Genomic DNA, 72089 nt, shown 5'->3' on the forward strand with positions numbered 1-72089 from the left:
GAAAAAATAAATGATAAAACCCTATAAGTGTGGCCGGTCATGGGCCTCACTTATGCAATTTTGCTGTTTTATCATTTCTACATCTCATTTTCTCGAAAATGTCAATTTTCAAATTCAACCATTTAAATTCCAATTCTAATTATTTAATAACTAAAAATTAATTATTAAATAATATTATCATTTAATATATTTATTGATTAGACATATAAAGTCTCTTAATTAATAAATAAACCTAGAATCTCTTTTCTTTACAATTTCGCCCTTGCTTAGTGAAAATTCATAAAGTAGACATAGTCTAACTTTAGAATTATAATTGATTAATTAAAATCAATTAACTGAGTCTTACAAGCAGTATGGTCTCAACTAGTATGGGGACCATGGGTCTATATATCGAGCTTCCAATAAGCAGATCAAGAATTTATATCTTAAATTCACTGACTTATTAATTCTTCGTTGAATCCACGCATAGAACTTAGAATTGCACTCTCAGTATATAGAACGCTCTATATGTTCCACGATATAGACACGTCATTAGCTATCCATTGTTATAATCCTAATGTGATGAATGATCCTCTATATAGATGATTTACACTATAAAGGGATTAAATTACCGTAACACCCTACAATGTATTTTATCCTTAAAACACTTAACCCTGTATAAATGATATTTCAGCTAAGTGAAATGAGATCTCCACCATTTATTTTCGTTTGGTTAAGCTCGAAGGAAATCATCCTTTACTTTCTATTCGCCACATAGAAGCTATAGATTCCATATTTATGTTAGCGCTCCCACTTAATTGCACTACCGTGTTCCCAAAATGTACATATCACCCTGACCCAAAAGTAGGCTTAACTAACAAATCAAAGAACACGAATAACACTCTTGAGATTGAACCTAATCATATCAGGATTAAGATCATTTGATCTAGGATCAACAGGTGATATTGACTTGAATAGATATTACGGTAAATTCTAATATATCTAATCAAAGTTCAATATCGGTCCCTTCCGATGTATACTCCATACATCCGATGTTGGTAAACTTTGCCAATGTCCTGGAAAGGACATAACACTTATCCAAGGTGTAAAAATACCTATCGCTGATTATACCATGTCAGTCTAAATCCAGTGTTCTGACAAATAAGGGAATAAACTTTCGAACATATAATTAAGATTATATTCCACTGTGTTGACAACACTATAATCATTAACAAATTGATACGTTCTGCACTTAAATAGAATTCATACATTATGTACATATAATCATGAAATAAATCATGTGAACCATGCAACATTAAATGTTATTTCTGATCTATATTAATAAGTAAATCTGATTATATTGAAATGAGTTTTATTTAGGGCATAAAACCCAACAAACTCCCACTTGCACTAATATAAAACAAAATGTGCATTTTAAATAATCTCAACACCTTGATATACAAACCAAGTGTAGTAGTAGTAAACTCCTCGTAATAGGATCTGAAAGGTTGAATTAAACACAACCTTTTCTCCACCATTACTCTTCCTTAATCACAAAATCATTGATAATGTGAAATTCCTCTCTATATGTCTACTCTTTTGGGATACTGGATTCTATACCTTTGGCAACTACTTCTCGGTTATTCAGGAAGTAACCCTATTAGTTAAGGCAGGTTGGAATGGTGCCACAATTGTATAGAACTTTCCTTAGACTGAATAAGTACCTTTCCTGCAACTTTAACATTCATTCCCTTTCTGGTAGACCTAGAGACTTCAGATAGGTTTTTACACTTCTCCAAAATCACTATTCCACCCCCAGAGTAATCACCATCTTATAAGCAGACTTTCTAACACAAAGGCAAGTCTAGAAATCTTATGTGGTGTAGTCTAAGAGTTTTAAACACACCATTATCGACTAACATATAGTTCTTTTTCTTAATCTTAAGATTTACTTGATTGTCTTCCAATGTTCTTCTCCTGGATTAATCTGATACCTACTCATTACTCCCACTTAACAGCAGGTGTCTGGTCTAAGGCATACTAAAGCATATCTGAGACCTCTCACTGTTGATTTAAAGAATTCTTTCATGGCTTTATCTTTTCTAGAATAGTTGAGACTTTTTCTTAGATAAATAAAATCTAGGGATTTTTTCAATAATATACATTATTTATAAATTAATTACAATAATAACGTTATCTAAAATAATTGAAATACTTAACGTGACACCTCAGTGCATAAATACAAAAACAATAAATTAAAGATGCCTGAAACAGAAATCATGTCTAAACCATTTTTATCAACTAAATGAAAATAAATAAATAAATAAATAAACCTGACAAGTTAATCCACGTTCTCCCATATCAATCCTTATTGATATCATTAGTAACTATGTAATTTTTTTCTTCATAGTTCAAAACTATTTAAGAAACTAATAAATTAAAAGAAATAAAATTCACATAACATTTTAACAAAATTTATAGACATTTAAGTTATCAATTAATTATTTTAAAGTTACAGTATGATATCTTAATGTTACTTAAATTATATTTTTGATATTTATAATTTTGTTATAAACACATCATTACTTAGTTTAGCTTAAAAAATATATTATTGTAATTTACTCTTCAATATGAACATTTCAAAATGTGAAAAGTATATATTTTTTTGTTATTTCTAGAATAAAAAAAAATCAATAGATTACTCATGATATCAATTATATACTAATTAGTTACTGTTTTTTTTTTTTAATCTTAGTTAATATTTATTTTAGAAATTAATTAATTATATTACATTATACTATGATAACTAATTGGTTTCTACAATAAATTTAGATTACCAAAATATATATGCATGTTAGGAGTTGGAGGGACATTTTAAATTAAAGAATCGGATTCAAGGTAACGTCATAAATATAAAAACTTTCATATGTAATATGCATGTTATATATCATTTAATTTTCAGTTTAAGAAAATTAAAATATGAATTTTTATACAAATAGATAGCTTGTTTATTTATTTCTGACGAACTTATTTGTCTTTTTTATTCTTAGTTTGATAGAAACCATTAGATTATATTTTTATTTCAATATGTCAAAATAAACTAATAAGTTTATTTGGCATGTATGAGTATAGATATATATGTCAAATAAACTTATGAACAAGGTATGTTATTATATTTAAATCTCTAACAACGTATATATTGTTTTCCAAGTTTACAATGTAAGACATGTTATAGTCACGTATTTTGTATACAACTAGATTTGATATCTTGACCTAAAAAAAATAGATTAATTAGTTTGTTATTTTATGGGCATACATGATGATAGATTGTATATATTGTTGTTCTAATATACGAAAATAAACTAATAGGTTTATTGGCGTATATCATTATGTTTGATTATAGTTTACTCTGTATTGAAAAAAGTAAAATGTTATTCCAATAAGGAGAAACTAATAGGTTCATTGCCATATATAATTGTAGGCTATATGAAATGAAATGAATTGATGTTCCATTATACAAAAAGAAAAATAAAAATTTATTTCAATATGCCAAAATAAACTAATATATTTATTAGTATATACAATGGTAGGCTGTACGAAAAGGCTGCTATGTAAACAAAGAATAAAAATTTGTTTCAATATGCCAAAATAAACTAATAAGTTTATTTGGGATATATGCCAAATAAACTTATGAGTAATGCATTTCATGTGAGTAAGACATTTCATCATATTCAAATCTTTGACAAGTGCATAGATTGTTATCCAAATTTACTATGTAAATATGTTACAATCATATATTTTGTATACAATCAAATTTGATTTGATGTCTCGACCTAAAAAAGAATAGACTAATTAGTTTGTTATTTTATAGGCACACATTGTGTTTGAAATAAAAAATAAATTATTGTTACAATATATGAAAAATAGACTAATAAATTTATTGGCATATGTTTGATTATAGTTTACTATGTATTGAAAAAAATAAAATATTGTTCCAACAAGTAAAATCTACTAAGTTTATTGACATATATAATAGTAGACTGTATGAAATGAACTGAATTATAATTCTAATATACGAAAAGAAAAATAAAAATTTGTTTCAATATGCTAAAATAAACTAATAGATTTATTAGCATATACGATGATAGGCTATACGAAAAGGCTACTATGTAAACAAAGAATGAAAATATATTTCAATATATCAAAATAAACTAATAAGTTTATTTCGCATATATGAGTATAGGCATATATGCCAAATAAGCTTATGAGCAATGAATTTCATCATATTCAAATCTTTGACAAGTGCATATATTGCTATTTAGGTTTAATATATAAGACATTTATAGTAATGTACCTTGTATACAACCAGATTTGATGTCTCAACTTTTAAAAAAAAAAAAAGACTAATTAGTTTGTTATTTTACAGGCACACATTGTGTTTGAAACAAAAAATGAATTGCTGTTCTAATATACACGAAAAATAGACTAATGAGTTTCTTGGCGTCTATCATTATGTTTGATTATAGTTTACTCTGTATTGAAAAAAAAATAAAATATTATTCCCCTAACAAACGATAACTAGTAGGTTTATTAACATATATAATTGTAGGCTATATGAAATGAAATAAATTGTTGTTCCAATATACAAAAGAAAAATAAAATTTGTTTCAATATGCAAAAACAAATTAAATATAAAAGAAATTTTTGACAAAAAGAAATCTTTAAGAAACTAAAATGTTACTTTTGATTTCGGCTAGCGAAAAAATATGTGCTTCTAACATTAAAATGATCATCTTAAAGAGTAGATCGTAATGGTGCAATTCTTAAGACCAAATAATTACTAGTGTAGCAAAAAAAATCTTTTAAAATATATATATATATGAAAAAAAAGTCTTTTAAATCTAAATATTTTTTACATATATCTAAAGTTAAAAAACAAATCAATGTGTGTAGGACAAAATAATTAATACATGCATTGAGATATATTGTACAAAAAGTAAAAATGAAAAAATGTGCATTACAAAGAGATAATAAAGGTGTCAGGCGGTGGAGTGCAAAAACCACACTAGACCTTGTAGTGTGAGGTCACTCAGCAACTTATGAACAAAAAAAAACTAATTAGTATGAAAAGGGTACAACTACAACTGTAATTTTGATAATTTTAGAAGCTAAGTCATTTGTGTAATTGAGATGTATTTTACGGGTCTAGATGTAAATTTTCCTAAAATCTATGCCTAGAAGTCGAGAAGCTTCTATAGATTGCCATTAGAAAGAAAATGCTTCAACATCTTACTAAAGTAAGTTGCTTGCATTAGAGTAAGTAATTACCAGGTATACCACAAGCCATAGGTTTAGATAAACTCAAACCTATAATACTAGGAACTGGAAGTTTTGTTAAGTCCATTGAATAGACTTATTAACGAAAATTTCCTTTTCTGTCCTTGTAATAGAAAACTTTAGGTTACTCCATATGAATGGATCAAACCATAGTTCTCTTGGCTTTTCTTCTTAGTTTATTATCTTGACTATCCATTACTTGTTTAAACTCGCAATGGATTTTAATCACTAGTGTCTTCCAAGTCATAAGAAGTGAAGTTCCTTGAAACTCTCCCACTACGACAAGGTACCGTGAATTATGTCTAAGAAAACTAAATGGTAATGACCTCTTCGGTTGTGACAAGACAACAGAGACAATGGGATCATCATATGGAATAAGATGATAGAACACTTTTGGAATAAAAAAAAAAATCTCCTTTATTTGCTTTTTTATTTTCAGACTTAGTAATTTTCTTAGAAAAGTAGTATTTGTTTAAACAAACACTTTCTTATCTAATGACTATGGGATGGTCCACCCTAATCACTTAGAATAGCTAACAAACAATGGTTAACAGTTCTAGCTTTTCTTAAGATTTTGATTAGGTCATCTATGAGTCTAGTAATGATTTACACTAAGTATCCAACCATTACATCATTCTGAAATTGTATTACCATAGAAGGATTTAGGAAACGACTAGTAACTAATCATCAATATGCAAATCGAAATTTCTAGGGAGGTAAGTTTGGACATAATTCAAAAATCAAATTAATGATCTTTGAACTGCATATCTACCTACTATTTCTCCACCCCTATCAGTTCGCAAGATCTTTAACCACTTACCTTAATGGTTAATCACCATTGCTAGAAATAAAAAATTTTAAACATTTCAAATTTCTTTTGCATAAGGTAAAATCTAGAGTGATCGTTTAAAGAATACAACAAAAAATTCATATCCACCCCTGAATGTATATCCATCTGTGAATGAGATGAACTTACTTTCAGTGGATATAGGCATATTAACTCTTTGCAGAGATTGGTCAAAACCACTATGAACAAGATACAAATGCCATAGATTAAAAAAAATGTGGTTGTCTTTTTGATGATTTAGGTTTAGTTACATAAAAGAGTTCTTAAAATAGTGCTAGTAGATCCTAGTCACAGAATATTAAACTCATATTCCATACAGTTTGAATCCATTGATAGAAAATGGTTATTTAACACTTGTGAAAGTGTAACTGTATTGTATCCTAGAATTAGAAATATAAGAAAATTTCTGCTTGGAATCTAAAATTATAGTCAAAGACTTAAATTTATACCAAATATAATGGGTAATTCCTTCTTGGACCACCACTACTAATTTAAACTCTAAGTCAGATTTGCCCATACAAGTAGGATATTTCTAAGATTGAGGACTTATATAATTTTGGAATAGAATTTCGGGATTATAATCATATGCGTCATTTAATTTCTTAATAGAAAAAATAGAATGATATGAAATGATATATAGACCATTCATACAATGATATGTTATTGAGCTAATTCGAAATGAATAAGCTAAGAGGAATTAGGATAATTTCGTATTTAAATAAGAATCCAACGATGCTTCGATTAGCGAAAGACAAAGTAATCTTATTTATACAATCTTCTTGTTTCATATTGTAAAAATACTAGTTTAAGGTGTCATCAATTGATGAACAGCTAGATGTTGCATATACAATATTTATCTTTTGAGATCTAACACTATTATGTATGTCTAATGGTGAAAATCCATTAGGGATTTATCTCATTAGATAAACAAACCAAGTTAGACCAACAATGAAGATTCGAAATTAAACTACAATTTAATAACAGAAAATAACATGGTTCAATATAAATTCATACACAATTCAGAAATTATTAAACATATAGCAAGTAGGAATGATAAGTGAAAATACTAAAACATACAATCCTAAATAATTTCCAAGGTCTTCAACAAACTGATATCAGTGTCCCGTTTAGGCGAGAGTCAATGTAAAGCCCGCTTAGTTAATTTGGAAATTAGCAGTTGTTTATGTTTATTTATGAAATTATTTATAGCTATTTAAATAATTTATTACTGTTATTTATGGAATTCAGAAATGCATGATTATGTCATCAGCAGTTTTTATATTTCGCATTTCCGGTGTCCGGTATTTTGGAACTCGGCGTTTGGCTCAGTAGAAATCACAACTTAGTATGTTAGTAATTTGGGGACGGGTTTTAGACATTGGGAATGTCGGGAATGGCCGGGAATTTAGAATTTCCCAAAAATACCCCTTTAGTATGATTTTCATGATTTTATGGTGGAGGGGCAAAATGGTCTTTTTGCCCCATTAGTATTTGTTTTATGTGAGTGTATTATTTGAAAAATAAATATTTGTTTAATGTTTACTTGGCTGAAATGAGGTGTGATAAGTGAGTATTTATGTTTAATTCTTCATTTTTACAAAAATGAGTCTAAGTGTTAAAAAATAGAATTTTTCCAAAGAAAACACTCTCTTTTCTCTCTCTTTTTCGGCTGAAACTTGGGGTTCAAGAGCTGGAATTTTTGGTGGTGATTCAAGCTTGGATTGCAAGCTCTAGTAATCCCTTGTTGAGGTATTTCTTTATATAATTTCTCTACCTTGTTTTCTTGAGTTTGTTTGATGAAAAAGTTGAGCAAATGCATGTTAAATTGAAGTTCTTGCTGCTGTGTTTAATTGTTGTTTCCAGTAGCTTAATTAGGTTTTAAATGGTTGGATTATATAGGTTTTAATGCATGCTAGTGGTGTTGTTTAAAGCTTTGAATTTCCTATGTAAATATGTGATTTTTGAGAGAAATGGTTCATTTTGTTTCTGTGAAATTTCTGGGTGTTCTTGTATGTTTTCAGAGGTGATTTTATGCTTAGTTAAGTAGAATTAACTAGGTTAGGATGCATGTTAGTGGATTTAACCAAGTTTGAGTTTTGGAACTCAAAGCTTGGTCTTTAATGGTGATTTTTGTATATGTGTTTTCTGGGTGGTTTTGATGCCTTGGATTTGTTCTAGGGATAGTTTAGAACAGGTCTGGAAAGTTTGGGACCAATTGGGGTTGAATTGGTCGAGTTATGAGATTTTTAGTTGGCTGCCTGCGAGGAACCAGAATTCCGGTTGTGCATCCGGAATTCCGGATGAGGGTTCAGTAATTCCCAGAACCGGAATTCTGGTTGGGCAACCGGTCTGCCGGTTGGGGAATTTTTCCGAACCCTAGTTTTCCTCGTTTTTAGGTTTTTAGGGGTATTGCCATGCTTTTTATCGATAGGGAAACTTTTAGTTTCAAGTTTTAGTCCCCGGGAAGTGATTTAGCGTGTCACTTATAGCGTTGTGATTTTTATGGTTTAGGAGCCGATCCGTCCGTCGCTCGGCTTCGGTTCCGGTCGGCCGCACACCCGAAATCGGAATCCGGGTAAGATTAGTATAACAAGTATGCATATGTAGATTACATGTTTAGCGTGCATGTAGGAAGCTGCTAGATTACATTAGTTATGTATTTAGGCTTCGAACCATCCAACCCCGTCACGTCGGTACAGCCGGAGTATGACCAAGAATGGAGTATGACCGGCTCGACCGATCAGCCGACATTTGGTTGGTGGTTCGGTGTTATTGACCTATCCCGTCGGTACAGCCGGAGTATGACCAAGAATGAGTATGACCGGCTCGACCGATCAGTTGTTACGTGTCAATAGTACCGTCCCTATGAACGTTCAAAACTCGGTACCATGTTGGACATGGCGTAGTGGCTCGCACCATGTTGGACATGGCGATGGCGGGACTCGGTATCGTGTTGGACACGGCGGTTAGTATTATGTATGATATTATTATGCTTTTCTTACCGAGTCCGTCGACTCACGCTTATGTTCATGTGTAGGTAAAGGCAAGGCCGTAGCCGATGGACCGTGAGCGAGCTTATGAGATTGTACATGTCGGGGCGGTTAGGCCTGGAGCGTACGATCCTCGGGACAAGAAGGCCGAGATTTTTGTAATCGTCGTTAGACGACTTTTATTTTGATGTAATAGTTAAACAGTGAAACTTTTTGTAAATATTTTTATAATCGGGATCCCGAGTCTTTTATAATATGTTTTACAAGTTTAATCAAAAAGAAAAATTTTAATTAATCACGTTTTTCCATAAACCTCGTTGATTAGCAACGAGCTGCACAGTATGTTTAAAAATCACGTAATACGCCTAAGGTAGTTAGGGTGTTACAATTTGGTATCAGAGCCGCCAGGTTGTCTTCCGAAGATCGTCACGACATGTACAATCATCATCAGCAGTTAGCTCGGTTCACGGTTCAGTAAGCCTTAATTGCTTTAGTAGTTTATTTTATTCAGTTATGAAAAAGAAAAGCCTGTTAGGAAGCATGTTAGTAGCCTGATAGTAGAATAGGCGCATGTTTCATTTCTAATTTCCAAATTAAGCGGCATTAGTAAGCTCGCCTTGAATACGACCTGATATGCCAACTCTTGGTTTCGCAGGCGGTTCTAACTAGATGGACGCCAGGCGGACTACCAGAGTCGTGGCAACTCCGTAGGGTCGAATCGGGGACGGGGAGCTCGGTTTCCCCACCGCTAGGGGCCGAGGTAGAGGTCCCCGAGGCGGTGGCTCGTGGCCGGGTGATGAGAACCCGCCACAGCTGCCCGGGCTCCCCGGCCCGATCGTGGAGCCCCGACTGGGAGTTGCGGTTTGCGGAGATGCAAGCCCGGATCGAAGAACAAGACCTCGAGATTCGAGGTTGAGACAGCCAGGTGCTCCCCGCAGCCCAAAGGCCTATAGTCCCGGTGGCACCGCCTCGCCGCCTGTGCCGAGATTGTGGTGGCGGCCCATAGATTGGAACCTCTGTATGAGCGGTTCCGGAAGCAAGCACCTCCGGTATTCCTGGGAGGTCCGGACGTGATGAAAGCCGAACAGTGGCTGACGGTGATTACCAAAATCCTGAATTTCATGGGTGTCACCGGTATCGACAGAGTGGTGTGCGCCACGTTTCAGTTCAAGGAGGACGCCCTGGTATGGTGGGACATGGTGTCTCAGATCCATGATGTCACCACCATGACCTGGGAAAGGTTTCAGGAACTCTTTAATGCAAAGTACTACAATGAGGCGGTTAGAAGCGCCAAGAGGAAAGAGTTCGTTCACCTGACCCAGTGGGAGAACATGAGCGTCACTGAGTATACTACTCAGTTTGACCGGTTGGCGAGGTTAGCCTCGGGAATTGTGCCGACCGACTTCAGCAAGAAGGAGAAGTACTTGGACGGGTTGAATCCCAAGATCAGGCATGACCTGATGATCACCACGGACGACAACACCACCTATGCTCAGATGGTGGAGAAGGCACTGCGAGCTGAGGGCGCAGTGGGGTGTATGTCAGAATCAGCCAGTACTCCGGTGAGTGGCGGAGCTCCTACCCCTCCTGCATCAGGCTATAGCAGGGGGAGTAGTGGTTCGGCCATTGATCAGAGGAAGAGGGCACCCACTGCTTCCGGTGGCTCGAGTCAGAACAAGAGGTTCCGGGGGAACCAGAACCGAGGGAGTCGTCCTGGTGGTAATGAGACCCGATTCTCCTACCCCGAGTGCCCTAGCTGCAAGAGGCACCATCGGGGTGAGTGTAAAGGTCAGGGATGCTTTCATTGTGGCATGCCCGGACACTTCAAGAGGGAATGTCCCCAGCTCCGATCAGAGGCACCGAGAGCTCCAGCGATACCCACTCCAGCCAGGGTATTCGCTATCACTCAGGCTGATGCAGATGCCAGCCCATCAGTAGTCACAGGTCAGCTTTCTGTTAACAACTCGCTTTATTCGGTCGTTTGATTCCGGGGCTACACATTCTTATGTGGCGGCCGAGTCTTTAGTAAGTTGGGTAGACCCTTTGATAGATATGAATCGGGGTTTGGAACCCCGTTACACAGCGGAGAATTGGTTATCTCCAATAGGTGGATTAGGTCTATGCCGATCAGGATAGATGGTAGAGAGTTAAGCGCTGATCTGATAGAGATGAGCTTAGTCGAATTTGATATTATTTTAGGAATGGATTTCCTATCTAAATATTCGGCGAGCATTGACTGTAAGAGGAAGATGGTGGTCTTCCAACCGGAAAGTGAAGAACCGTTCGTGTTTGTGGGTTCGGTTCAGGGATCTCGGATCCCGGTGATCTCGGCTATGTCAGCGAGAGAATTATTGCACGGCAGGTGCTTAGGGTTTCTGGCCGTGGTGGTGGACACCACTCGGCCAGACACCATTCGGCCAGAGGACATCAGAGTGGTTCGGGAATTTTTGGACGTTTTTCCCGAAGAACTTCCAGGGTTACCACCTCAGCGGGAGATCGTTTTCGTGATTGACTTGGCACCAGGGGTGGATCCGGTTTCCAAAGCCCCGTATAGGATGGCTCCAGCTGAACTTAAGGAATTAAAGATTCAGCTCCAAGGGTTGCTTGACATAGGGTTCATTCGGCCCAGTGTGTCACCCTGGGGAGCCCCGGTTTTGTTCGTCAAGAAGAAGGATGGATCTATGAGGATGTGCATCGACTACAGAGAGTTGAACAAGTTGACGGTGAAGAATAAATATCCATTACCTAGGATCGATGACTTGTTCGATCAGCTTCAGGGGAAGACGGTCTTTTCTAAGATTGATCTCCGTTCGGGTTATCATCAGTTGAGAATCCGAGAGGAGGACATTCCGAAGACAGCTTTCCGCACTAGGTATGGACACTACGAGTTTCTGGTTATGTCATTCGGACTAACCAATGCTCCTGCAGCATTCATGGACCTGATGAATAGAGTATTCAAGGATTTCCTCGATATCTGTGTGATTGTGTTTATCGACGACATCCTCGTGTACTCTCAGTCAGAAGAGGAGCATGAGTTACATCTCCAGATGGTACTGCAACGACTTCGAGAACATAAGCTCTACGCCAAGTTCAAGAAATGTGAGTTCTGGTTGTCTCAGGTGTCCTTCCTAGGGCACATTGTGAGTGAAGATGGGATCAAGGTGGATCCCGGGAAGATTGAATCCGTCAGGGATTGGCCGAGACCGAAGACAAGGACGAGAGATCGAAGCTTCTTGGGATTAGCTGGGTACTACCGTAGGTTCGTGGAGGGGTTCTCCAAAATTTCAATGCCCCTAACCGAGCTTACAAAGAAGAATCAGCGATTTATCTGGTCAGATAAATGCGAAGCTAGTTTTCAGGAGCTGAAACAGAGGTTGATTACTGCTCCGGTGCTAGCTTTGCCTTCGGACAAGGAGAAGTTCGTAGTCTACTGTGACGCATCCAAACAGGGTTTGGGGTGCGTTTTGATGCAAGCCGATCGGGTTATCGCTTATGCCTCCCGTCAGTTAAAGGATTATGAACAGCGATACCCGACTCATGATCTAGAATTAGCCGCAGTGGTTTTTGCACTGAAGATTTGGCGACACTACCTGTATGGAGAGAAGTGTGAGATCTATACCGACCATAAGAGTCTCAAGTATTTCTTTACTCAGAAAGATTTGAACATGAGACAAAGGCGTTGGTTAGAATTAGTGAAGGACTACGATTGCGAGATCCTCTATCATACCGGAAAAGCCAATGTAGTGGCCGATGCCCCGAGCGTAAAGGGTCCCGGCAAGTAGCTAGCATGGTTCGGTATCTCACCTCGCCTAGCGAGAGGATATGGTTAGATCCAGCATTGAGTTTGTGGTAGGTCAGCTTCACAACTTAACGCTGCAATCTGATCTGTTGGAAAGAATAAAGGTTGCTCAGATGACAGATCCGGAGTTAGTGAAGATCCGAGATGAGGTATTGGCTGGTCAAGCTAAAGACTTTTCAGTGTCAGACAGTGGGATGCTTTTGTATAAAGCCAGGGTTTATGTTCCGAACAGTGCGGAACTTAGAAATGAGATCTTTGAGGAGGCTCATTCTACTCCATATTCTCTGCATCCCGGCACCACCAAGATGTACCAAGATTTGAAACCGTACTTCTGGTGGAACGGTATGAAGAAGAATTTGGTAGAATTCGTATCGAGATGCCTCACTTGTCGGCGATTAAGGCCGAACATCGTAGACCAAACAGGTTGTTGCAGCCTCTAACTCTACCAGAATGGAAATGGGAGGATATTACGATGGATTTTGTGGTCGGGTTACCTAGGACCACGGGTTTGCATGATTCCATCTGGGTAGTGGTGGACCGATTTACGAAATCTGCTCATTTTCTGCCGGTCAGAACAACATTTACAGTGGATCAGTTGGCAGAGTTATATGTCAGGGAGATAGTGAGACTTCACGGGGTACCGAAGTCTATAGTTTCGGACAGGGATCCGAAGTTCACCTCCAAATTTTGGCAAAGTTTGCAACGGGCAATGGGTACGAAGCTAAAATTCAGTACAGCATTCCATCCTCAGACAGATGGTCAGTCCGAAAGGACAATTCAGATATTGGAGGATATGTTGAGAGCCTGTGTTATGGACTTTGAGGGTTCATGGAGTAAATACCTACCGTTAATAGAATTTTCATACAACAACAGTTATCAGAGTACGATCGGGATGGCACCCTATGAACTGTTGTACGGTAGGAAATGTAGATCCCCTATCCACTGGGATGAGACAGGGGAGAGGAAATACCTAGGTCCGTAGTCGGTTCGGCGGACCAATGAGGCAATAGAAAAGATAAAAGCTAGAATGCTTGCCTCACAGAGCAGACAGAAGAGTTATGCAGATCCGAAACGTAGAGATGTTGAGTTCCGAGTAGGGGACCATGTGTTTTTGCGAGTATCTCCGATGAAGGGGATTAAACGTTTCGGGAAAAGAGGCAAGTTATGCCCTAGATTTACAGGACCTTTCGAGATTCTCGAGAAGATAGGTCAAGTGGCATATCGGTTAGCATTGCCTCCAGCCTTATCAGCAGTGCACAACGTATTCCATGTCTCAATGTTGAGAAAATACGTTTCAGACCCCTCTCATATACTCAGTTATGAGAGTCTTCAGCTTCAGCCAGACATGTCATATGAGGAACAACCAGTGCAGATCCTGGATAGAAAGGATAAAGTCCTTCGGAATAAGACCATAGCATTGGTCAAGGTTCTCTGGAGAAACAGCAAGGTGGAGGAATCCACCTGGGAGCTAGAGTCAGATATGAGAGCTCAATATCCAGAGTTATTCAGGTTAGATTTCGGGGACGAAATCCTTTTAAGGGGGGGATAGTTGTAAAGCCCGCTTAGTTAATTTGGAAATTAGCAGTTGTTTATGTTTATTTATGAAATTATTTATAGCTATTTAAATAATTTATTACTGTTATTTATGGAATTCAGAAATGCATGATTATGTCATCAGCAGTTTTTATATTTCGCATTTCCGGTGTCCGGTATTTTGGAACTCGGCGTTTGGCTCAGTAGAAATCACAACTTAGTATGTTAGTAATTTGGGGACGGGTTTTAGACATTGGGAATGTCGGGAATGGCCGGGAATTTAGAATTTCCCAAAAATACCCCTTTAGTATGATTTTCATGATTTTATGGTGGAGGGGCAAAATGGTCTTTTTGCCCCATTAGTATTTTGTTTTATGTGAGTGTATTATTTGAAAAATAAATATTTGTTTAATGTTTACTTGGCTGAAATGAGGTGTGATAAGTGAGTATTTATGTTTAATTCTTCATTTTTACAAAAATGAGTCTAAGTGTTAAAAAATAGAATTTTTCCAAAGAAAACACTCTCTTTTCTCTCTCTCTTTTTCGGCTGAAACTTGGGGTTCAAGAGCTGGAATTTTTGGTGGTGATTCAAGCTTGGATTGCAAGCTCTAGTAATCCCTTGTTGAGGTATTTCTTTATATAATTTCTCTACCTTGTTTTCTTGAGTTTGTTTGATGAAAAAGTTGAGCAAATGCATGTTAAATTGAAGTTCTTCTTCTTTGTGTTTAATTGTTGTTTCCAGTAGCTTAATTAGGTTTTAAATGGTTGGATTATATAGGTTTTAATGCATGCTAGTGGTGTTGTTTAAAGCTTTGAATTTCCTATGTAAATATGTGATTTTTGAGAGAAATGGTTCATTTTGTTTCTGTGAAATTTCTGGGTGTTCTTGTATGTTTTCAGAGGTGATTTTATGCTTAGTTAAGTAGAATTAACTAGGTTAGGATGCATGTTAGTGGATTTAACCAAGTTTGAGTTTTGGAACTCAAAGCTTGGTCTTTAATGGTGATTTTTGTATATGTGTTTTCTGGGTGGTTTTGATGCCTTGGATTTGTTCTAGGGATAGTTTAGAGCATGTGTCCGGAAAGTTTGGGACCAATTGGGGTTGAATTGGTCGAGTTATGAGATTTTTAGTTGGTCTGCTGCGAGGAACCGAATTCGGTTGTGCATCCGGAATTCGGATGAGGGTTCGCAATTCCCGAACCGGAATTCGGTTGGGCAACCCGCCGGTTGGGGAATTTTTCCGAACCCTAGTTTTCCTCGTTTTTAGGTTTTTAGGGGTATTGCCATGCTTTTTATCGATAGGGAAACTTTTAGTTTCAAGTTTTAGTCCCCGGGAAGTGATTTAGCGTGTCACTTATAGCGTTGTGATTTTTATGGTTTAGGAGCCAGTAATCCGCCGCTCAGCTTCAGTTCCAGTCAGGTTGACCGGCACACCTGAAATCGGAATCCAGGTAAGATTAGTATAACAGTATGCATATGTAGATTACATGTTTAGCGTGCATGTAGGAAGCCTGCTAGATTACATTAGTTATGTATTTAGGCTTCGAACCATCCAACCCTGTCACGTCGGTACAGGCTGGAGTATGACCAAGCGGCGGAGTATGACCGGTTCGACCGATCAGGCTGACATTTGGTTGGTGGTTCGGTGCTATTGACCTATCCCGTCGGTACAGCCGGAGTATGACCAAGAATGGAGTATGACCGGTTCGACCGATCAGGAGGATACTTGTCAATAGTACCGTCCCCTGAACGTTCAAAACTCAGTACCATGTTGGACATGGCAGTAGTAGCTCAGTACCATGTTGGACATGGCAGTAGCGGGACTCAGTATCGTGTTGGACACGGCAGTTAGTACTATGTATGATATTTTTATGCTTTTCTTACTGAGTCTGTCGACTCACAGTTTATGTTCATGTGTAGGTAAAGGCAAGGCTGTAGCTGATGGACCGTGAGCGAGCTTATGAGATTGTACATGTCGGGGCGGTTAGGCCTGGAGCGTACGATCCTCGGGACAGCAAGGCTGAGATTTTTGTAACTGTCGTTAGACGACTTTTATTTTGATGTAATAGTTAAACAGTGAAACTTTTTGTAAATATTTTTATAATCGGGATCCCGAGTCTTTTATAATATGTTTTACAAGTTTAATCAAAAAGCAAAATTTTAATTAATCACGTTTTTCCATAAACCTCGTTGATTAGCAACGAGCTGCACAGTATGTTTAAAAATCACGTAATACGCCTAAGGTAGTTAGGGTGTTACAGTCAAAGCTACCATCCATTGAATAGAGTCGTCAGCTCATCTCAAATGTTAAACATTCTAGCAACCTTTTATTCGATCAAGATTGGAATACAGCGTTGTCCCGTTTAGGCGAGAGTCAAGGCTATTCTATCTTATGAGCTTCCACCATTGTTTCATATTTTGTATGTCAAATACAGTCGTCACCATTAGGGTGATCCATACCATATAAAACACTTATAAAGCTACTTATCTTTCGAGATTAAACGGTGGTAACTTGCTAATGAACGTTCCTCCATTAGGGAGGATTACTCACTAAAACAAAAGCTATGTAAAACAAACAATGGAGATCGAATGTCCTAATAATAAAGCTCATTATTTAAAGTGTATTTTCTCCTAATATTTATTTTAATCAATTTATTTTAAATATATATATTTATTTAATTAAAATTTCCAATTAGAATGAACTAAATATAAATTTTAATTTAATATTTATAAATTTTACTTAGATGGATATGAAAATAACATGAATTATTTTCATCTTAGTAATAATTTCCAATAAATATTTAGAAAAATATTCAATTTAAGTTGTTACAAAATTAATTTAAATTAATTTACAACTCAAATTTAATTTTCTATAAATATAAATTGCATTTCGAAAAATTGAGGTATTTAAGAATACTATTTTCGAAAAAATGCTTTAAAATAAAATAAAAATAAATTCTGGAAAAATTATTCTAATTTAATGTTGGCCCAAAATTAATTAATAAAATTAATTTACAACAAAAAATAGAATTTTCCTATTTAATTAAATATATAAGAAAAATTTAAAATATTTAAGTATCATGATGGAAATCAAATTAAATATTAATTGTCTATTTAATTAAACACACTAGAAAAATACTTCAAGCAAAAACAGATAATATCTATCTAGATTTTCATTGACTAATTAATTCATTTTCTAATTAAATATATTTTAATTCATTTATTTTAATTAATGATTAAATGAAAAAAATCATTGATTTAAGTTGGTCCAAAATTAAAATAAATAATTTACAACTTTAATCTATTTTTCAAAAAAAATTCGAAATTTCTGAATTTAAGAAATGCAATTTCGAAATTGTGGAAAAAAGATTAATAAAATAAAATAAAATATATTTTGAAAATTATTCAAATTTAAGTTATATGAAATAATATTTCAAACTTAAAATAATTTTTAATTTTAATTAAATAACATGAAAATAATAATATTTATGTATAATGATGAAAATCAACTTAAATATTTAAATTTTCAATTTAATTAAATGTATTAAATTCAAGAAATAAATAAGTAAGTATAGAGAAGACTTAATTATTAATTCTAATTTAATACTAGGAAAAATATACTTAACTTAGATTGCACCAAACTTAATTATTAAACAATCAATTTCACAATCTATGATATTTTCTTAATTTAAATATTAGAAAAAATAACTAGTTCTAGAAATAACTATCTAGAATAATTTCATTTACTAAGTGTTTTTCTAAAATTAACTTTAAAATATTAAAATGAAAAATTAAATTTCATATATTTTAAAAGTTAAGTATGTTGCTAATTCAATTTTAATTAGGTTAGACTAATATAATTAACCTAATACAATTATTTAAATAAGGAAAATGGGCCTTCACAATTGGGGTAGTTCATGTGAGGGGAAGTTGGGTTCAGTATGTCGTACCCACTTCTATTGGCCCCCAACTCTCACACAAGGCCCAAAAGAGAGGAATTTAACCTTTAAATAAACAATTGTTATTCATTGAATAAGCCCAAATCTAATTGGGCCTAAATAAATTTACTTATGTCAAAATTTATTTAAGAAACCTACTCCATTTACTTAGTAAAACTTAAATGGGCTTCCTATATGCATCTAAGCCCAAAAGCAAACATATAGGCTCACACAGGTCAAATAATTTGGATGGGCCCTATCATGTTACTATGTTTACACAGATTAAAGAAATTGCAAAATTTACCTGTTACAAATTATTTATAAGATCTATTGACAATTGGACTATGATTAAAATCAGATCATTGAATCTGTCAACAAGTTAATCATAGCAATTTAGTTCAAATAAATAATAGGTTTGTAAAAAAAATTTGAATACATAATAATATAATCAAACAATACAAACAGTAATAACTGATCTGGGATATCTGTAAAGTAAGCTAAAATATCTCAATTTTAAAATTTAAAATAAAATTAAATTTTAAAATAAATATCTTAACTAGAATTCAAATTTAGGTTGTTAGAGAATATTTGAAAAAATTCAAAATTCAACAAACTCCTAAATTTCTTAAATTCTAACAAGAAATCAAAAATATCTAACCAATTTTTCAAATATCAAGTTTATTCAAAATTTAAATTTATTTAAAATTTCTAATAAGATAATATAATATAATATCTTGAATTTTAAATTTAGATATTTCATTATATTCTGAGTCTTGTAATTTAATAAATTTAAATATTACGTAAAGAAACTAATTGAAAAATAAGATATTTATATGGTTAGAATATTTAAAAAAAAATAAAATAATAAGTTTGAAAAATTTATGGTTTGCAACCCTAAAATATCTATTCAAACTAAACTAACCAATTTTTCAAATCTACATGTTATTTTGACAAAATATAATTTTATTAAAAAAATGTCTAATTAGATAAAATGTTAAACCTAACATATTCCTAATCTTATAATTTTAATTAATAAAATATCTTTGAAAATAACTAATTTGAAAAATATATGATATGGTTAGCAAACTTTGAAATTTGAAAAAAAAATTATTTTAAAAAGATAATATTTTAATATCAAAGTAAGATCATTTAAAATTTAATAAAAAAAATAATATTTGATCTTATAATTAAAATAAAAAAAATAATCTAAAATTTCAAAATTAACCATAAGGCTCCTTTGTGAGAAATCAGATTTTTAAAATTCAAAGCCCACTAATATCAGAAACTAATTTTAATTAATTAAAAAATTAATAAAAATTAATTTTATTCTGACAATCAGATTTTTAATTGAAAATTTAGACTCTACAAAAAATTCTACCAAAATTTGGCTTTTGTTTCAATGAAAAACGATTTTTGAATCAAAAGTTATGACGAAAACAAGCTTTGAGGCACAGGGGTATGCAATGCATACCCCTGCGCGCGCGGATGCAAGGGAAACGCCGAGCAAAGAGGCTGCGAGCAGCCCCATTTGACCGAGGATGCTCGGACATGCTGTTGTCTGAAGCGCTTTTGTCCGAGCGAGCCCAAGTGCGTGCGCACGCGTGTGTGCATTCAAATCCTGATATTTTTGTCCAACTTCAAAAAATCATAATTAATTCATAAAAAATTCAAATTAGGTTCTGTAAAAGCCTAAATTTAATAATTTTTTGTCCACTTTCCAGAAAAAATAATCCCTGATCGAAATAAATAATATTTGAGTACCATATATTGTGATTTCTAAACTATCATCAAATAAGCACACAAACCACATGAAACTATCCAAATCAACACATAACATCGTTTTAATTAATATTTCATGAAAGTAAATCATTACCATGGCTCTAAGGCCAGTTGTTGGATATATTTTACCAGGATCTAGATTTACTAACAAGTATGTTTCATTAACATCCTCATATGAATTCTAAAACAATGAAATAAACATATATAAAGTTTAGGAAACCTTACATTGGGTGCAGCGGAATATAATGAATCCTTCCGTTCAGATATCTAGCCCTTGATTCCTTTCTGTAGCAGAGCATTATCAATATTTGAACCTGGATCTCTTTCTCTCCTTCCTTTTATGCTGAATCTCCTTCTTGTTGGTTGATTTTCCACAGTCTTACACACTATGATTGAGATACCACTTGATGTGTGTGGGCACTCGCTCATTCACTCAAGGATTTCGAAATAGAAGAAGAAAAGAAGAAGAGGGAAGTGGTTTCAGCTATAGAGAATAGGAGGCTCAAATTTCATCTGACAAAGTTCAAGTGTGAATGAGAGCAATCACTATCTATTTATAGGTAACCACCTAGGTTTAGGTTAGAATTATTTGGCATTAAAATAATGAAAAAATAAATGATAAAACCCTATAAGTGTGGCCGGCCATGGGCCTTGGATAATGGGCCTCACTTATGCAATTTTGCTGTTTTATCATTTCTGCATCTCATTTTCTCAAAAACGCCAATTTTCAAATTCAACCATTTAAATGCCAATTCTAATTATTTAATAACTAAAAAATTAATTATTAAATAATATTTTCATTTAATATATTTATTAATTAGACATATAAAGTCTCTTAATTAATAAATAAACCTAGAATCTCTTTTCTTTACAATTTCGCCCTTGCTTAGTGAAAATTCATAAAGTAGACATAGTCTAACTTTAGAATTATAATTGATTAATTAAAATCAATTAACTGAGTCTTACAAGCAGTATGGTCTCAACTAGTATGGGGACCATGGGTCTATATACCCAGGCTTCCAATAAGCAGATCAAGAATTTATATCTTAAATTCACTGACTTATTAATTCTTCGTTGAATCCACGCATAGAACTTAGAATTGCACTCTCAGTATATAGAACGCTCTATATGTTCCACGATATAGACACGTCATTAGTTATCCATTGTTATAATCCTAATGTGATCAATGACTCTCTATATAGATGATTTACACTGTAAAGGGATTAAATTACCGTAACACCCTACAATGTATTTTATCCTTAAAACACTTAACCCTGTATAAATGATGTAACACCCTAACTAACTTAGGCGTATTACGTGATTTTTAAACATACTGTGCAGCTCGTTGCTAATCAACGAGGTTTATGGAAAAACGTGATTAATTAAAATTTTGCTTTTTCATTAAACTTATAAACCATTTTACCAAAAAGTCTCGGGATCCCGATTTATAAAAATATTTACAAACGTATTCACTGTTCAACTTTTACATCAAAATAAAGTCGTCTCACGACAATTACAAAATCTCAGCCGTGCTGTCCCGAGGATCGTACGCTCCAGGCCTAACCGCCCCGACATGTACAATCTCATAAGCTCGCTCACGGTCCATCAGCAACTGCCTTGCCTTTACCTACACATGCAACGTAAACTGTGAGTCGACAGACTCAGTAAGAAAAGCATAATAATATCATACATAAGACTGACTGCCGTGTCCAACACGATACTGAGTCCCGCTACTGCCATGTCCAACATGGTACTGAGCACTACTGCCATGTCCAACATGGTACTGAGTTTTGAACGTTCAGGGGACGGCACTATTGACAAGTATCCTCCTGATCGGTCGAACCGGTCATACTCCGGCTGCTGGTCATACTCCAGCCTGTACCGACGGGATAGGTCAATAGCACTGAACCACCAACCCGTGTCAGCCTGATCGGTCGAACCGGTCATACTCCGGCTGCTGGTCATACTCCAGCCTGTACCGACGTGACAGGGTTGGGTGGTTCGAAGCCTAAATACATATCTAATGTAACTAACAGGCTTCCTACATGCACGCTAAACATGTAAACTACATATGCATACTGTTATACTAATCTTACCTGGATTCCGATTTCAGGTGTGCCGGTCAACCTGACTGGAACTGAAGCTGAACGGTGGATTACTGGCTCCTAAACCATAAAAATCACAACACTATAAGTGACACGCTAAATCACTTCCCGGGGACTAAAACTTGAAACTAAAAGTTTCCCTATCGATAAAAAGCATGGCAATACCCCTAAAAACCCAAAAACGAGGAAAACTAGGGTTCTGAAAAATCCCCCATCCGGAAGTCCAGTTGCCCAACCGGAATTCCGGTTCTGGGAAAATCTGAACCCCCATCCGGAATTCCGGATGCTCAACCGGAATTCCGGTTCCTCGCAGGCAGCAACCAAAAATTCCCATATCTTGACCAATTCGAACCCAAATGGTCCCAAACTTTCCAGACCTCCTACATAGGTCCCAAATGACCATTCCAAGGCCTCAAACCTACCCAGAAACCTCACAAGCAAATTTCACCATTGAAGACCAAGCTTTGAGTTCAAGAACTCAAACTTGGTTAAACCCTCTAGCATGCACCCTAGCCTAGTTAATTCTACTTAACTAAGCATTAAAACACCTCTGCAAACTAACAATAACAACCAGCAACAACACAGAAACTAAACATGGCATTTTCTCACAAAAATCATCAATTTTCACATATAATTTAAAAGCTTGAACAATCTAGCTACTCATGCTTCACACAACTCATTTAACATCAAAAATCATGCTTTGAACAACATAAATCAACAACAAAACACAGCAGAAACAACTCTCAAAAATCACATGCATAATCATCCAATTTCATCATTTTTCTTCAAGAATTTAAGGAGAAAGGGACTAGGAAACACATACCACACAAGAGATCAATAAAGTTTGCAAACCCAAGCTTGAATCACCACAAAATCCAGCTCTTGAACCCCAAAGTTCTCAGCCGAAAAAGGGAGAGAGAAAGGAGAGTTTCTTTTTGAAAATATTCTATTTTTTTCTAAGTTAAATGAAAATGAATAAAAGGAGTCTTTACACACTAATTCTTTCAGCCAAATAACATGCATAAATTAAACATTTAATTCCAATTAAAAGTCACATAAGACAAAATATCATTGGGGCAAAAAGACCATTTTGCCCCTCCATACTAAAACCACATAAAAATCACTAAAGGGGTATTTTTTTGGGACATTCTAAATTCCCGGCCATTCCCGACATTCCCAATGTCTAAAACCCGTCCCCAAAATACTAACATACTAAGTTGTGATTTCTACTGAGCCAAACGCCGCGTTCCAAAATACCGGACACCGGAAATGCGAAATATAAAAACTGCTGATAACATAATTATGCATATCTGAATTCCATAATAACAATGATAAATTATTTAAATAGCTATAAATAATTTCCTGATTAACATAAATAACTGCTAATTTCCAAATTAACTAAGCGGGCTTTACAACTATCCCCCCCTTAAAAGGATTTCGTCCCCGAAATCTAACCTGAATAACTCTGCATATTGAGCTCGCATATCAGATTCTAGCTCCCAAGTGGCTTCTTCCACCTTACTGTTTCTCCAGAGAACCTTGACCAACGCTATGGTCTTATTCCGAAGGACTTTATCCTTTCTATCCAGGATCTGCACTGGCTGTTCCTCATAGGACATATCTGACTGAAGCTGAAGGCTCTCATAACTGATTATATGAGAGGGGTCTGAAACATATTTTCTCAACATTGAGACATGAAATACGTTGTGCACTGCTGATAAAGCTGGAGGCAATGCTAACCGATATGCCACTTGACCTATCTTCTCGAGAATCTCGAAAGGTCCTGTAAATCTAGGGCATAACTTGCCTCTTTTCCCGAAACGTTTAATCCCCTTCATCGGAGATACTCGCAAAAACACATGGTCCCCTACTCGGAACTCAACATCTCGACGTTTCGGATCTGCGTAACTCTTCTGTCTGCTCTGGGAGGCAAGCATTCTAGCTTTAATCTTCTCTATTGCCTCATTGGTCCGCTGAACTGACTCCGGACCTAGATATTTCCTCTCCCCTGTCTCATCCCAGTGGATAGGGGATCTACATTTCCTACCGTACAACAGTTCATAGGGTGCCATCCCTATCGTACTCTGATAACTGTTGTTATATGAGAACTCTACTAACGGTAGGTATTTATTCCATGAACCCTCAAAGTCCATAACACAGGCTCTCAGCATATCCTCCAATATCTGTATTGTCCTTTCGGACTGACCGTCTGTCTGAGGATGAAATGCTGTACTGAATTTTAGCTTCGTACCCATTGCCCGTTGCAAACTCTGCCAAAATTTGGAGGTGAATTTCGGATCCCTGTCCGAAACAATAGACTTCGGTACCCCGTGAAGTCTCACTATTTCCCTGACGTACAGTTCTGCCAACTGATCCACTGAAAGTGTTGTTCTGACCGGCAGAAAATGAGCAGATTTTGTAAATCGATCCACCACTACCCAGATGGAGTCATACAAACCCGTGGTCCTAGGTAACCCGACCACAAAATCCATCGTAATATCCTCCCATTTCCATTCTGGTAGGGTTAGAGGCTGCAACAACCCCGCCGGTCTGATGTTCAGCCTTGATCTGCTGACATGTGAGGCATCTCGATACGAATTCTACCAAATTCTTCTTCATACCGTTCCACCAGAAGTACGGTTTCAAGTCTTGGTACATCTTGGTGGTGCCGGGATGCAGAGAATACGGAGTAGAATGAGCCTCCTCAAAGATCTCGTTCCTCAAGTCCACACTGTTCGGGACACAAACCCTGGCTTTATACAAAAGCATCCCGTTATCTGACACTGAAAAGTCTTTGGCTTGACCAGCCAATACCTCATCTCGGATCTTCACTAATTCTGGATCTGTTGTCTGAGCAACTTTTATTCTTTCTAACAAATCAGATTGCAGCGTTAAGTTGTGAAGCTGACCTACCACAAACTCAATGCTGGATCTCACCATATCCTCTGCTAGCTGAGGTGAGATCTGAACCATGCTAGCCACTTGCCCGGGACCCTTTCTGCTCAGGGCATCGGCCACTACATTGGCTTTCCCGGGATGGTAAAGAATCTCACAATCATAGTCCTTCACTAACTCCAACCAACGCCTCTGTCTCATGTTCAAATCTTTCTGAGTAAAGAAATACTTGAGACTTTTATGGTCGGTATAGATCTCGCACTTCTCACCATACAAGTAATGCCGCCAAATCTTCAGTGCAAAAACCACTGCGGCCAATTCTAAATCATGAGTCGGGTATCGCTGTTCATAATCCTTTAACTGACGGGAGGCGTAAGCGATAACCCGATCGGCTTGCATCAATACGCACCCCAAACCTTGTTTGGATGCGTCACAATAGACCACGAACTTCTCCTCGTCCGAAGGCAAAGCTAGTACCGGAGCAGTAATCAACCTCTGTTTCAGCTCCTGAAAACTAGCTTCGCATTTATCTGACCAGATAAATCGCTGATTCTTCTTTGTAAGTTCGGTTAGGGGCATTGAAATTTTGGAGAACCCCTCCACGAACCTACGGTAATACCCAGCTAATCCCAAAAAGCTTCTGATCTCTGTCACTGTCTTCGGTCTCGGCCAATCCCTGACTGATTCAATCTTCCCGGGATCCACCTTGATCCCATCTTTACTCACTATGTGCCCTAGGAAGGACACCTGAGACAACCAGAACTCACATTTCTTGAACTTGGCGTAGAGTCTATGTTCTCGAAGTCGTTGCAGTACCATCTGAAGATGTAACTCATGCTCCTCTTCTGACTGAGAGTACACGAGGATGTCGTCGATAAACACAATTACACAGATATCGAGGAAATCCTTGAATACTCGTTCATCGTGTCCATGAATGTTGCAGAGCATTGGTTAGTCCGAATGACATAACCAGGAACTCGTAGTGTCCATACCTAGTGCGGAAAGCCGTCTTTGGAATGTCCTCCTCTCGGATCCTCAACTGATGATAACCCGAACGGAGATCAATCTTAGAAAAGACCGTCTTCCCCTGAAGCTGATCGAACAAGTCATCGATCCTAGGTAATGGATATTTATTCTTCACCGTCAGCTTGTTCAACTCTCTGTAGTCGATGCACATCCTCATAGAGCCATCCTTCTTCTTCACGAACAAAACCGGGGCTCCCCAGGGTGACACACTGGGCCGAATGAACCCTATGTCAAGCAACCCTTGGAGCTGAATCTTCAATTCCTTAAGTTCAGCTGGAGCCATCCTATACGGGGCTTTGGAAACCGGATCCACCCCTGGTGCCAAGTCAATCACGAAGTCGATCTCCCGATGAGGTGGTAACCCTGGAAGTTCTTCGGGAAAAACGTCCAAAAATTCCCGAACCACGCTGATGTCCTCTGGCCGAATGGTGTCTGGCCGAGTGGTGTCCACCACCACGGCCAGAAACCCTAAGCACCCACCGTGCAATAAATCTCTCGCTGACATAGCCGAGATCACCGGGATCCGAGATCCCTGAACCGAACCCACAAATACGAACGGTTCTTCACTTTCTGGTTGGAAGACCACCATCTTCCTCTTACAGTCAATGCTCGCCGAATATTTAGATAGGAAATCCATTCCTAAAATAATATCAAATTCGACTAAGCTCATCTCTATCAGATCAGCGCTTAACTCTCTAGCGTCTATCCTGATCGGCATAGATCTAATCCACCTATTGGAGATAACCAATTCTCCGCCAGGTAACAGGGTTCCAAACCCTGATTCATATCTATCAAAGGGTCTACCCAACTTACTAAAGACTCTGGCCGCCACATAAGAACGTGTAGCCCCGAATCAAACAAAGACCTTTGAATAAAACGAGTCGTTAATAAGAATCTGACCTGTAACAACTGATGGGCTGGCATCTGCGTCAGCCTGCGTGATCGCGAATACCCTGGCTGGAGTGGGTATCGCTGGAGCTCTCGGTGCCTCTGGCCGGAGCTGGGGACATTCCCTCTTGAAGTGCCCGGGCATGCCACAATGGAAGCATCCCTTCCCCTTGCACTCTCCCCGATGATGCCTCTTGCAGATAGGGCACTCGGGGTAGGAGAATCGGGTCTCATTACCACCAGGACGATTCCCTCTGTTCTGGTTCCCCCGGAACCTCTTGTTCTGACTCGAGCCGCCGGAAGCAGTGGGTGCCCTCTTCCTCTGATCAATGGCCGAACCACTACTCCCCCTGCTAAATCCTGATGCAGGAGGGGTAGGAGCTCCGCCACTAATCGGAGTACTAGCTGACTCTGACATGCACCCCACTGCGCCCTCAGCTCGCAGTGCCTTCTCCACCATCTGAGCGTAGGTGGTGCTGTCGTCTGTGGTAATCATCAGGTCATGCCTGATCTTGGGATTCAACCCGTCCAGATACTTCTCCTTTCTGCTGAAGTCGGTCGGCACGATACCCGAGGCTAACCTCGCCAACCGGTCAAACTGAGTGGTATACTCAGTGACACTCATGTTCTCCCGCTGGGTCAGGTGAACGAATTCCTTTCTCTTGGCGCTTCTAACCGCCTCATTGTAGTACTTCGCGTTGAAAAGTTCCTGGAACCTTTCCCATGTCATGGTGGTGACCTCGTGAATCTGAGACACCATGTCCCACCATACCAGGGCATCCTCCTGGAACTGAAATGTGGCGCACACCACTCTGTCGTTGCCGGTGACACCCATAAAGTTCAGAATCCTGGTGATCACCGTAAGCCACTGCTCGGCTTTCGACACATCTGGACCTCCCAGGAATACCGGAGGTGCTTGCTTCCGGAACCGCTCATACAAAGGTTCCAATCTATGGGCCGCCACTACCATCTCGGCCTGGGCAGCAGGGGCAGGTGCCGCTGGAACTACTGGCACTGGAACTGCAGGAGCACCCTGCTGTCTCAACCTCTGTATCTCGAGGTCTTGCTCTTCGATTCTGGCTTGCATCTCCGCAAACCGTATCTCCCAGTTCGGGGCTCCCTGATCGAGCAGGGGAGCACAGGGCAGCACTGTGGCGGGTTCTCATCACCCCGACCACGAGCCCCGCCTCGGGGACCTCTACCCCGCCCCTAGCAGGTGGGGGAAACCGAGCTCCCTCTCCCTGATTCGACCCCACTGAGTTGCCTCGACTCCTGGTAGTCCGCCTGGCGTCCATCTAGTTAGAACCGCCTGCGAAACCAAGAGTTGGCATATCAGGTCGTATTCAAGGCGAGCTTACTAATGCCGCTTAATTTGGAAATTAGAAATGAAACATGCGCCTATTCTACTATCAGGCTACTAACATGCTTCCTAACAGGCTTTTCTTTTTCATAACTGAATAAAATAAACTACTAAAGCAATAAAGGCTTACTGAACCGTGAACCGAGCTAACTGCTGATGATGATTGTACATGTCGTGACGATCTTCGGAAGACAACCTGGCGGCTCTGATACCAAATTGTAACACCCTAACTAACTTAGGCGTATTACGTGATTTTTAAACATACTGTGCAGCTCGTTGCTAATCAACGAGGTTTATGGAAAAACGTGATTAATTAAAATTTTGCTTTTTCATTAAACTTATAAACCATTTTACCAAAAAGTCTCGGGATCCCGATTTATAAAAATATTTACAAACGTATTCACTGTTCAACTTTTACATCAAAATAAAGTCGTCTAACGACAATTACAAAATCTCAGCCGTGCTGTCCCGAGGATCGTACGCTCCAGGCCTAACCGCCCCGACATGTACAATCTCATAAGCTCGCTCACGGTCCATCAAAGAATCGCCTTGCCTTTACCTACACATGCAACGTAAACTGTGAGTCGACAGACTCAGTAAGAAAAGCATAATAATATCATACATAAGACTGACTGCCGTGTCCAACACGATACTGAGTCCCGCTACTGCCATGTCCAACATGGTACTGAGCACTACTGCCATGTCCAACATGGTACTGAGTTTTGAACGTTCAGGGGACGGCACTATTGACAAGTATCCTCCTGATCGGTCGAACCGGTCATACTCCGCCGCCGGTCATACTCCAGCTGTACCGACGGGATAGGTCAATAAGATCGAACCACCAACCGGTGTCACTGATCGGTCGAACGGCCATACTCCGCCGTCGGTCATACTCCACTCGTACCGACGTGACAGGGTTGGGTGGTTCGAAGCCTAAATACATATCTAATGTAACTAACAGGCTTCCTACATGCACGCTAAACATGTAAACTACATATGCATACTGTTATACTAATCTTACCTGGATTCCGATTTCAGGTGTGCCGGTCAACCTGACTGGAACTGAAGCTGAACGGCGGATTACTTGCTCCTAAACCATAAAAATCACAACACTATAAGTGACACGCTAAATCACTTCCCGGGGACTAAAACTTGAAACTAAAAGTTTCCCTATCGATAAAAAGCATGGCAATACCCCTAAAAACCCAAAAACGAGGAAAACTAGGGTTCTGAAAAATCCCCCATCCGGAAGTCCGTTGCCCAACCGAATTCCGGTTCGGGAAAATTCGAACCCCCATCCGAATTCCGGATGCTCAACCGAATTCCGGTTCCTCGCGAGCAAGAACCAAAAATTCCCATATCTTGACCAATTCGAACCCAAATGGTCCCAAACTTTCCAGACCTCCTACATAGGTCCCAAATGACCATTCCAAGGCCTCAAACCTACCCAGAAACCTCACAAGCAAATTTCACCATTGAAGACCAAGCTTTGAGTTCAAGAACTCAAACTTGGTTAAACCCTCTAGCATGCACCCTAGCCTAGTTAATTCTACTTAACTAAGCATTAAAACACCTCTGCAAACTAACAATAACAACCAGCAACAACACAGAAACTAAACATGGCATTTTCTCACAAAAATCATCAATTTTCACATATAATTTAAAAGCTTGAACAATCTAGCTACTCATGCTTCACACAACTCATTTAACATCAAAAATCATGCTTTGAACAACATAAATCAACAACAAAACACAGCAGAAACAACTCTCAAAAATCACATGCATAATCATCCAATTTCATCATTTTTCTTCAAGAATTTAAGGAGAAAGGGACTAGGAAACACATACCACACAAGAGATCAATAAAGTTTGCAAACCCAAGCTTGAATCACCACAAAATCCAGCTCTTGAACCCCAAAGTTCTCAGCCGAAAAAGGGAGAGAGAAAGGAGAGTTTCTTTTTGAAAATATTCTATTTTTTTCTAAGTTAAATGAAAATGAATAAAAGGAGTCTTTACACACTAATTCTTTCAGCCAAATAACATGCATAAATTAAACATTTAATTCCAATTAAAAGTCACATAAGACAAAATATCATTGGGGCAAAAAGACCATTTTGCCCCTCCATACTAAAACCACATAAAAATCACTAAAGGGGTATTTTTTTGGGACATTCTAAATTCCCGGCCATTCCCGACATTCCCAATGTCTAAAACCCGTCCCCAAAATACTAACATACTAAGTTGTGATTTCTACTGAGCCAAACGCCGCGTTCCAAAATACCGGACACCGGAAATGCGAAATATAAAAACTGCTGATAACATAATTATGCATATCTGAATTCCATAATAACAATGATAAATTATTTAAATAGCTATAAATAATTTCCTGATTAACATAAATAACTGCTAATTTCCAAATTAACTAAGCGGGCTTTACAAATGATATTTCAGCTAAGTGAAATGAGATCTCCACCATTTATTTTCGTTTGGTTAAGCTCGAAGGAAATCATCTTTTACTTTCTATTCGCCAGATAGAAGCTATAAATTCCATATTTATGTTAGCGCTCCCACTCAATTGCACTACCGTGTTCCCAAAATGTACGTATCACCCTGACCCAAAAGTAGGCTTAACTAACAAATCAAAGAACACAAATAACACTCTTGAGATTGAACCTAATCATATGAGGATTAAGATCATTTGATCTAGGATCAACAGGTGATATTGAATTGAATAGATATTACGGTAAATTCTAATATATCTAATCAAAGTTCAATATCGGTCCTTTTCGATGCTGGTAAACTTTGCCAATGTCCTGGAAGGACATAACACTTATCCAAGGTGTAAGAATACCTATCGCTGATTATACCATGTCAGTCTAAATCCAGTGTTCTGACAAATTAGGGAATAAACTTTCGAACATATAATTAAGATTATATTCCACTGTGTTAACAACACTATAATCATTAACAAATTGATATGTTCTGGACTTAAATAGAATTCATACATTATGTACATATAATCATGAAATAAATCATGTGAACCATGCAACATTAAATGTTATTTCTGATCTATATTAATAAGTAAATCTGATTATATTAAAATGAGTTTTATTTACGGCATAAAACCCAACACCAATGTCCTGGAAAGAATATAACACTTACTCCAAGTGTAAGTATACTTCATTGCTGATTATCACATCAGTGTAAATCCAAAATACTGATGAAACAAGGACTTAGCCTTTTGAATCATATAATCATAATCACATTCCACTGTATTCACAACACTGTAATTGTGCATGACTATATGTTCTGGATCTAACAGATTTTGTGTATATATAGAAATATAAATTAAACCATAAACATGAATACAACATGTAAGCATAAATGATTTCTAATCTTTGTTGACAAATCGGATTAGATTGTAACGGGTTTTATTTAAGGCATAAAATCCCAACAAACTCCCACTTCTACTAACATAAAAAAAGTTATGCACTCCAAACAATCTATTGTCTTGATCTTCAGATCAAGTATAGTACATTTGACTCAACCCAAATTTCTGGAACCATGTTCATCCAACATCCTTTACTATATGCATTACTCATCAAGGGATACTGAAATCTTTACTGTTCATTAAGGACATCTATAAAAAAAAAAAACAGAAGACATATCTCTCATTCTATTAAAGAATGAAATAGAGATAATACAGTGTAGACTTTACTTCAGTTAAATAACTTTATGGTATTTCGAATTTGCAAAGTTATGTATCTTCACTGGTGAAGCTTGAATTATTATAGATGAGTTTTTACACTCTTCCAAAATAATTCCTCCACCCTCAGAGTAATCACCATCTCAAATCTTATGAGTTAGTGTAGATATGAGGATTACTAATATATAGTTCCTTAATATCTAATATAGGTCACTTTCATAAATCTTTCTTGACTGTCCCCTAATGTTCCTTATTCGATTACATCTTAGATGGCTCCCACTCAATAGTAGTTGTCTGGTTAAATTGTGCTTTTAACCTCTTACTATTGTTTTGAGGGATATCTAGTCTGAAAACTGTAAGTTTCTTTAAGACTATGTCATCAACATAGCAATCTTAGTATTTGACGTGTAAAATACTTGCTAGAGATTAAGTAATCAAATTGATATACCATAAAATTTTATGAGGATTAGAAATCTTTGCTCAAGTCATTCGAATAGACTATGAAAGAATTCTCATAGTTCTGATAAGTTATTTCTATCCATGTGAATGGTTAGATTTACTTTCTCAGTAGTGTTCTTAAGTTCCTATAACAGGTGTCAACCAAAAGAAGATGGGTAAAGAATTTTAAAATTCTCCCACTCAATTAAGGTAGTGTGATACATTATCAAAGAACTTTATTGGTATCATTTTCTATTATAACAATAAATATTAAACTGGAACATATAATCAAGATCAAGGATTTATTCTGGTAATAGCTAATTCATTATATTACTTCCATGCTTAAAATTATGTGTCACAAAGAGTACTATGGAATATAGTCCACCCCTAAGTGTATAGAGATTATGATCCACCCCTAAGGGATATAGAGAGCATGGTTCTCTAAGTGTTATAGAGATTATGTGGAGTTTCGAATATAATCCAGAGTTCAAAAAAGATATAAAAGATCGTTGAACTGCATATTATTCTTAACTTTTCCTCCACCCCTATCATATCAAAAGATCTTTTTATTAAATAAATTCTTAATAATTGTTATAGAATTAACAATTTTTCACAAACATATAAAATATATCCTTAGTGTTTATGTAGTATTAACTCTTGGAAGAGTTTAAGATACTATAGAATTTGTATCAATAATAAAAACGTATACACATACAAACATATAACTATAATTGGTAATTGTTACATAAGATAAAGTAGATGAAGCTCAACTCATAAATGCAATTTCCAAAATAGAAAACTTTATTATTATAAAAATCTTCCAACATTAAAGGAATTGTATGCAACCATATGAAAAAAAAAATAGGGAATAAAATCCCAAACTAAAAAATTGAAATCCAAATTGTTCTTAAACTAAAAAACAATTAATTCAAAAATTATAAGAAGATTCTGAGCTTCATCATCATTTTCGACTATCTCAACCCTTCTATCCAACTATCCGACTTAACTCGTTAAGATAGCATCCGAGTTCAAGCAGTTGTGGCTGAAATAAGAAGAAAACAAATACACATGGTTAGTAGGTCCAGAATTAATAATCCAAGTGGATAATAATTCACTAAAACAGATCAGTTTATAGCAAAAGATATACCTTGTTTCTTTGCTAGCAAGTTAGGGCATTGGGGTTTCCAGTGGCCCTTTTCATTGCAATAGAAGCATTTTCCTTTTGGTGCATCACTAGGATCAGCAGCCTTTTTATTTTTAACTGTTTTCACAGCTTTAACAGGCTTTTTGCTATTTTTCCATTTCTTCTTGTTCTTGGGTTTGGAAGTAGACGCAAGGTTTGCCTCAGCCTTAGTCGCTCCATTACCATTTCCAGAATTATGAGCTTTAGACCCTTTCTTCAGTGGTCCTCCAATCAAATTTTCAAATGTCTGAAGGTCATTAACCAACTCGTGAAAGTCTTGTTCCTTCTTATTCATGACATAATTGGAGGTGTAGGGCAAAAAAGCTGGAGTCCGACTATTCAAGATTAGACTAACTTGAGTTGTCTGATCCATTTGAGCTCCATGATTCTGAGCTTCTTGGAAATAACTTTCCATTTGGAGAAGGTGATCATCCACATTCTGATGAGGACTCATCCGTGCATTGATAAACTTCCTTATCGCTTCAAAGCGAGATTTGATTGATGCCATTCCGAATAGAATAGTTAACTCCGTCATGATTCCTGCAGCCGTGTCAGTGTTTGCAAACCTTGTTTTCAAGGTGTCTACCACGCTGGAAAGTATAAAGTATCGAGCTTTGTTGTTGCCATTCTGCCAACGCTCGTACTTCTCCTTTACAGATTTGGTTGCATTGTCACCCGGTTGCTCAGGAGACGACTCATTTAACACAAACAAGGCACTTTCACCTATGAGAGCAATGTTAATGTTCTCTTTCCATTTTGGGAAGTTAGATCCATTCAGCTTATTATCAGTCAATAGTGACAACATGGGATTGGTCATTGTCATGTGGGATACTACATATAACAATAAATAGAAATCAAGTAAGGTTTAAAACAAAATCTCATTCAGAAATTATTAGCACATAGCACATAGGAATGATAAGCAAAAAATACTATAGCATACAGACATAAATAATTTCCAAGGTTTTTGTAAAGACCGCTTAGTTTAATTTGGAAATTAGCAGTTAATTATGATTAATTATGAAAATTATTTATAGCTATTTAAATAATTTATTATATTGTTATTTATGGAATTCAGAAATGCATTACTATGTCATTCAGTAGTTTTCATATTTTGCATTTCCAGTGCCCGGTATTTTGGAACTCGGTGTTTGGCTCAGTAGAAATCACAACTTAGTATGTTAGTAGTTTGGGACGGTTTATTAGACATTGGGAATGTCGGCAATGGCCGGGAATTTAGAATTTCCCAAAAATACCCCTTTAGTGATTATTATGTGGTTTTAGTGTGGAGGGGCAAATTGGTCTTTTTGCCCCAATGATGTTTGTCTTTTAGTGGGTTTATTAAATGGAAAATAAATGGTTAATTAGTTAATATTTGGCTGAAATGAATTGATATATGTGTGTAAAAGCTTTTTATTTCATTTTATCAAAAAATTACAAAGTTAAAGAAAAGAAGAAAATTTTCAAAAGCTCTCATTCTCTCTATATTTTCGGCCAAGACTTGGAGCTGCTAGGGCTGGGTGTTTTTGGCTCAATTCTTGTGTTTTTTCAACTCCTCTTTGTGTAATCCAAGTCAAGGTTTGATCACTTGTAACTTCTCTTTGTTTTCTTGAAATTTTTAATTGAAAAGTTGAGTAATGCATGATGATTTTGGTGATGCTGCTGCTGTTAATTATTGTTGTTGTTTCCTTGATTAAAATGTTGAGTTAAGTAGGTGTAATTAGATTGAATTGCATGCTTGAATTCCTTGTTCTAGTTGGATAGATTTTTATGTAAAAAGCTTGGGTTTTCAAAGAAAAATGGAGGTTTTAGTGGCTGTTGTGTTTGCATGAGTTTGATTCTAGTTTCTGAAGTTATTATTAGCTTGATTATGAGTTTGAAGCATAGATTGAATGCATGTTAGGTGATTTTACTCAAGTTTGAGTTTAGAACTCAAAGCTTGAGCTTTAATGGCACTTTTTGCTTTGGTGCAATCTGAGTGGTTTTGGTGCCTTAGAAATGTTCTTTGGGTCATATGGAATAGGTCTGGAAGGTTTGAATTGATTTGGAGTCGATTTGTGCAAGTTATGAATTTTTGAGTTTGCTGCCTGCGAGGAACCAAAATTCCGGTTGTGCATCCGGAATTCCGGATGGGGGTCCTGAATTTTCCAGAACCGGAATTCCGGTTGGGCAACCGGTCTACCGGTTGGGGAATTTTCAGAAACCATAGATTTCCTCGATTTTATGTTTTTGGGGGTATTGCCATGCTTTTTATCGATAGGGAAACTTTTAGTTCCTAGTTTAAGTCCCCGGGAAGTGATTTAGCGTGTCACTTATAGTGTTGTGATTTTTATGGTTTAGGAGCACATGTCCGCCGCGATTAAAGTTCCGATCGGAGTTGACCGGCACACCTGAATTCGGAATCCAGGTAAGATTAGTATAACAGTATGCATATGTAGATTACATGTTTAGCGTGCATGTAGGAAGCCTGTTAGATTACATTAGTTATGTATGTTGGCTTCGAACCATCCAACCCTGTCATGTCGGTACAGGCTGGAGTATGACCAGCAGCCGGAGTATGACCGGTTCGACCGATCAGGCTGACACTTGGTTGGTGGTTCCGTACTATTGACGTATCCCGTCGGTACAGGCTGGAGTATGACCAGCAGCGGGAGTATGACCGGTTCGACCGATCAGGTGGATATAGTAACACGTCGGTACAGGCTGGAGTATGACCAGCAGCCGGAGTATGACCGGTTCGACCGATCAGGCTGTTACGTGTCAATAGTACCGTCCCTATGAACGTTCAGAACTCAGTACCGTGTTGGACACGGCAGTAGTGGCTCAGTACCGTGTTGGACACGGCAGTAGCGGGACTCAGTATAGTGTTGGGCACGACAGTTAGGGTTATGATCAGGGGTATGGGCGTCTGATCATGACCGGGATTTATGTATGAGTATTATTATGCTTTTCTTACTGAGTCTGTCGACTCACAGTTCTACGTTTATGTGTAGGTAAAGGCAAGGCTAAAGCTGATGGACCGTGAGCGAGCTTATGAAGATTGTACATGTCGAGGCGGTTAGGCATGGAGCGTACGATCATCGGGACAGCGAGGCTGATTTTGTAACTAGTCGCTAGGCGACATTTATTTTGTATAAACAGTTAAATTTTGTAAATGATTTTGTAATCGGGATCCCGAGTGTTTTTGTAATTATATTTTTACAAGTTTAATTAAAAAGCAAAAATTTAATTAATCACGTTTTCCATAAACCTCGTTGATTAGCAACGAGCTGCACAGCATGTTTAAAAATCACGTAATACGTCTATGTTAGTTAGGGTGTTACAATTTGGTATCAGAGCCGCCAGGTTGTCTTCCGAAGATCGTCACGACATGTACAATCATCATCAGCAGTTAGCTCGTTTCACAGTTCAGTATGCCTTTATTGCTTTAGTAGTTTATTTATTTATTTACGAAAAGAAAAAGCCTGTTAGGAAGCATGTTAGTAGCCTGATAGTAGAATAGGCGCATGTTTCGTTTTTAATTTCCAAATTAAGCGGCATTAGTAAGCTCTCCTTGAATATGACCTGATATGCCAACTCTTGGTTTCGCAAGCGGTTCTAATCAGATGGACGCCAGGCGGACTACCAGGAGTCAGGGCAATTCAGTGGGGTCGAATCAAGGTCAGGGAGCTCAGTTTCCCCCACCTGTTAGGGGCCGAGGTAGAGGTCCCCGAGGCAGGGCTCGTGGTCGTGGTGATGAGAACCCGCCACAGGCTGCCCAGGCTCCCCCAGCCGATCAGGGAGCCCAGAATTGGGAGGTACGGTTTGCGGAGATGCAAGCCCGGATTGAAGAGCAAGACCTCGAGATTCAGAGGTTGAGACAGCAGGGTGCTCCTGCAGTTCCAGTGCCCATAGTTCCAGTGGCACCTGCCCCTGCTGCCCAGGCCGAGATAGTGGTGGCGGCCAATAGATTGGAACCTTTGTACGAGCGGTTCCGGAAGCAATCACCTCCGGTTTTCTTGGGAGGTCCAGACGTAATGAAAGCCGAGCAGTGGCTGACGATGATTACCAAGATCCTTAACTTCATGGGTGTCACCGGTAATGACAGAGTGGTGTGTGCCACTTTCCAGTTTCAGGAGGACGCTCTGGTCTGGTGGGACATGGTGTCTCAGATTCACGACGTCACCACCATGACCTGGGAAAGGTTCCAGGAACTCTTCAACGCGAAGTACTACAATGAGGCGGTCAGAAGTGCCAAGAGGAAAGAGTTCGCTCACCTGACCCAACGTGAGAATATGAGCGTCACCGAGTATACCACTCAGTTTGATCGGTTGGCGAGGTTAGCCTCGGGAATTGTGCCGACCGACTTCAGCAAGAAAGAGAAGTATCTTGATGGTTTGAATGTGAAGATCAAGCATGACTTGATGATCACCACGGACGACAACACCACCTATGCTCAGATGGTGGAGAAGGCACTACGACCTGAGGGCGCAGTTGGGTGTATGTCGGAGTCAGCTAGTACTTCGGCGAGTGGCGGGGCTCCTACCCCTCCTGCATCAGGCTTTAGCAGGGGGAGTAGTGGTTTGGCCATTGATTAGAGGAAGAGAGCACCCACTGCTTCCGGTGGCTCGAGTCAGAACAAGAGGTTCCGGGGGAACCAGAACAGAGGGAGTCGTCCTGGTGGTACTGAGACCCGATTCTCCTATCCCGAGTGCCCTAGCTGCAAAAGGCACCATCGGGGTGAGTGCAAAGGTCAGGGATGCTTTCACTGTGGCATGCCCGGACACTTCAAGAGGGACTATCCCCAGCTCCGATCAGAGGCACCGAGAGCTCCGGCGATACCAACTCCAGCCAGGGTGTTCGCCATCACTCAGGCTGATGCAGATGCCAGCCCATCAGTTGTCATAGGTCAGCTTTCTATTAATAACTCGCTATACTTAGTGCTGTTTGATTCTGGGGCTACACATTCTTATGTGGCGGCCAGAGTCTTTAGTAAATTGGATAGACCGTATGATAGATATGAATCAGGGTTTGGAACCCTATTACTTGGCGGAGAATTGGTTATCTCCAATAGGTGGATTAGGTCTATGCCGATCAGGATAGATGGTAGAGAGTTAAGTGCTGTTTTGATAGAGATGAGTCTAGTTGAGTTTGATATTATTTTAGGAATGGATTTCCTATCTAAATATTCGGCGAGCATTGATTGTAAAAGGAAGATGGTGATCTTCCAGCCAGAAAGTGAAGAACCATTTGTGTTTGTTGGTTCAGTTCAGGGATCCCAGATCCCGGTGATCTCGGCTATGTCAGCTAGAGAATTATTGCACGGAGGTTGTTTAGGGTTTCTGGCCGTGGTGGTGGACACCACTCGGCCAGATTCCATTCGGCCAGAGGACATCAAGGTGGTTCGGGAATTTTTGGATGTTTTTCCTGAAGAACTCCCAGGGTTACCACCTCAGCGGGAGATTGACTTCGTGATAGATATGGCACCAGGGGTGGAACCGGTTTCCAAAGCCCCGTATAGGATGGCTCCAGCTAAACTTAAGGAATTAAAGATTCAGCTCCAAGGGTTGCTTGACATAGGGTTTATTCGGCCCAGTGTGTAACCTTGGGGAGCCCCGGTTTTATTCGTCAAGAAGAAAGATGGATCTATGAGGATGTGCATCGACTACAGGGAATTGAACAAGCTGACGGTGAAGAATAAATATCCATTACCTAGGATCGATGATTTGTTCGATCAGCTTCAGGGGAAGACGGTCTTTTCTAAGATTGATCTCTGTTCGGGTTATCATCAGCTGAGAATCCGAGAGGAGGACATTCCGAAGACGGCTTTCCGCACTAGGTATGGACATTACGAATTTCTGGTTATGTCATTCGGACTAACCAATGCTCCTGCAGCATTCATGGACTTGATGAATAGAGTATTCAAGGATTTCCTCGATATCTGTGTGATAGTGTATATCGACGACATCCTCGTGTACTCTCAATCAGAAGAGGAGCATGAGTTACATCTTAGATGGTACTGCAACGGCTTCGAGAACATAAGCTTTATGCCAAGTTCAAGAAATGTGAGTTCTGGCTATCTCAGGTGTCCTTCCTAGGGCACATTGTGAGCAAAGATGGGATCAAAATGGATCCCGGGAAGATCGAATCCGTCAGGGATTGGCCGAGACCAAAGACAGTGACAGAGATCAGAAGCTTCTTGGGTTTAGCTGGGTACTACCGTAGGTTCGTGGAAGGGTTTTCAAGAATTTCAATGCCCCTAACCGAGCTTACAAAGAAGAATCAGCGATTTATTTGGTCAGACAAATGCGAAGCTAGTTTTCAGGAGCTGAAACAGAGGTTAATTACCGCTCCAGTGCTAGCTTTGCCTTCAGACAAGGAGAAGTTCGTAGTTTATTGCGACGCATCCAAACAGGGTTTGGGGTGTGTATTGATGCAAGCCGATCGGGTTATCGCTTATGCCTCCCGTCAGTTAAAGGATTATGAGCAGCGATACCCGACTCATGACCTAGAGTTGGCCGCGGTGGTTTTCGCATTGAAGATTTGGCGGCATTATCTTTACGGGGAAAAGTGTGAAATCTATACCGACCATAGAAATCTCAAATATTTCTTTACTCAGAAGGATTTGAATATGAGACAAAGGCGTTGGTTGGAATTAGTGAAAGATTACGACTGTGAAATCCTCTATCACCCCGGAAAAGCTAATGTAGTGGTCGATGCCCTAAGCAGAAAGGGTCCCGGGCAAGTAGCTAGTATGGTTCAGATCTCACCTCAGCTAGCAGAGGATATGGTTAGATCCAGCATTGAGTTTGTGGTAGGTCAGCTTCACAACTTAACGCTACAATCTGACCTATTGGAAAGAATAAAATTCGCTCAGATGACGAATCCAGAGTTAGTGAAGATCAGAGATGAGGTGTTGGCTGGTCAAGCCAAAGACTTTTCAGTGTCAGATAGCGGGATGCTTTTGTATAAAGCTAGGGTTTGTGTTCCAAATAGTGTGGAACTTAGGAATGAAATCTTTGAGGAGACTCATTCTACCCCGTATTCTCTGCATCCAGGCACCACTAAGATGTACCAAGATCTTAAACCGTACTTCTGGTGGAGCGGTATGAAGAAGAATTTGGTAGAATTCGTATCGAGATGCCTCACTTGTCAGCAGATTAAGGCTGAACATCAGAGACCAGCAGGGTTGTTGCAGCCTCTAACCCTACCAGAATGGAAATGGGAAGATATCACGATGGATTTTGTGGTCGGGTTACCTAGGACCACGGGTTTATTTGATTCCATCTGGGTAGTGGTGGATCGATTTACGAAATCTGCTCATTTTCTGCCGATTAGAACAACATTTACAGTGGATCAGTTGGCAGAGTTGTATGTCAGAGAGATAGTAAGACTTCACAGGGTACCGAAGTCTATAGTTTCGGACAGGGATCCGAAGTTCACCTCCAAATTTTGGCAGAGTTTGCAACGAGCAATGGGTACAAAGCTGAAATTCAGTACAGCATTCCATCCTCAGACAGATGGTCAGTCCGAAAGGACAATTCAGATATTGGAGGACATGTTGCGAGCCTGTGTTATGGATTTCGAAGGCTCATGGAATAAGTATCTACCGTTGATAGAATTTTCTTACAACAACAGTTATCAGAGTACGATAGGGATGGCTCCCTATGAACTGTTATACGGTAGGAAGTGTAGATCTCCCATCCACTGGGATGAGACAGGGGAGAGGAAATACCTAGGTCCAGAGTCAGTGCAGCGGACCAATGAGGCAATAGAGAAGATAAAAGCTAGAATGCTTGCCTCACAGAAAGGCATGTAAGAGTTACGCAGATCCGAAACGCAGAGATGTTGAGTTCCAAGTAGGGGACCATGTGTTTTTACAGGTATCTCCGATGAAGGGGATCAAACGTTTCGGTAAAAGAGGCAAGTTATGCCCTAGATTTACAGGACCTTTCGAGATTCTCGAGAAGATAGGTCAAGTGGCATACCGGTTAGCATTTTCTCCAGCTTTATCAGCAGTTCACAATGTATTCCATGTCTCGATGTTGAGAAAATACGTTTCAAATCCCTCTCATATACTCGGTTATGAGAGCCTTGAGCTACAGCTAGACATGACTTATGAGGAACAGCCAGTGCAGATCCTGGATAGAAAGGGTAAAGTCCTTCGGAATAAGACCATAGCATTGGTCAAGGTTCTCTGGAGAAACAGCAAGGTGGAGGAAGCCACCTGGGAGCTAGAGTCAGATATGAGAGCTCAATATCCTGAGTTATTCAAGTTAGATTTCGGGGACGAAATCCTTTTAAGGGGGGGATAGTTGTAAAGACCGCTTAGTTTAATTTGGAAATTAGCAGTTAATTATGATTAATTATGAAAACTATTTATAGCTATTTAAATAATTTATTATACTGTTATTTATGGAATTCAGAAATGCATTGCTATGTCATTCAGTAGTTTTCATATTTTGCATTTCCGGTGCCCGGTATTTTGGAACTCGGTGTTTGGCTCAGTAGAAATCACAACTTAGTATGTTAGTAGTTTGGGACGATTTATTAGACATTGGGAATGTCGGGAATGGCCGGGAATTTAGAATTTCCCAAAAATACCCCTTTAGTGATTATTATGTGGTTTTAGTGTGGAGGGGCAAATTGGTCTTTTTGCCCCAATGATGTTTGTCTTTTAGTGGGTTTATTAAATGGAAAATAAATGGTTAATTAGTTAATATTTGGCTGAAATGAATTGATATATGTGTGTAAAAGCTTTTTATTTCATTTTATCAAAAAATTACAAAGTTAAAGAAAAGAAGAAAATTTTCAAAAGCTCTCATTCTCTCTCTATTTTCGGCCAAGACTTGGAGCTGCTAGGGCTAGGTGTTTTTGGCTCAATTCTTGTGTTTTTTCAACTCCTCTTTGTGTAATCCAAGGCGAGGTTTGATCACTTGTAACTTCTCTTTGTTTTCTTGAAATTTTTAATGGAAAAGTTGAGTAATGCATGATGATTTTGGTGATGATGATTTTGGTGATGCTGCTGCTGTTAATTATTGTTGTTGTTTCCTTGATTAAAATGTTGAGTTAAGTAGGTGTAATTAGATTGAATTGCATGCTTGAATTCCTTGTTCTAGTTGGATAGATTTTTATGTAAAAAGCTTGGGTTTTCAAAGAAAAATGGAGGTTTTAGTGGCTGTTGTGTTTGCATGAGTTTGATTCTAGTTTCTGAAGTTATTATTAGCTTGATTATAAGTTTGAAGCATAGATTGAATGCATGTTAGGTGATTTTACTCAAGTTTGAGTTTAGAACTCAAAGCTTGAGCTTTAATGGCACTTTTTGCTTTGGTGCAATCTGGGTGGTTTTGGTGCCTTAGAAATGTTCTTTGGGTCATATGGAATAGGTCTGGAAGGTTTGAATTGATTTGGAGTCGATTTGTGCAAGTTATGAATTTTTAAGTTTGCTGCCTGCGAGGAACCGGAATTCCGGTTGTGCATCCGGAATTCCGGATGGGGGTCCTGAATTTTCCAGAACCGGAATTCTGGTTGGGCAACCGGTCTACCGGTTGCGGAATTTTCAGAAACCCTAGATTTCCTCGATTTTATGTTTTTGGGGGTATTGCCATGCTTTTTATCGATAGGGAAACTTTTAGTTCCTAGTTTAAGTCCCCGGGAAGTGATTTAGCGTGTCACTTATAGTGTTGTGATTTTTATGGTTTAGGAGCCTGCAATCCGCCGCGCAGTTAAAGTTCCAGTCAGGTTGACCGGCACACCTTAATTCGGAATCCAGGTAAGATTAGTATAACAGTATGCATATGTAGAGTACATGTTTAGCGTGCATGTAGGAAGCCTGTTAGATTACATTAGCTATGTATGTTGGCTTCGAACCATCCAACCCTGTCACGTCGGTACAGGCTGGAGTATGACCAGCAGCCGGAGTATGACCGGTTCGACCGATCAGGCTGACACTTGGTTGGTGGTTCCGTACTATTGACGTATCCCGTCTGCAGACAGCCGGAGTATGACCAGCAGCCGGAGTATGACCGGTTCGACCGATCGTGTGGATATAGTAACACGTCGGTACAGCCGGAGTATGACCAAGAATGAGTATGACCGGTTCGACCGATCAGGCTGTTACGTGTCAATAGTACCGTCCCTATGAACGTTCAGAACTCAGTACCGTGTTGGACACGGCAGTAGTGGCTCAGTACCGTGTTGGACACGGCAGTAGCGGGACTCAGGATAGTGTTGGACACGGCAGTTAGGGTTATGATCAGGGGTATGGGCGTCTGATCATGACCGAGATTTATGTATGAGTATTATTATGCTTTTCTTACTGAGTCTGTCGACTCACAGTTCTACGTTTATGTGTAGGTAAAGGCAAGGCTAAAGCTGATGGACCGTGAGCGAGCTTATGAAGATTGTACATGTCGAGGCGGTTAGGCCTGGAGCGTACGATCATCGGTACAGCGAGGCTGATTTTGTAACTAGTCGCTAGCCGACATTTATTTTGTATAAACAGTTAAATTTTGTAAATGATTTTGTAATCGGGATCCCGAGTCTTTTTGTAATTATATTTTTACAAGTTTAATTAAAAAGCAAAAATTTTAATTAATCACGTTTTCCATAAACCTCGTTGATTAGCAATGAGCTGCACAACATGTTTAAAAATCACGTAATACGCCTATGTTAGTTAGGGTGTTACAGTTTTCAACAAACTGATACAATGTCCCATTTAGGCGAGAGTCAAAGCTACCATTCATTGAATAGAATTGTCAGCTCATCTAAAATGATAAATATTCTAGCAAGCTTTTATTCGATCAAGATCAGAATTCAGCGTTGTCCCGTTTAGACGAGAGTCAAGGCTATTCTATCTTATGAGCTTCCACCATTATTTCATACACTTTGTAAGCCCTATGAAAGTCGCCACCATTAAGGTGATCCATACTAAAATGAATACTTACAAAGAAAATACTTATCTTTCGAGATTCTACGGTGTTAGATTGCTAATGAATGTTCCTCCATCAGGGAGGATTACTCACTAAAACACTAACTATGTAAAACCAACAATGGAGATCGAATATCATCATAATAATAAAGCTCATTATTTAACAATATTTTCTTTAATTATTTATTTAAATCTATTTATTTTAACTATATATTTATTTAATTAAAATTCCAATTTAGAATAAGATTCTAAATAAAATTTAATTTAATATTTATAAAATTATACTTAGATGGATATGAAAATAAAATGAATTATTTCTATCTTAGTATTAATTTTCCAATAAATATTAAGAAAATTATTTAATTTAAGTTGTATTAATTTAAATTAATTTGCAACTCAAATTTAAATTTTCTATAAAAATATATATATAGCATTTTGAAAAATTAAAGTATATAAAATATACAATTTTTGAAATTAAAATAAATTTAAACAAAAAAACTTCAAGCCAAAAAGTAATGTCTATCTAGATTTTTTTTTGACTAATTAATTCAATTTCTAAATATAATATATTTTTAGTTCATTTATTTTAAATTAATCATTAAATAAAAAAATCATTGATTTAAGTTGGTTCAAAAATTAATTAAAATAAATAATTAATTTACAACTTTAATCTATTTTCCAAGATAAATTCAAATTTATCTTGCATAATTAAATGCAATTTCGAAATTGACTAATAAAATAAAATAAAATATATATATATATTGAAAATTATTCACATTTAAGCTGTTATTGAATTTTAAAGAAAATTTCCGACTTAAAATAATTTTCTATTTAATTAAATATCATGAAAATAAAAATATTTAAGTATCTTGATGAAAATCAACTTAGATATTTAATTTTCAATTTAATTAAATGTATTAAATCCAGGAAATAAATAATTAAGTATAGAGGAAACTTAATTATTAATTTTAGTTTAATACTAGGAAAATATACTTAACTTAAATTGTACCAAAATTAATTATTAAACAATTAATTTCACAATCTAAAATATATTTTTTTATTTTAATATTAGAAATAATAACTAGTACTAGAAATAACTATATAGAAAATTTCTCAATTTAACTAAGTGTTTTTCCAAAAAAAAAATTGAAAAAGAAACTAATTTAAGTTTTTATAGAAAGAATCTAAAATATCCAACTTAAATACTTTCAAATTAAATTTAATTAAATATCAAAAATTAAGTTGTAACCACCCAATTTGAAAATATTCCATTTTAAGTTTAAAAATATCAACTTAAAAAATATCTCAAGAATCTTCAATAACCAACTCCTAGAATTCCTCAACTTAATTTTAAATTCAAAAGATATTCAAATTTTAGTTGATATGAAAAATTAGTTAGAAATAACTAATTTATAACTTAAATAGGAATATTTAATGAAATAATTAAAATAAGCTTGAGAAAGAATCTAGTTAGTTAAAATTCCTTATTTAATTAAATACAAGAAAAAATACAGATAGTTTATCTAGAAATAATATCATTAAACTAAGAGTGTTTTTCTTAAAATTAACTTTAAAATATTAAAATGAAAATAAATTTCATATATTTTAAAAGTTAATTATGTTGCTAATCAATTTTATTAGGTTAAACTAATTTAATTAACCTAGCACAGTTATTCAAATCAGGCAAATGGGCCTTCACAATTGGGGTAGTTCATGTTAGGGGGAGCTGGGTTCAGTATGTCGTACCCACTTCTATTGGCCCCCAACTCTCACACAAGGCCCAAAAGAGAGGAATTTAACCTTAAAATGAACAACTGTTATTAATTGAATAGGCCCAAGAAAAAACTAAATGGACCTAAATAAAATCTATTATGGTGTGACATTTTATTTAGCAACAACCTATATGCATCTATATATAACAAAAAGTAAACATATAGGCTCACACAGGCACATAGATTTGATTGGATCCTATCATGTTACTAGGTCATACACAGATGAAAGAAGAATGTAAAATTTACCTGCTACAAATCATTAACTTGACCTATTGACAATTGAACTAGGGGTTAAAATCAGATCATTGTATCTGCCAACAAGTTAACCATGGCAATTTACATCAAGCAATAATATGTTTTATAAAACTTACATATAAGCTAAAACACAAACTCCTGCAACAAGTTGAATTGGATAGTTGGATGTAGGATTTATTTAATTTTAAATTAATTAATTAAATTTCGAAAATAATAAATAATAATAAAAAAATATTTTCGGATTTTTAAATAAATAAATAATATTTAAAATTAAACCTACAATTTTTGAAAAATTAGGTTTTAACTAACCTAAATATCATTTCAAAAAAAAAAATTTGCTAACCTCTTTTAAATTTTCATGTTATTTTTATAAATTAAATATTCAATAAAATAAAATTGATAAATAAATATCCTTTTTCTGATTTTATAATTTAATTTAAATAAAAAAATAACAAAATTTAAAAGTTAGAAAAATATCTTATTTCTATTCAAAAATATCATGATTATAGTAATCTTATTTTAAAATTTAAATAAGGTCAAATTATTTAACAAATAGAATAATTGAAAAAAAAATATCTGACCTTAAATTTAAAATAAGATAAAATAATCAATTTTTTTTTTACAAAAAAAAATAAGATAAAAAATTAAACTAATATGTAGATATTTATCTATTTACAAATTCAAATTACACTAATATCTTAAATTAATTTTAAAAAATTAAATTAATTTAATTCTGATAATTAGAATTGAAATAAGAATAGAAAATATCTAAATACAAAACTACACAAAAAATCAGAAGTTAATTCCACGAAATAGCATGAAAAATCGAAGAAAATGAAAAAATTTGCAAGTGGTACGGACAGTATGTTGCATACTCTCCGCGCCCGCTCACAATGGTGATATGCCGAGCAAACTCGGCGCAAGGCCCCCTTGCATGATTTCTGCGCGCGGATAAGGGGTTTAAGACACCCCTGGGCGTGTCGCTCGGACAATGACATGTCCGAACACGCACCTGACCGAGGGACACTCGGTTCCGCGCGCGTGGGCTTGAGTGATCAACCTATCTTTTTTTTCAAATCTTCAAAAAATCATAACTAATTCAAATAAAATTGAAATTGAGTTCTATAAAAAAAATAAATTGCTTAATTTTTACCAAACTATCGAATAAAAATAATTCCAGAACCAAAAATTCAATTATTTTTCACGAAAAAATCACAAACAGCAATCAATCATCATATAACACATAGATCAACATGAAACCATCCAAATCACACATAAATCGTTTTAAGTCCAAATTTCTTGCAAGAAAATCAAATACCATGGCTCTGAGGCCAGTTGTTGGAATTTATTTCAGCAGGATCTTAGATCTACTCACAAGTTTGTTGTATAACATCCTAAATATGAACTTTCTAAAACGATAATAAACACATATAAAGTTTAGGAAAGCTTACATTGGTTGCAGCAGAATAATATGTCTCCTTCCACTCAGATCTCTAACCCTTGTATCCTTTCTATTGCAGAGTATCGCCAAATCTGAGTCTCAATGTCCTTCTCTTCAAGTTGGATTCTTCACGATCTTCCAAACTATGATTGAGGTACCACTTGCTGTGTGTGGGCACTACTCTATCACTTAGGGTATTTCGAAATTGGAAGAGGAAAAGAGAGAGAGAGGGGGTCGGCTATAGAGAGAAAGTCAGTGGCTCAATTTTCTGAAAGGCAATCTCTTGAATTACTGAATAATTCTTCTTTTTGGTGTGAGCCATCACTTTCTATTTATAGGCAACCACTAGGTTTAGGTTAGCAATTATTTGGCATTAAAATAATGAAAATAATAATTGGAAAAAACCTATACAAGTGGCCGACCATGGTGTTAATGGGCCCCACTTGGAATTTTACAGTTTTAACAACTTTCATTCCTATTTTCTAAAAAACGCCAATTTTCCAATTCTAACCATTTAAATGCCAAAACTAATTATTTAATAACTAAAATAGATTATTAAGTAATATTCTCATTTAACATAATTATTAATTAGACATATAGAGTCTCTTAATTAATAAATAAACCTAGAATCTCTTTTCTTTACAATTTCGCCATTGCTTAGTGAAAATTCACAAACTAGACATAGTCTAATTTTAGAATTATAATTGATTAATCACAAATCAATTAACTGAGTCTTACAAGCAGTATGGTCTCAACTAGAATGGGGATCATGGGCCTATATTTCTGAGCTTCCAATAAGCTGATCAAGAATTCACCAAGTAAATTCACTAGCTTATTAATTCCTTATTGCATCGACTCTTGGAACTTAGAATTGCACTCTCAGCCATATAGAACGCTCTATATGTTCCACCATATAGATACGCTATCACATTTAACCATCGTTATAATCTAAATAATCAAAGATCCTCTATATAGAAGATTTACACAGAGTAGGAACTAATTTACCGTTTCACCCCTCAATGTATTTTGATCCTTAAAACACTTAGCTACCTGTAAATGATATTTAAGTGAACTAAAATATAATCACAGAATTAAGAGCTCTTCCATTTACATCTATTTAGCTAAGCTCGAAGGAAATCATCACTTTACTTCTAAATACCTGTAGAAGCTATAGATTCCATATTTATGTTTAGCGCTCCCACTCAATCATACTATCATGTTCCTAATATGTACGTATTGCCCTCACCCAAAAGTAGGTTTAACTAACAAATTAAAGAACATAAATAGTACTCCTGAGATTGAACCCAAGCATATCAAGATTAAGATCTTTTGATCTAAGATCAACTAGTGATATTGACTTGGAAAGATATAACGGTAAGTATTATAATATCTTAACTATGTTCAATATCGGTCTAGTCCAATGTATACTCCATACATTCGAGACTAGTATACTATGACAATGTCCTCGAAAGAACATAACACTTACTCCAAGTGTAAGTATACTTCATCGCTGATTATCACACCAGTGTAAATCCAAAACACTGATGAAACAGGGACTTAGCCTTTTGAATCAATAATCACAATCCCATTCCATTGTGTTGACAACACTGTAATTGTGTATGACTATATGTTCTGAATCTAACAGATTTTTTGTGTATATATATAAATATAAATTAAACCATAAACATGAATACAGCATGTAAGCATAAATGATTTCTAATCTTTTAATTGTTGACAAATCAGATTACATTGTAACGGGTTTTATTTATGGGATAAAATCCTAACAGCATCATCTTTTCCCTTAAGCCATCACTACCTATTTATAGGAAACCACTTAGAGTTAGGTTAGATTTAATTAGCATTAAAATAATAGAAAATAAATGGTACATTCAATAGTGTGGCCGCCCATGGATGGTTATTGGGCCCCACTTTACAATTTTGCCATTTTTCTCATTTTCCTTCTTATTTTCTCAAACATGCCAATTTTCCAATTTAACCACTTAAATGCCAATTCTAATTACTTAATAACTAAAAATTAATTATTAAATGATATTGTCATTTAATATATTTATTAATTTGACTTATCAAAGTCTCTTAATTAACCAATTAACCCTAGAAACTCTTTCTTCACAATTTAGCCCTTGCTTAGTGAAAAATTCATAAACTAGACATAGTCTAATTTTAGAATTATAATTGATTAATCAAAATCAATTAACTGAGTCTTACAAGTAGTATTGTCTCAACTGGTATGGGGACCATGGGCCTATATATCCGAGCTTCCAATAAGCAGCTCTAGAATTTACTAAGTAAATTCACGAACTTATTATTTCCTTGTTGCATCCACCATAGAACTTGGAATTGCACTCTCAGTTATATAGAACGCTCTATATGTTCCACGATATAGCTATTAGTTATCCATTACTATAATCCCAATAATCAATGATCCTCTATAGATGATTTACATTGTAGAGGGATTAATTTACCGTTACACCCTTCAATGTATTTTTTCCTTAAAACACTTAGCCACCTATAAATGATATTTCAGTGAACTAAACATAATCACTAAAATGAGTACTCAACCATTTATCTCTGTTTAGCCAAGCTCGAAGGAAATCATCATTTTACTTCTATGCCCTGATAGAAGCTATAGATTCCATATCTATGTTTAGCGCTCTTACTCAATTGCACTACCTGTTTGAAATATTTTACCACGATCTAGATTTACTACCAAGTATGTTTCATTAACATCCACACTTAGAACTTGGAATTGTACTCTCAGACATATAGAACGCTCTATATGTTCCACGATATAGATACGCTATTAGTTATCCATTGTTATAATCCTAATTTGATCAATGACCCTCTAATAGCTGATCTACATTGAATAGGCACTAAATTACTGTTACACCTTCAATGTATTTTATCCTTAAAACACTTAGCTCTTTATAAATGGTATTTCAACGAAGTGAAATCAGATCTCCACCATTTATCTCTATTTAGCCAAGCTCGAAGGATATCATCGTTTCACTTCTAAATTCCTATAGAAGTTATAGACTCCATATTTACGTTAGCGCTCCCACTCAATTATACTATCATGTTCCCAAAATGTACGTATCACCCTGACCCAAAAGTAGGCTTAACTAAAAAATCAAAGAACATGTATAATACTCTTGAGATCGATCCTAAACATATCAAGATTAAGATCATTTGATCTAGGATCAACGGGTGATATTGTATTGAATAGATATTACGGTAAATTTTAATATATCTAATCAAAGTTCAATATCGGCCCCTTCTGATGTATACTCCATACATCCGACACTGGTAAACTTTGTCAATGCCCTGGAAAGGACATAACACTTATTCAAGGTGTAAGAATACCTATCGCTGATTATCATGTCAGTCTAAATCCAGCTAACTGACAAATCAGGGAATAAACTTTCGAACATATAATTAAGATTATATTCCACTCTGCTGACAACACTATAATCATTAACAAATTCATATGCTTTGGACTTAAATAGAATTCATACATTATATATATATAATCATGAAATAAATCATCTGAACCATGCAACATAAAATGTTATTTCTGATCTTTATTAATAAGTAAATCTGATTATATTGAAATGAGTTTTATTTAGGGCATAAAACCCAACAAACTCCCACTTGCACTAATATAAAACAAAATGTGCATTTCAAATAATCTCAACACCTTGATATACAAACCAAGTGTAGTAGTAGTATACTCCTCGTAATAGGATATGACAGGTTGAATTCACCACAACCTTTTCTCCACCATTACTCTTCCTTAATCACAAAATCTTTGATATTGTGAAATTCCTCTCTATATGTCTATTCTCTTGGGATACTGGATTCTATACTTTTGGCAACTACTTTTTGGTTAATCAGGAAATAACACTAGTAGTTAAGACAAGTTGGAACGGTGCCACAAATGTATAGAACTTTCCTTAGACTAAATAAGTACCTTTCCTGCAACTTTAACATTCAGTCTCTCTCTGGTACACCTAGAGACTTCAGATAGGTTTTTGCACTTCTCCAAAATCAATACTCCACCCCCAGAGTAATCACCATATTATCGGCAGACTTTCTAGCACAAAGGCAAGACTCGAAATCTGATGTGGTGTAGTCTAAGAGTTTTAAACACACCCTTATCGACTAACATATAGTTCCTCTTCTTAATCTTAAGATTTACTTGATTGTCTTCCAATGTTTCTTTCCTGGATTAATCTGATACCTACTCATTACTCCCACTCAACAGCAGATGTCTGGTCTAAGGCATACTAAAGCATATCTGAGACCTCTCACTGTTTATTTAAGAAATTCTTTCATGGCTTTATCTTTTCTGGAATAGTTGAGACTTTTCCTTAGATAAATAAAATCTATGTGTAGAAGTCGAGAAGCTTCTATAGATTGCCATTAGTAAAGAAAATGCTTCATCATCTTACTAAAGTAAGTTGCTTGCATTAGAGTAAGTAATTACGAGGTGTTACCACAAGCCATAGGTTTAGATAAACTCAAACCTATAATACTAGGAACAGGAAGTTTTGTTAAGTCCATCGAATAGACTTATAAAAAAAGTCCTTGTAATAGAAAACTTTAGGTTATTCCATGTGAATGGATCAAACCATAGTTCTATTGGCTTTTCTTCTTAGTTTCTTATCTTGACATTCCATTACTTATTTAAACTCACAATGGATTTTAATCATTTCAAATAGAAATTTTATATTTCTATATTCAGAATACAATACTGTTCAACTTTCACAAGTGTTTAATATCCATTTTCTGTCAATGGATTCAAACTGTATGTGAATATATGGAATGTGAGTTTAGTATTCTGTGACCAAAATCCACTTGGACTATTATAGAACTCTTTGATGTAACTAGACCTAAGTCATCAAAAGACCACAACCACATTTTTTTTATAAATCTATGGCATTTGCATCTTGTTCATAGTGGTTTTGACAAGATCATTCTCTATAAAGAGTCAATATGCCTATATTCACTTGAAAGTAAGATCATCTCGTATGGATGTACTTTTAGGGGTGGATATGAGTTTTCGTTATATTCTTAAGACGATCACTCTAGAATTTACCTCAGGCAAAAGAAATTTGAAATGTTTGGAAAATTTAATGAATTTCTAGCAGTGGTGGAAAACCATTGAGGTAAGTGGTGAAAGATCTTGCGAACTGATAGGGGTGGAGAAATATTTGGCACATATGTAGTTCAAAGATCATTAAGTTAATTTTTTGAATTATATCCAAACTTACCTCCCCAGAAATTTGATTTGCATATCAATAATAATATAAGGTCTATGATTAGTTACTAGTCGTTGCCTAAGTCCTTCTAAGGAAATACCCTAGTGATAGGAAAATTTCAGAATGAAGGAATGGTTGTGTACTTAGTGTAAACCATTGCTAGATTCATGGATGACCTAATCGTAGTCTTATGAAAAGCTAGAACTGTTAACTAAGGTTTGCATGTTTGATAGCTATTTTAAGTTATTAGGGGTGGACCATCCCGTAGTCATTAGATAAAAAAGTGTTTGTTTTAACAAATACTACTTTTCTAAGAAAATGACTAAGTTTAAAAATAAGTAGCAAATAAAGGAGACATTTTTCTTGATTCCAAAAGTGTTCTATCATCTTATTTTGTATAAGATGGACCCACTGCCTCTGTTGTCTTAACGCAACCGAAGAAGATAATTCCACTTATGTTCTTAGACAAAAGTCACGGTACCTTATCATAGTGGGAGGGTTTCAAGGAACTCACCCTGTTATGACTTGGAAGACACTTGTGATGAAAATCCATTGTTAGTTTAAACAAGTAATGAATTGTCAGAATAAGAAACTAAGAAGCAAAGCCAAGAGAACTATGGTTAAAACGATTCATATGGAACAACCAAAAGTAGGTATCAGATATGCTTTAGTATGCCTTAGACCAGACACCTGCTGTTAAGTGGGAGTAATGAGTAGGTATCAGATTAATCCAGGAAAGGAACATTGGAAGACAATCAAGTGAATCTTAAGATTAAGAAGAGGAACTATATGTTAGTCGATAAGGGTGTATTTAATACTTTTAGACTACACCTAATCAGATTTCTAAACTTTCCTTAGTGCTAGAAAGTCTGCTGATGAGATGGTGATTACTCTAGGGGTGGCGTAGTGATTTTGGAAAAGTGTAAAAACCTATCTAAAGTCTCTAAATCTAGACTGAATGTTAAAGTTGCAGGAAAGATACTTATTCAGTCTAAGAAAAGTTCTACAAATTTTTGGAATTATTCCAACATTTATTAACTACTAGTGTTACTTCCTGACTAACGTAAAAGTATTTGCCAAAAAGTAAAGAATCCAGTATCCCTAGAGGAGTAGACACATAGAGAGGAATTTCTCAATATCAAGGATTTTGTGATTAAGGAAATGTAATGGTGGAGGAAAGGTTGTATTAAACATAACCTGCCAGATCCTATTACGGAGAGTATACTACATACTACACTTGATTTGGATATCAAGGTGTTGAGATTATTTGAAATACACTTTTTGTGTTATATTAGTGCAAGTGGGAGTTTGTTGGGTTTGTGCCCTAAATAAAACCCATTTCAATATAATCAGATTTACTAATTAATAAAGATCAGAAACTGCATTTTATGTTGCATGGTTCACATGATTTATTTCATGATTATATTTAAATTCTATTAGGTCCAGAACATATGTATTTTTTCATGATTATATGTTTAAAAGTTTTAATTTTCTGACTTGTCAATTCACTAGATTTAGACTGGCATGATAATCAGCGATAGGTATACTTACACCTTGGATAAGTGTTATGTCCTTTTCAGGGCATTGGCAAAGTTTACCAGTATTGGATGTATGGAGTATACATTGGAAGGGACCGATATTGATCTTGGTAAAGATATTATAATATTTACCGTTGTATCTTTCTGAGTCAATATCAATGGTTGATCTTAGATCAAAAGATCTTAATCTTGACATGCCTAGGTTCAATATAAGGAGTGTCATTCATGTTCTTTGATTTGTTAGTTAAGCCTACTTTCTGGTCAGGGTGATACGTACATTTTGGGAACATGATAGTATGATTGAGTGGGGGCGTTAAACATAGATATGGAATCTATAGCTTCTATCAGGACATAGAAGTGAAACGATGATTTCCTTCGAGCTTGGCTAAATAGAGGTAAATGGAAGAGCTCTTATTGCAGTGATTATATTTTAGTTCACTGAAATATCATTTACAGGAAGCTAAGTGTTTTAAGGATAAAATACACTGAGGAGTGAAACGGTAAATTTATCCCTACTCGGTGTAAATCATCTATAGAGGATCTTCGATTATTGAGATTAGAACGATGGTTAAATGTTTATAGCGTATCTATATCGTGGAACATATAGAGCGTTCAATATGACTGAGAGTGCAATTCCAAGTTCTATGAGTGGATGCAATAAGGAATTAATAAGTTAGGGAATTTACTTGGTAGATTCTAGTTCTGCTTATTGGAAGCTCGGTTGTATAAGCCCATGGTCCCCATACTAGTTGAGACCATACTGCTTGTAAGAGTCAGATAATTGATTTTAATTAATCAATTATAATTCTAAAATTAGACTATGTCTAGTTTATGAATTTTCACTAAGCAAGGGAATAATTGTGAAGAAAAGAGATTCTAGGTCTTATTTATTAATTGAAAGACTTTATTACATCTAATTAATAAATATATTAAATGGAAATTTTATTTGATAATTAATTTTAATTATTAAATAATTAGTTTTGGCATTTGAATGGTTAGAATTGGAAAAATGACATTTTTGAGAAAATAAGGAAAATTTTGTCAAAAGTAGAAAAATTCTAAAGTGGGGTCCATTACTATGGCCGACCACTTGGATGAGGATTTATACTTAATATTTATATTATTTTAATGCCTAATAAATGCTAACCTAAACCTAGGTGGTTGCCTATAAATATATAGTGATGGCTCACACTTAAAGATGATCAAAATTCACCTTCAGTAAAATTTTCCTGAGTCTTCTATTCTATTAATTTCGAACTAGCCACTTCTCTTTCCTTCTTCATAATTTCATACCTTGAGTGATAGAGTGAGTGCCTACACACATCAAGTTGTATCTCAATCATAGTGTTTAAGGCTGTGAAGAATCAAGAATCAAGAGAAGGACATTCAGGCTCACATCTTGGTGATACTCTGCTACAAACAGGATACAAGGGTTAGAGATCTGAGTGGAAGGAGCCATTAATATTCCGCTGCACCCAATGTAAGGTTTCTCAAACTTTATATGTGTTTATTTACATTGTATTAGAAATTCATATTTAAGATGTTAAATAACATACATGGTAGTAAATCTAGATACTGGTAAAACATATTCCAACAATTTCTTAGGCTGGAAATAGCAAGGTCAAGCAAGGGTATCTTTGTGTCTCAAAGGCCATATGCCTTTCAACTTTTTGAAGAACTTGGTCTTTTGGGAAGCAAACCAGTGAGCACAACAATAGAGCCTAATCTGAAGTTGTCACAAGATAAGAAAGAGAAATTGGCAGATCCTACACTGTATAGAAAAATTATTGGGAAGCTGCAATATCTTGTCATTACAAGGCCTGATATAGCATATTTAGTCAACAAACTCCGTCAGTTTCTAACCATTCCAAGATCCAAACACCTTGTGTTGGGTTTTATGCCCTAAATAAAACTCTATTTCAATGTAATCTCTATTATTTAAATATCAATAAAGACACAGAAGTATTTTCATCACTTATTTAATGTGTCATTTGGTTCATGTTATCATTTATATGTTTATTTGATTTATAAATTCATCCAAACCCTTATCACATTAATATTCTTGTTTATTGTGTCATCAGCACAGTGGAAATTAATCAAGATTATGTGATTAAATATATATTCCTAGATTTAACAGTACACAGGGTTTAACTGATATGATAATCTACAACATTGTTTACTTACACCTTGGATAAGTGATATGTCCTTTCCAGGGCATTGGTTAACGTAAAGCTTGGGTTGGATGCATGGAGTATGTTGGGTTTTATGCCCTAAATAAAACTCATTTCAATATAATCAGATTTACTTATTAATAAAGATCAGAAATAACATTTTATGTTGCATGGTTCACATGATTTATTTCATGATTATATGTATATAATGTATGAATTCTTTTTAAGTCCTGTACATATCAATTTGATAAGATTATAGTGTTGGCAGCACAGTGGAATATAATCTTTATTATATGTTCAAAAGTTTATTCCCTGATTTGTCAAAACACTGGATTTAGACTGACATGGTATAATCAGCGATCGGTATTCTTACACCTTGGAAAAGTGTTATGTCCTTTCCAAGACATTGGCAAAGTTTACCAGTATCAGATGTATGGAGTATACATCGGAAGGGACCGATATTGAACTTTGATTAGATATATTAAAACTTACCGTAATATCTATTCAATTCAATATCACCTGTTGATCCTAGATCAAATGATCTTAATCTTGATATGGTTAGGTTCAATCTCAAGAGTGTTACTCGTGTTCTTTGATTTGTTAGTTAAGCCTACTTTTGGGTCAGGGTGATACGTACATTTTGGGAACACGGTAGTGCAATTGAGTGGTAGCGCTAACATAAATATGGAATCTATAGCTTCTATTTGGCAAATAGAAAGTAAAGGATGATTTCCTTCGAGCTTAACCAAACGAAGATAAATGATGGAGATCTCATTTCACTTAGCTGAAATATCATTTATACAGGGTTAAGTGTTTTAAGGATAAAATACATTGAAGGTGTAGCGGGAACAGTAGTGCCTTTTCAATGTAAATCATCTATATAGAGGATCATTGATCACATTAGGGTTATAACAATGGATAACTAATGACATGTCTACATCGTGGAACATATAGAGCGTTCTATATGACTGAGAGTGCAATTCCAAGTTCTAAGTGTGGATTCAATGAGGAATTAATAAGTTAGGGAATGTACTTGGTAAATTCGGTTAGACTTATTGGAAACTCGGTTATATAGACCCATGGTCCCCATACTAGTTGAGACCATACTGCTTGTAAGACTCAGTTAATTGATTTTGATTAATCAATTATAATTCTAAAAGTTAGACTATGTCTACTTTATGAATTTTCACTAAGCAAGGGTGAAATTATAAAGAAAAGAGATTTTAGGTTTATTTATTGATTAAGAGACTTTATATGTCTAAATTAATAAATATATTAAATGGCAATATTATTTAATAATTATTTCCAAGTTATTAAATAATTAGAATTGACATTTAAAAGGTTAAATTGGAAAATTGACATTTTTGAGAAAATGGGAATGGAAAATAACAAAATGGGAAGTTGCAAAGTGAGGCCCAATACCCTTTGTATGACCGGCCCTATGCATAGGAAATTCCATTTGTAGTTTCCATTATTTTAATGCCATACAATTCTAACCTAAACCTAGAGGGTTTTCTATAAATAGAAAGTGTTGGCTTTAGGAAATAGACACACATCTTTAATCACTTTGTTTGTCTCAGAAAATGCCTCACACGCCTCTCTCTCTTTTCTACTCTCTAAATTTCGAAACCTTTGAGTGAATGAGTAGTGCCCACACACATCAAGTGGTATCTCAATCATAGAATGTAAGACTATGGAAATTATCCATCAAAGAAGGAGAAAAGAAGATCCAGGTTCAGATCTTGGTGATGCTCTGCTACAGAAAGGAATCAAGGGCTAGAGATCTGAACAGAAGGAGTCATAATATTCCGCTGCACCCACTGTAAGGTTTTCTAACTTTATATTTGTTTATTTTCATTGTTTTAGAATTCATATTAGGATGTTAATCAAACATACTTGTTAGCAAATCTAGATCCTGGTAAAATAATTTCCAACAGAGTATGCATTGGAAGGGACCGATATTGAACTTTGAATAGATATGTTAAATTTACCGTAACATCTATTCAATTCAATATCACCTAGTTGATCCTAGATCAAATGATCTTGGTTAGGTTCAATCTCAAGAGTATTATACATGTTCTTTGATCTGTTAGTTAAGCCTACTTTTTGGTCAGGGTGATACGTACATTTTGGGAACATGGTACTCATTTCAATATAATCAGATTTACTTATTAATAAAGATCAGAAATAACATTTTATGTTGCATGGTTCACATGATTTATTTCATGATTATATATATATAATGTATGAATTCTATTTAAGTCCAGAGCATATGAATTCGTTAATGATTATAGTGTTGTCAGCACAGTGGAATATAATCTTAATTATATGTTCGAAAGTTTATTCCCTGATTTGTCAGTTAACTGGATTTAGACTAACATGATAATCAGCGATAGATATTCTTACACCTTGAATAAGTATTATGTCATTTCCATGGCCTTAACAAAGTTTACCAGTATCGAATATATAGAGTATACATCGGAAGGGGCCGATATTGAACTTTGATTAGATATATTAAAATTTACCGTAATATCTATTCAATTCAATATCACCCATTGATCCTAGATCAAATGATCTTAATCCTGATATGTTTAGGTTCGATCTCAAGAGTATTATACATGTTCTTTGATTTGTTAGTTAAGCCTACTTTTGGGTCAGGGTGATACGTACATTTTGGGAACATGATAGTATAATTGAGTGGGAGCGCTAACATAAATATGGAGTCTATAACTTCTATAGGAATTTAGAAGTGAAACGATGATATCCTTCGAGCTTGGCTAAACAGAGATAAATGGTGGAGATCTCATTTCACTTCGTTGAAATAGCATTTATAGGGAGCTAAGTGTTTTAAGCATAAAATACATTGAAGGTGTAACGGTAATTTAGTGCCTATTCAATGTAGATCATCTATTAGAGGGTCATTGATCAAATTAGGATTATAACAATGGATAACTAATATCGTATCTATATCGTGAAACATATAAAGCGTCCAATAAGGAATTAATAAGTTAGGGAATTTAGTTGGTAAATTCGGTTTGACTTCTTGGAAGCTCGATTTATATAGGCCCATGGTCGCCATACTAGTTGAGACTATACTGCTTGTAAGACTCAGTTAATTGATTTTGATTAATCAATTATAATTCTAAAGTTAGACTATGTCTACTTTGTGAATTTTCACTAAGCAAGGGCGAAATTGTAAAGAAAAGAGAATCTAGGTTTATTTATTAATTAAGAGACTTTATATGTCTAAATTAATAAATATATTAAATGACAATATTATTTAATAATTAATTTCTAGTTGTTAAATAATTAGAGTTGGCATTTAAGTGGTTAAATTGAAAAATTGGGGTTTTTGAGAAATTGGGATGGAAAAATGACAAAATGGCAAAATCGAAAGTGGGCCCAATCCAACATCCTATGGCCGGCCACACTAAGCATTTATAATTTATTTTTCTATTATTTTAATGCCAAATAAATTTAACCTAAACCTAGGTGATTACCTATAAATAAGTAGTGATGGCTTCAGGAAAAAGATGATGCATCTCATTCCTTCAGAGAAAATCTTCTATCCGCCACCTTCTCTCTTCTTTTCTTCTTCAATTTTGAAATCCTTGAGTGATAATGTAGTGCCCTCACACATCAAGTGGTATCTCAACCATAGTGTGTAAGACTGTAGGAGATTCCAAACAACCAGAAGGAGAATCAACATCAAAGGAAGGAGAGAAATAGATCCAGGTTCAGATCTTGATTATGTTCTGCTACAGAAAGGAATCAAGGGCTAGAGATCTGAACGGAAGGAGTCATTATATTCCGCTGCACCCAATGTAAGGTTTACTAAACTTTATATGTGTTTATTTCATTGTTTTAGAATTCATATTAGGATGTTAATGAAACATACTTTGTAGTAAATCTAGATCCTGGTAAAATATTTCCAACAACTGGCACCAGAGCCATGTTAATGATTTACTTTCATGAAATATGAATTAAAACGATGTTAGGATGTTATGTTTCATATGGTTTATGTGCTTATTTCATGATAGTTTAGAAATCGCAATATATGTTACTGATTTTTTTTTATTTCGATCTGGAATTATTTTTTCTAGAAATTAGACAAAAAAAAATAATAAATTTAGGCTTTACAGAACCTAATTTGGATTTTTTATGAATTAGTTATGATTTTTTGAAGTTGAACGAAAATATAAGGGTTTGAAAGCACACTCGCGCGCGCGCATGGGACAAAATCCCTTCAGACAATAGATCTAAACTTTTTATGAATTAGTTATGTATTCAAAAAAATTTTTTTACAAACCTATTATTTATTTGATCTAAATTTTTATGATTAACTTGTTGACAGATCCAATGATCTGATTTTAATCATAGTCCAATTGTCAATAGATCTTATAAATAATTTGTAACAGGTAATTTTTGCTATTTCTTTTATCTGTGTAAACCTAGTAACACGATAGGGCCCATCCAAATCATTTGACCTGTGTGAGCCTATATATTTGCTATTGTGCTTAGATGCATATAGGAAGCACATGTAAGTTTTACTAAGTAAATGGACTACGTTGCTAAAATAAATTTTGACATAAGTAAATTTATTTAGGCCCAATTAGATTTGGGCTTATTCAATGAATAACAATTATTTATCTAAAGGTTAAATTCCTCTTTTTTGGGCCTTGTGTGAGAGTTGGGGGCCAATAGAAGTGGGTACGACATACTGAACCCAGCTCCCCCTCACATGAAGTACCCCAATTGTAAAAGCCCATTTGCCTTATGTAAATAATTGTATTAGGTTAATTATATTAGTCTAACCTAATTAAAATTGAATTAGCAACATAATTAACTTTTAAAATATATGAAATTTATTTTTCATTTAATATTTTAAAGTTAATTTTAGAAAAACACTTAGTGAATGAAATATATTCTAGATAGTTATTTCTAGAACTAGTTATTTTTTCTAATATTTAATTAGGAAAATATCATAGATTGTGAAATTATTTAATAATTAATTTTGGTACAATCTTAGTTAAGTATATTTTTCCGAATATTAAACTAGAATTAATAATTAAGTCTCCTCTATACTTAATTATTTATTTTTTGAACTTAATACATTTAATTAAATTGAAAATTAAAATATCTAAGTTAATTTTCATAATGATACTTAAATATTATTATTTTCATGATTTTTAATTAAAATTGAAAATTATTTTAAGTTTGAAATCTTATTTCAGAATAACTTAAATTTGAATAATTTTCAAAATATATTTATTTTATTTTATTAATTTTTTTTCCCACAATTTCGAAATTGCATTTCTTAAATGCAGAAATTTTGAATTTTATTTGAAAAATAGATTAAATTTGAAAATTATTTATTTTAATTTTGGACCAACTTAAATCAATGATTTTTTCATTTGATGATTAATTAAAATAAACGACGTACAATATATTTAATTAGAAAATAAATTAATTAGTCAATGAAAGTCTAGATAGATATTATCTGTTTTGCTTGAAGTATTTTTTCTAGTGTATTTAATTAAATAGAAATTTAATATTTAAGTTGATTCTTAATCATGATACTTAAATATTTTAAATTTTCTTTAAATATTTAATTAAATAAGAAAATTATATTTTTTTGTTGTAAATTAATTTTATTAATTAATTTTGGGCCAACATAAAATTAGAATAATTTTTTTCAGGATTTATTTTTATTTTATTTTAACAAGAAATTTCGAAAATTGTATTCTTAAATACTTCAATTTTTCGAAATGCAATATATATTTATAGAAAATTAAATTTGGAACAACTTAAATTGAATATTTTTCTAAATATTTATTGGAAATTATTACTAAGATGGAAATAATTCATGTTATTTTCACATCCATCTAAGTAAAATTTATAAATATTAAATTAAAATTTATATTTAGAATTTTTAATTCTAAATTGGAAATTTCAATTAAATAATATATATTTAAAATAAATAGATTAAAATAAATAATAGAAGAAAATACACTTTAAATAATGAGCTTTATTATTAAGACATTCGATTTTCAATTGTTGGTTCTACATAGTTCTTGTTTTAGTGAGTAATCCTCCCTAATGGCGGAACGTTCCTTAGCAATTTAATGCCGTAGAATCTCGAAAGATAATATTATTTGTAAGTGTTTTATATTAGTAACGATCACCCTAATGGTGGCGACTGTATTTGACTTACAAAAGTATGAATTAATGGTGGAAGCTCATAAGATAGAAAAGCCTTGACTCTCGCCTAAACGGGACAACGCTGGATTCCAATCTTGATCGAATAAAAGGTTGGTAGAATGTTTATAATTTTAGATGAACTGACAACTCTATTCAATGGATGGTATCACTGACTCTCGCCTAAACAGGACACTGATATCAATTTGTTGAAGACCTTGGAAATTATTTTGGATTGTATGTTTTAGTATTTTCACTTGTCATTCCTACTTGCTATGTGTTTAATAATTTCTGAATTGTGTATGAATTTATATTGAACCATGTTATTTTCTGTTATTAAACTGTAGTTTAATTTCGAATCTTCATTGTTGGTCTAACTTGGTTTATTGTTCTAATGGGACAAATCCCTAATGGATTGTCAACATTAGACAAACATAATAGTGTTAGATCTCGAAAGATAAATATTGTAAATGCATCATCTAGCTGTTTATCAATTGATGACACCTTAGAGTAGTATTTACAATATGAAACAAGAAGATTGTATAAATAAGATTACTTTGACTCTCGCTAATCGATCATCGTTGGATTCTTATTTAAAAACAAAATTATCCTAATTCCTCTTAGCTTATTCATTTTGAATTAGCTCAATAACATATCATTGGATGAATGGTCTATAAATCATTTAATGTCATTCTATTTTCTCCTAAGAAATTAAATGACGCATATGATTATAATCCCGAAATTCTATCCCAAAATGATATAAATCCTCAATCTTAGAAATCTCCTACTTGTATGGGAAAATCAACTTAGAGTTAAATTAGTAGTGGTGGTCCAAGAAAGAATTACTCATTATACAGTTACAGTTTCACAAGTGTTTAATAACCATTTTCTATCAATGGATTCAAACTGTATGTTAGTATGGAATATGAGTTTAGTATTCTGTCACCAGAATCCACTTGCACTATTCTAAGAACTCTTTAATGTAACTAAACATAAGTCATCAAAAGATACAAACACATAGCTTATAAATCTATGGCATTTGTATCATGTTCATAGTGGTTTTGACAAGATCAATCTCTGCAAAGAGTTAATATGCCTATATCGACTGAAAATAAGTTCATCTCATTCGCAGATGAAAGTACTCAGGGGTGGATATGAGTTTTTCGTTATATTCTTAAAATGATCACTCTAGATTTTACCTTATGCAAAGAAATTTCAAATGTTTGAAAATTTCATGAATTTCTAACAATGGTGAAAAACCATTACGGTAAGTGATTAAAGATCTTGCGAACTGATAGGGGTGGAGAAATAGTTAGTAAATATGCATTTCAAAGATCATTAAATTGATTTTTGAATTATATCCAAACTTACCTCCCCAGAAATTCGATTTGCATATTGATGATTAGTTACTAGTCGTTGCCTAAATCCTTCTATGGTAATACAATTTCAGAATGAAGGAATGGTTGGGTACTTAGTGTAAACCATTACTAGATTCATGGATGACCTAATCAAAATCTTAAGAAAAGCTAGAACTGTTAACCATGGTTTGCATGTTTGTTAGCTATTCTAAGTGATTAGGGGTGGAACATCTCATAGTCAATAGATAAGAAAGTCTTTGTTTAAACAAATACTAATTTTCTAAGAAAATGACTAATTCTGAAAATAAAGTAACAAATAAAGGAGATATTTTTTTTGATTCCATTAGTGTTCTATCATCTTAATCGATACAAGATGATCACACTGCCTCTGTTGTCTTGACACAACCGAAGAGGTTAATACCATTTAGTTCTCGTAGACATAATTCACGGTACCTTGTCGTAGTGGGAGGGTTTCTAGGAACTCACCTTATTATGACTTGGAAGACACTAGTGTAAAATTTAAAGTCAAAGACTTAAATTTATACCAAATATACAATGAGTAATGATTCTAGATTGGACCACCACTACTAATCTAACTCTAAGTTTAATTTGCCTAAAGTAAGCATATATAAGTAGGAGATTCTAAGATCGAGAATTATATCATTTCAGGATAGAATGTTGGGATTATAGTCATCTGTGTCATTCAATTTCATAAAAGAAAATAGAATGACATTATAAGCAGATGATTTATAATCCATTCCTCCAATGATATACTATGTAAGAAAATTCAAAATGAATAAGCTAAGAGGAATAGGTCAAGGATAATTTCGATTTAAAATAAGAATCCAACGATGTCCTGGTAGGCGAGAGTTAAAGTTATTCTTATTTATATAAACTTGTTGTTTCATATTGTAAATACTTGTCTAAGGTGTCATCTATTGATGAATAGCTAGATGTTGCATTTACAAATATTTATCTATCGAGATCTAACACTATTATGTTTGTTTAATGAATGACAATTCATTAGGATTTTTCCCATTAAAAACAACAAGTCAAGTTAGACCAACAATGAAGATCCGAAATTAAACTACAATTAAGAACAGAAAACAACATGGTTCAATAAAAATTCACACACATTCAGAAATTAATAAGCATTTAGCAAATAACAAAGACATGTCAAAAATACAAAACTATCATATCTTAAAAAAAAAATCCAAGGTTTCCAACAAACTGATACAGTGTCTTGGTAGGCGAGAGTCAAAGTATCATTCATTGAATAGAGTTGTCAGCTCATCTAAAATGGATACCATTCTAAAAACCTTTTATTCGATCAAAATAAGAATCCAACGTTGTCCCGGTAGGCGAGAGTCAACTATTCTTATTTTATGAGCTTCTACCATTATTTCATACTTCGTAAATTTATCTCTAAGTAGTCACCGTAGAGGAGAGTCTAATAGAGTCGAAAACTTACAAAATACTTATCATAAAAGATCGTTACGGTGTTAAATGCTTCAACGAATAACCATCCATTAGGGGGACGAAGTCTAGCGTATCAATGTTATATTAAAACATATTAACCATGTAGGACCAACAATGGAGATCGAATATCCTAATAACTAAAGCTAATTATTTTAAAGAGTTGTATTTTCTTTGATACTTATTTTAATCTATTTATTTTAATATATATTTATTTAATTAAAATTCCAAATTTAGAATAAAATTTTAAATATAAATTTTAATTTAATATTTATAAAATTATACTTAAGGAAGATCTGGAAAAATAAAAATAAATTGTTTTCCATCCTTAGTATTAATTTTCCAATAAATCGTACAAAAATTATTCAATTTAAGTTGATCCAAAATTAATTAAAAAATTTCAACTCATATTTAATTTTCTATAAATATATAATGCAAAATTCGAAAAATAATGTATTTAAAATAAATACAATTTATGAAAATGCTATAAAATAAATCTTGAAAAATTATTCTAATTTATGTTGATCCAAAATTAATTAAGAAATTAATTTTCAACACAAATATAATTTTCCTATTTAATTAAATATTAAAAAAATTATCAAATATTTACGTATCATGATAAAAATCAACTTAAATATTAATTTTCTATTTAATTAAATATCACTAGAAAAATATCTCAAGCAAACAGATAATAACTATCTAGATTCATTGACTAATTATTTTATTTTCTAATTATAATATATTTTAATTCATTTATTTTAATTAATCATTAAATAAAAAAAATACTGATTTAAGTTGGTCAAAAAATTAATTAAAAAATAATTAATTTCCAACTTTAATCTATTTTTCAAAAAATTCAAAATTTCTGCATTTAAATAAAAAATGCAATTTCGAATTCTATATAAAAAAAATGATTAATAAAATATATTTTGAAAATTATTCTAATTTAAGTTGTTCGGAAATTAAAAGTTCCAACTTAAAATAATTTTCTATTTAATTAAATATTTTGAAAAAATAATAATATTTAAGTATCAAGAATGAAATTAACTTAAATATTTAATGTTCAATTTAATTAAATGTATTAAATACAAGAATTAAATAATCAAGTATAAAAGAAACTTAATTATTAATTCTAATTTAATACTAGGAAAAATATTCTTGATTTAAGTTGGTCCAAAATTAATTAAAATAAATATTTAATTTTCAACTTAAAATTAGTTACTAGAATTAACTATCTAGAATATATCTCATTAACTAAGTGTTACTAGAAATAAATAATTAATACTAGAAAATATAATTAGTTACTGGAAATAACTATCTAGAATATATCTCAGTAACTTAGTGTTTTTCTAAAATTAACTTTAAAATATTCAATGAAAAAAAAATCATATATTTTAAAGCTAATTATGTTGCTAATTCAATTTTAAGTAGGTTATACTAATATAATTAACCTAATACAATTATTTAAATAAGGCAAATGAGCATTTACAATTAGGGGTGTTCATGTGAGGGAGGGCTGGGTTCAGTATGTCGTACCCACTTCTATTGGCCCCCTAACTCTCACACAAGGCCCAAAGGAGAGGAATTTAACCATTAAATAAATAATTATTATTATTGAATAAGTCCAATTCTAATTGGGCCTAAATAAAATTACTTATGTGAAATTTTATTTTAGCAACATAGTTCATTTAATTACTTAAAACTTAAATGGGCTTTCTATATGCATCTAAGCCCAAAAGCAAACATATAGGCTCACACAGATCAAATGATTTGGATGGGCCCTATCATGTTACTAGGTTTACATAGATCAAAGAAATTGCAAAATTACCTGTTACAAATTATTTATAAGATCTATTGACAATTAAACTATGATTAGAATCACATCATTGGATCTGTCAACAAGTTAATCATAGAAATTTAGATCAAATAAATAATAGGTTTTGTAAATAAAAAATCAACATATAATAAAATAATCAAACAATACAAACAAACAAGTAACAGATAATCTAGAAAATCTGGAAAGTAGGCTAAAATTTCTCTATTTTAAAATTCAAAATTTTAAAAAATATCTTGACTAGAATTTAAATTTAAGTTGTTAGAGAATATTTGAAAAAAATTAAAAAACCTAACAAACTCCTAAATTCCCTAAATTCTAACTAAATTCAAAAAATATCTAACCAATTTTTCAAATTTCAAGTTTATTCAAAAATTTAAATTATTTAAATTTCTAATAAGATAATATAATATAATATCTTAAATATTAAATTTATATATTCCTAATATTATATTCTAAGTCTTATAATTTAATAAATTTAAATATTACAAAGTAAAGTATTTGAAAAATAAGATATTTTTATATGGTTAGAATATTTCCAATTTTATTAAAAATAATAAAATAAAATAATTTTAAAAAATTTAAGGTTTGAAACGCTTAAATTTCTATTCAAATTTAAAATAACCAATTTTTCAAATTTCATGTTATTTTTGACAAAATATAATTTTAATAAAAATTGTCTACTAAGATAAAATGTTAAAACTAACATATTCCTAATCTTATAATTTAATTAATAAAATATATTTTAGAAAATAACAAATTTGAAAAAAATAATAATATGGTTAGGAAATTTCGAAATTTAAATAAGATTTTTTTAAAAAAAAATATTTTAATATCAAAGTAAGATCATTCAAATTTAATTAAAAAATATAATATCTGATCTTATAATTAAAATAAATAAAAAAATCTAAAATTTTAAAATTAACCATAAGGCTTTTTTTGTGAGAAATCAAATTTTCAAAATTCAAAGCCTACTATAATATCTAAAACTAATTTTAATTAATTAAAAAAAAATAATAAAAATTAATTTTATTATGAAAATTAGATTTTTAATTGAAAATTTAGATTCTACACAAAATTATACCAAAAATTGGCTTTTGTTTCAATGAAAAACGATTTTTGATTAAAAAGATATGAAGAAAACAAGTTTGGTGCACAGGGGTATGCATTGCATACCCCTGCGCGCGCTGAAGCAAGGGAATGGTCGAGTGACAAGGCTGCACGTAGCCTACTTGACGGAGGGAGCTCGGCGGGACGTGGCTTCAGACATCCCGTGTCCGAGTTTCTTCGGTCAGGATGTCTGAAAACGCTTGAGGATGCCAAGAAATGCCCTCGTGCGCGCGCGTGTGTGCAACCCGATTTCAGATTTTTTTCATTCAAATTCAAAAAATCATAAGAAATTCATAAAAATTCCAAATTAGGTTCTCTAAAAGCCAAAAATTATTAATTTTTTGTCTACTTTCTAGTAAAAATAATTCTAGATCAAAATAAAAAATATTTCAGTAACATACATTGTGATTTCTAAACTATCATCACATAAGCACATAAACCACATGAAGCCATCCAAATCAACACAAATCATCGTTTTAATTCATATTTCATGAAAGTAAATCATTACCATGGCTCTGAGGCCAGTTGTTGGAAATATTTTACTAGGATCTAGATTTACTAACAAGTATGTTTCATTAACATCCTAATATGAATTTCTAAAACAATGAAATAAACACATATAAAGTTTAAGAAACCTTACATTGGGTGCAGCGGAATTAAATGACTCCTTCCGTTCAGATCTCTAGCCCTTGATTCCTTTCTGTAGTAGAGCATTATCAAGATCTGAACATGGATCTCTTTCTCTCCTTCTTGAGCATGATTCTCCTTTTTGTTGATTGGATTCTTCACAGTCTTACACACTATGATTGAGATACCACTTGATGTGTGTGGGCACTCACTCTATCACTCAAGGTTTGAAAATTTCAAGAATAAAAGAGGAGAATGTGGTTTCGGCCTAATAGAAAGAAGGCTTAGGAAAATTTTCTGAAAGTGAAATTTCATCAAACTTTAAGTGTGAGCCATCACTATCTATTTATAGGTAACCACCTAGGTTTAGTTTAGATTTAATTAGCATTAAAATAATAGAAAAATATTTTTACAACATACATTTCGATTTCTAAACTATCATCGAATAAGAACAGAAACCATCATGAAACCATCCAAATCAACACAAAATGTCATTTTAATTCATATTTCATGAAAGTAAATCATTACCATGGCTCTAAGACCAGTTGTTGGAATATGTTTTTCCAGGATCTAGATTTACTATCATGTATGTTATTTAACATCCTAATATGAATTTCTAAAACAATGTAAATAAACACATATAAATTTTAAGAAACCTTATATTGGGTGCAGCGGAATATTAATGGCTCATTCCACTCAGATCTCTAACCCCTGTATCCTGTCTGTAGCAGAGTATCACTAAGATCTGAGCCTGAATATCCTTCTCTTGATTCTTCACAACCTTACACACTATGATTGAGATACAACTTGATGTGTGTGGGCATAGTAATGAAATTATGAAGAAGGAAAGAGAAGTGGCTGGTTCGAAATTGATAGAATAGAAGGCTCAGGAAAATTTTACTGAAGGTGAATTTTCATCATCTTTAACTGTGAGCCATCACTATCTGTTTATAGGCAACCACCTAGGTTTAGGTTAGGATTTATTAGGCATTAAAAGAATATAAATATTAAGTGTAAATCCTCATCCAAGTGGTCGGCCATAGTAATGGGCCCCACTTTGAAATTTTTCCACTTTTGACAAAATTTTCCTTATTTTCTCAAAAATGCCATTTTTCCAATTCTAACCATTTAAATGTCAAAACTAATTATTTAATAATTTAAATTAATTATCAAGTAAAATTTCCATTTAATATATTTATTAATTAGATATAATAAAGTCTTTCAATTAATAAATAAGACCTAGAATCTCTTTTCTTCACAATTATGCCCTTGCTTAGTGAAAATTCATAAACTAGACATAGTCTAATTTTAGTTTTATAATTGATTAATTAAAATCAATTATCTGAGTCTTACAAGCAGTATGGTCTCAACTAGTATTGTAAAGCCCGCTTAGTTAATTTGGAAATTAGCAGTTGTTTATGATTAATTATGAAATTATTTATAGCTATTTAAATAATTTATTGCTGTTATTTATGGAATTCAGAAATGCATGGTTATGTTATTCAGTAGTTTTTCATATTTTGCATTTCCGGTGCCCGGTATTTTGGAACTCGGCGTTTGGCTCAGTAGAAATCACAACTTAGCATGTTATTAGTTTGGGACGGGTTTTAGACATTGGGAATGTCGGGAATGGCCGGGAATTTAGAATTTCCCAAAAATACCCCTTTAGTGTTTTTTATGAGAATTTAATATGGAGGGGCAAAATGGTCTTTTTGCCCCAATAACTTTTTGTCTTTTGTGATATTATTAAATTGAAAAAATAAATGTTTAAGTGTTTATTTGATGGCTGAAATAATATGGTTTATGTGGCATTTACTCATTTTCCTTCTCATTTCAACACTTAGAAAATAAAATAGAAAATTTCCAAAAAAATTACACTCAAAGCTCTCTCTCTTTTCCTCTCTCTCTCGGCTGTGCATGTGGGTGCAAAGGGGTGGATTTTTGCTTTGATTTTCTAGTGGATTCTCATCCAAAGCTAAGCATTCTTCAAGCTAGGTTAGCTTCTTTTGTTTTCTCTTGAATTTTGTTGAAATTTTGATGAAAATATGATGATTCTTGCATGATTTTTAGTTGCTGTTGCTGCTGTGATTTTGTTGTTAATTTATGTGGTTTAAAGCATGTTAATTGAAGTTAAATGAGCTGTTTTGAAAGCATGTTAGATAGGTTGTGCAAGCTTTAAGTTTTCTATGTAAAAATTTGCGATTCTTGAGAGAAAAGGTTATATTTTGTTGCTGTGATGTTGAGGATGTTTACTTGAGTTTCCAGAGGTTATTCTGAGCTTGATTATGTAGAATTAAGTTGGTTTGATTGCTTGTTAGGT

The sequence above is a fragment of the Cannabis sativa genome, chromosome 7 (genome assembly GCF_029168945.1).
Source record: "Cannabis sativa cultivar Pink pepper isolate KNU-18-1 chromosome 7, ASM2916894v1, whole genome shotgun sequence".
NCBI lineage: Eukaryota > Viridiplantae > Streptophyta > Magnoliopsida > Rosales > Cannabaceae > Cannabis > Cannabis sativa.